This window comes from Physella acuta, unplaced genomic scaffold, assembly GCF_028476545.2.
Source record: "Physella acuta isolate Inbredline_101_S28 unplaced genomic scaffold, ASM2847654v3 ptg000997l, whole genome shotgun sequence".
Taxonomy (NCBI): domain Eukaryota; kingdom Metazoa; phylum Mollusca; class Gastropoda; family Physidae; genus Physella; species Physella acuta.
In genome coordinates, this window is record NW_026732514.1 from 187061 (window position 1) to 259149 (window position 72089).

Here is a 72089-nt window from a genome sequence, read left to right on the forward strand (position 1 = left end):
GTTCACTGTGAAGCTACTTTAGAGGAACCTAGCTACAAACCTACACTTTTATATTGTGAACTGTTATGTTACTGTTGTATAGTGAATAATATTCACTTAAGTTATATAGAACTTTGTAAACCTCTCCTGAAATAAAAAAAATAAAAATGTAATGCGAGTCAATTTTTTGTTTTGTTGTTATCAAAGCGTCACGCACATCCTGACTCGACTTTTCCGGTATGACTCCTGGTTAGGACGGTAGTCGGAACTCTTCATCGGACTCGGTTTGGGGAGCTCTCTTTATAAAACGAAAAAAAAATATATAGTTTTGTTTTTTTCTTCGCTTTTCAAATTTATAACTATATACTAGTTTATGTTTAATAAGCATTGCTTCGTCTTTCATATTTATAAATAGATAGCTTAGAATATAAACAAGTCTAAAGGGTCCTTTAGAGTCTAGAGACTGAACAAACAGATCAAAGAAACTATTCACAAACTACAAACACGTTCTTCTGTTTTATATCTGAACGGGGTTTTCATTGCTTGTACACAATTGGTTTTTATGTTGTCCCTTTGTTGTCCCATACTGACACCAAGATGGAGTATTTAATCCCTGTAACAATAATGTTAAGGCAGCTTTGTATGGCTCGTCTTGATTGAGGTCCTCGTAACACCTTTGTGTTATCTGACAGACAAGCAACAATGATAATTCATTGCTCTTTTTACAACTATTTTTGTGACAACAACCTTATAAACTTAAATTTTTTATCAAGGCTACTTTTTTTTTTAAATTAAATTTTCTTGTAATACCCCTTTTCATAACTCTTCTTCAAAGTTCTTTACAAAATACGACCCCCCCCCTTAACAGAACAATCAACTGAATTAACTGCAGAAAAGTAAAGACAAATGATAACACTAAATAACGAAATACTGTCCTGTATATGTCGGCTGTGTATGTGTGTGTTGATAGTATTGATATTACATAAATATTTATAACCTAATCAATAGTGTTATCAACACAGACTTGCTGGGTAAATTAGCTAGCTGTGAAATGAATTTTCCAGCTATGAAACATGCATTGAAGATTACACACGTATTGTGAATTAGCCGTTGTCTTGTTGGCCTCAGATAAAACGGAACCCCTCAAGATTTTCGCCCGGTGAAGTGATTTAATCAAGGTGTGGTAATTGGCCCTTGTGTGAGATAGGACCCCCGGACTGACGTACCGCTTGTTTGTAAATTGGTTGTTTTGTGGTCCCGAGAAGAAATGAATGGTCCTAACAGATTGAGATGTACGTGACTGTTCACGTCTCATAACACACTTCTTACAAAACACCAACCACACCATTCTACTCGCCACGCCTACTTATAAAACACCAACCACACCATTCTACTAGCCACGCCTTCTTACAAAACACCAACCACACCATTCTACTTAGGGGTCGTCCATATATGGCGTCACGCTTTTTTGGACGATTTTTACCTCCTCCCCCTCCCCTCTGTCACACATCGTCACAAAAAGCCAGACCCCCCTAAAATGACGTCACACCTCAGCCTACACCCCCTCCCCCTTAAAATTGCAGTTCAATTTCTCTTAAAACATAGACATTTTTTTCCAAAATCTTGTGTGAACTCTGTCAACGGAGTATTTTAATTAATTCCTATTACAAAAACGCGAAATAACGGCTAAAATTCGTTTTCTAACATTGCTTTTTTATAATACAAAAGTGTAACGTCACACCATTTGAAACCACCCCCTCCCCCCTCATTACACACCGTCACAAAACTAAGGACCCCCTCCCCCATACGAGTGTGACGTCATTGATATACGACACCTTATAAAACACGTACCACACATTTTTATCACCACACTACTTATAACAACTTACCACTCAAAATAAAGTTTAAAAAAAATAAAATATCGGAATGACATCATTTCTTTGATTTTCTTTGATTAAGTGAATCTCTTGCTTACATGTACTTAACAAACAATCGAAAAGCTTAATATTTCTTTAAATAAATAAAAAAGGGATAGTTTTCTAAATTCGCCCATCCGATCATTTCAGGTAGCATACAATTAGCAAGAAAAAAACAAACAGAACAAGGCAAATCAAAGACTGAGTTTTAAAACTCCCCAACATACCACCGCAACCATATAAAACAAAAAACGATAAACCAACATCCCCCCTCCCTTCATAGACTATATATAGATGTTCACGATCCTTTACCAGAAATCATTATCGTTGGCGCACAATGTGTTCAACAGATGTCCTCCGTGTAGGGACATAACAATCAATCGCTGAGACGCGACACAAGACGTATTGACAACTATTTCTCTTTGTATAGAAGATCTTCTATCAGCTTCAGTGTACGGTACACAGAGGTTAGTTCTCAATGATGTAAATACAGTCTACTTTGACTATACTGCTTTAAAGGTACAGCTTTTGTGTTTTTAGGAATCTCTGTGTCTGTTAAAAATCTGGATTATGTTTTAGGTTCAGTGGATTTTTGGTTTGTTATTTCTCTAGTAAGTTTATTTGATCTTTAGGTAATATTATATATATATATATATATATATATATATATATATATATATATATATATATATATATATATATATATATATATACGTTTAGTAGATTTAATTGCAGATAAATAGCTTCTACAACATACATTATTATGTTACATGTTAATTGAGCGTAATATAGTATAGTAGGAAAGTGTTGCGATCGTTGGTATATTTTACTTAAAGAGACACAAAAGTTACACTTTGTTTAGAATTTGTTTAGAAAGGGAGAGTAACAGTTGCAATCGAATGACGGTGGGGGCAAAACGTATGCATAGAGTTAACTTCATAATGGTCTTTACACGAGTGCGTTCAGGGGAATGATCTTTATTATAGACTGGTAAATGAACTTTAGTGTGTCGAATGATCTTTTATGAGGACTAGGAAATTATCTGTACCATCAACTAGCGAATTATGGGTACTATAGATCCTACCCAGTATTAAATTGTGTGCTCTCGTAACCCTATACAATATACAACTTACAACAAGTTACGTAAATGCTGACCGACATTTGTCGATTATTCATACCCATGTATTTCTGTTGGTAAATTCACGTGAACACAAATAAATAAAAATGACCTACATCTTATCATTACCTTAACATAGACCTACATCTTATCATTACCTTAACATAGACCTACATATTACCATAACCTAAACTAAGCATTGACCTACATATTACCATAACCTAAACTAAACATAGACCTACATATTATCATTACCTTAACATAGACATACATACTACCATAACCTAAACTAAACATTGACCTACATATTACCATAACCTAAACTAAACATTGACCTACATATTACCATAACCTAAACTAAACATTGACCTACATATTACCAGTGTTTCTTCCAGACTTTTTTCTCCGGGGCGGGGGGGGGGAGGACTTGAAATTTTCGGGGGGAGGGGGGGGGGCGGTAGACTTTCTTCGGGGGGGGGGGGGCGAACACTATTAAAAGTATATATTTTCTATATAAATTATATAAATTTCATTTCGTTCGGGGGGCGGTAAAAAAACTGGAAGAAACTCTGCATCTTACCATAACCTAAACTAAACTTCAATCTGCACCAAGCTATTACCCACATTAACTCGAAAAACTACCTAAAAAGAACTCTAGCCTTAAATGTTTTCCAAGTCAACCGTGACCAGCGTTTAATGCCAGATTTAGTCTAGACCCTCCCTCTCCCATTCAGCTCATTAACTACCTCCTAATGCACATAACCACAACATTGAGATCTCCCACAAGACCGTTAAGGTAAGCTTTATCGAAATTTTTACATTTAAAAAAAGTCGCTACGGGCAAACACGCGAGTATTTCAAGCAACATATTGTGGTAATGTTAAAACATAAAACCTATATCAGGCACGACTCTTTCAAATGTATTTAATCCATGAACACGAACTATTTTTTTTTAGATTTGAAGAAGTTTTAAAGATCTTATAGAGTGCACACAAAAAAAACAGAAAGAGGAAGGGTGAGTGGGTTTTCATTTTGTTATATTGTGTTATACGGCTAGTGTGGGTGGTTTTTCATTGTGTTATACGGCTAGTGTGGGTGGTTTTTCATTTTGTTATATTGTGTTATACGGCTAGTGTGGGTGGTTTTTCATTTTGTTATATTGTGTTATACGGCTAGTGTGGGTGGTTTTTCATTGTGTTATACAATGGCTCCTCGTGATACGAATTTAACTCGTTCTGTAACAATGCTTTATGAAGAATAGTTCGTATTTCAAAGCAATTATCCCCATTATCCCAGCTCACAAAATGCAACCCCTGAAGTTTTTGCTACGAATTTATAATAAGAAAAATGTATTTATAAATAACAAATATTGTACCTAACCAATAAAGGAGAATGTAAAAATATAAACTTGTATTATAAAGTGTATATTCTTAAGAAATCAGCTGACTTGAGCTTACTGAAGATGTTGGTGTAGGTGTAGGGTGGAGGAACATTACTTCGTTCACTTACTCTCTACACTGTCGAGGCTAAACTCTTTCGGGCACTTGATTCACTTAGTCGCTTTACTTTTATAGCTACACGTTATCACTAAACTTCACGGAACGCTAACTAGATTTCACTGAACATCGTTGAACTTAAATGCTACCGAATAATTTATTTTTACTTTCTTTACATTTTCCTGACTTCTTTTCTCTTTATTTGTCTCTTCCTTTTTTTCGTCACGTTTTACTCACTTTCACATGAAGGTCGCTTAAAACAAAACCTATGTCGTCGTCTTCCCCCCCCCCCCTTTTTCACCTTTCAAAATGTTGCGGGAATGAGACAAATGTCATTACATTGCTACGATGCACGGTTGCAACTTTTTCGGGGTGTTTTGTTTTCCCATGAACTGTAAACCCCGTGGATTACGGTTGCTCGTATCTTAAATTTTGCTCGTAACTCAAAGCAGAAAATAAAATCGCTCTCTAAGCTGTTCGTATCGTTAAAAAAAACTAGTATATCGAGGTAATCGTATGTCGAGACACTCGTATGTCGAGGTACTCGTATGTCGAGACACTCGTATGTCGAGGTACCAGTGTATTGTGTTATCTCGGGGAGGGTGCTGGATCCAAAGTTTCTTCCAGGCATCTCTTCGCCCCCCCCCCCCCTCCCGAACGAAATGAAATTTATATAATTTATATAGAAAATGTATACTTTTAACAGTGTCCGCCCCCCCCCCCCCCGAACATTTCAAGTGACCCCCTGGAGAAAAAAGTCTGGAAGAAACACTGGCTGGATCAGACAGGAGTTATAAAACAATGCATTTGATTTCCCTTGATCTTATTTTGTCCAAAATTTCAGCTCTTATAATAATTTCTGGACACACAGACTCCGCTGGCTTAGATATTTCTTAAAACTTAGTGTAGACACGTACGATGTAAACTACAACATTTTTTAGTACCAAATAGTACCGTTGTTTCCAGTGACGGGGTCATTTAACTATTATAATAATATAAAGGATTGCGGTCTATTCAAATGATAAAAATTCTGTCATACATTTTAATGTAACATTACCCCTGCACGATCTCCTAAGGATAGCTTTATACAATTGTACAAAAGAAGCTTTAGTAACAACAAAAAAATGAACACACTTTAGGGAACTTCAGAAGGCAAACGGGGACTTCGTATGGTATGTAGGGTTGGATTCTTGCCTTTTCCAGTTCGATGATCCTATCGTATAGCTCGACGCTGCATAATAGAACTCGTCGGCCCGACTTAGTAGATTCTATGGATAGCCTCCTCTTTGATGAATGTAAAGAGTAGATTAAACATGACAGACCTCGAGTTAAGTTGTTACAGGCTGATGCATGCGTCGACTTAGTGGCGGAACTTATCAAAATAAGGCTCCCCAGCAAAGATGTTCCAGGCCCATATATACATATATATATATATATATATATATATATATATATATATATATATATATATATATATATATATATATATATATATATATATACACACATTCTAAACTATTTCCTAATTTAGCAATTTAATCTATTCATTGCCAAAGATTTCCATTATAAAAAGAACAAAGCAAATAAATTAAGGCGCAAACAGATTTAGCGCCTAAAATGATTTAGCTTAAATTTTTATTTTATTTTATTACTGTCGAAAATCCTTAAAAAAGTGAAAAAAATAATGAAACCTCAAATCTAACTTGTAAGTCAATAGTATATTATTAAATATGGAAGCTTAATGTTTGTAATGGTTGCATGTTTATTTTATCACAATGTTTTTTTTTTGTTTGTTTTTTTTAAGTTAATTTTGAATTAGTTCCTTTTTAATCTCCCTTTGATATGCGTTATTAAAATAATGAGAAGAATAACATTTTCTAAAATGTGCTTAGTACAAAAATATATTACGTTTAAATTATTGATAACAACTAAGACGCCGACAGGGTAGAAAATATAATTTAAAAAAAAAAATAGTCCCTTTTTTTCAAAACTGGCCAACTTTATTTTTCAAGGTCTTTATGTTCAGTTCTCATGCATACATATGTATAGATTGGCATTATGAAAAGGACCCACTGGGGGTAAAACTGAGCCCACGTTATAAAGCGGAGACCACAAAGTCCTTTCCACAAAAAAAACCCAGTTTGTAAAAAAAAAACATTCCATAATTTCCCCCTCTTCGATTAGCTCTATATAAATGAGTCTTATGAGCCCCAATTCAACATTTTGAAGAATGTTATGTTCCTCAATAATCGGCTGTTTTAAAGTGTTTTATGGGCCCGTATTAAACATTTTAAAGGATGTTATGCTCCTCAATAATCGGCTGTTTTAAAGTGTTTTATGGGCCCGTATTAAACATTTTAAAGGATGTTATGCTCCTCAATAATCGGCTGTTTAAAAGTGTTTTATGGGCCCGTATTAAACATTTTGAATGATGTTATGCTCCTCAATAATCGGCTGTTTAAAAGTGTTTTATGGGCCCCTATTAAACATTTTGAATGATGTTTCCTCCATTTCTATTTATACAACAGCAATAAGTTGCGGACGTAGTTTACCTATCTTTCAGACTGCAGCTGATGTAGTGGGTTTTTTTTGTCTACGCTGACAGCCAGTACAATTGACAATAGAATGATTACCATTGCAGTCTGTTGTTTTTTTTCGTGCAAAAAACAAAATCGAGATTTTTACAAATCTCCCAAACAGCCTGAAATTCCCCCCCCCCCCCCCCACTACCTCCAACAAGGCAGGGTTTGGTGGCCTGGTAGTTCTGCCTTTGCATTGAGTGCCGGGTTCGGGACGTTTAGACAATTATTTAACACGTTTTTATTAACTCAGCTTCGCGTTTGTGTGTTTGTTGTTAAAATTGACATCGAAAATTAGCCCACTTCTGATTGCTCTATAGATCTGAAATTTGGCATGCAGGTTACTTTCGCCTAACAATTTCAGATGCAATCATAAAAACTAGCAATTAGAGACCGTAATTAGCTTAATTTAATTACGCCCCAAGGACCATAAAATTGAGGACATGATTTCTAAAGATACCGACAAGACTGGAGGCTTATTGACACAGTTACTTCGGCCCCAATCGATGTGAGCGCGCTGGCCGTGATCGTATAGTGGTTAGTACTTCGCGTTGTGGCCGCGACAACCCAGGTTCGAATCCTGGTCGCTCAAGATTTTTAGTCCGTGTATTTATAAACACTTTTTTAAAAACCACGTTTTTCATGTGTAGCAACGGACTAAAAAGAAGAAAATAAAATACTTAAAAAAAAACTTTTTAAAAAACCACGTTTTTTATGTGTAGCAACGGACTAAAAAGGAGAACGGACTCGGTAACACATTGTTAACGGTGACACGGTTGGTACGCTGGGCATGCTAAAATACACATAAACACGTTTTTCCTTAACTCAGCTTCGCGTTTATTTGTTTGTTTATGGGAGATTTGATCACGTGATTCGTGAGTAGATCTCCACGCCAGCAACGTAAATTACACCCTTTCTCTGTTTAAAGCGTATCGGTCGCTCAAGATTTTTTTAGTCCGTGTATTTAAAAACACTTAGTCAAGTCATACTTAATCAAGTGATTAGATAAAGTAGAAAATAAACTATATAAAAAACTTTTTAAAAACCACGTTTTTCATGTGTAGCAACGGACTAAAAAGGAGAAAATAAAATACTTAAAAAAACTTTTTAAAAAACCACGTTTTTCTTGTGGACTAAAAAGTAGAAAATAACTATTTACATACATTTGATGACAAAAAACGTGGGTACGTTCACCATCAAATTTCCCGACCCATCTGTCCGACCCACGTTTTTTGTCATCAAATGTATGTAAATAGTTATTTTCTACTTTTTAGTCCACAAGAAAAACGTGGTTTTTTAAAAAGTTTTTTTTAAGTATTTTATTTTAAGCTTTGGAGTGTGTGGTGTGCACGAAAGAGAGTTGTAAAAACCTGGGATTACATTTTCAAACACCAATTAAAACGCCAACTGACGTTGTAAATCCTTGAAAAAAAAACAACAACGAATGACGCCATTAATTGCTCGTGATATCGCGTGAATAATTTAATTTTAAAAAAGTAAAACGTGGATCATTAATTCAGGTATGTAGCATATACCTTACACTTTTGAAAAAAAACTAAACTGTCGAAAACAGTTGTTTTAAGTCTCACCCGTCACGTATTGGTTCACAACCCACCAGTGGCGTAGCGAGGTCTTTCAACTTTCGATATGCACCCCCCTCAGACTTTCGATTTGCACCCCACCCCTCAAACTTTCGATTTGCACCTCTTAAAACACTATTTAACACTCGAATTAATCACTTAATTAAGTGGAATTATCATTTTTCTCTATATATTTTGCTATTTTTTGCCTTGGTGTCACCCCCCCCCCCTAAATGGTGTCACCCGGTGCGGTCCGCCCCCCCCCTTGCTACGCCTCTGCACCCTACCCCTACCACAAAAACAAACAAATTATTTTAAGTTAACATAGATCACGCCAGCTTCCTTATTTAAATCAGAGCTAGTTAATTTGATAAAAAACTCTAATGTATTCACAAACTACACACAATAAATTGCACCTGCTTAAGATAACCAAAATAACAAAATTATTTACAACTTATTTATACATCAGTTCAGTGATTATTATATTCACAGGATCTACATTTTAAAACTACGCCGATGTTTTGAAAAAACTTTGGTGGTGCGTCGCTCAAAGTTTCTATTACTTCACAGACATGCGCAGACAAGTTCAGCGCATGTTTAGACTTTAACAACTTCAACAAATATAAAGACTTTAACCACCTTCACACACAAAAGACGTATTCCATATCAACACATAAATGTTTAGTATGTATTAAATCCGCGTTAAACACATGCAAATTGTAAATCTAAAAAAGAAATTTGCCGTTAGTTAACCCCCCCCCCCCACGATTTATTTTGTGGTGACTTTTAAGTCCTTTACCGCCGGCACATGTATGCCACCTGCCTGGTCGTTTGATCTGCTTTAGATCTGCTATTGATTGTTTAAGTCACGTGATCAGCTATTGCCCTAAGATATAGTGTGTGAGCCTTCTGATTCAACCAGTAGAAGGGGACCTAATACAGCGACAAGACGTGGTGATATACATACATATATGTGTTTTTCTTCGCGCTTATTTGAAGGATGTTAGTGTTTGTTTTAACTGGTCGCTGAACACTTATCATTAGGTCTTAATTAGCGAAGGTTTGTAATCTGGACTTAGGTCTTAATTAGCGAAGGTTTGTAATCTGGATATTGGACAGGACTTAGGACTTATTATGTTTGAATTTATGGACTGGACTTGTTATTAAGACTTACCCACGGATTTATCATTAGACTTATCCACGTATTTATCATTAGACTTACTCACGTATTTATCATTAGACTTATCCACGGATTTATCATTAGACTTATCCACTGATTTATCATTAGACTTATCCACGTATTTATCGTTAGACTTATCCACGTATTTATCTTTAGACTTATCCACGAAACTTATCATTAGACTTATCCTCGGATTTATCATGAGGTCTTATTTAGCGAAGGTTTGTAGTTTTTTTTTTCTTTTGACAGGACTTGTTGTCAGGACTTATCAAATATAGTTGACTTTCTAGACAAGAGTTTTATAATGTTGACTTTAATGATTGAAGTATTGTTAACTTTATAGACAGAGAAATTAACAGTAGGACTTCACATATGGGGCTCAGCTTTCCTTCTATAGACTTTGCCCACCCAAAACAAACTATAAGGCAGCAGTTGTTTGATTTTGGAGTTATCATAACCTCATTTTGAGAGATTTTTATCCCTAGCTGAGCCTCATCTACCCTGGAATTCGAACCCGGTACTTTTGGAGATAACATTCATACGCTAACACGCTTGACCATGCCGTCCCATGTGTCCATTACTGTATTCTATTCCAAATATATTACCACTGTCCAATGTCTTCAATTACTTTATATCAGTAGATCAGGTTTTAGGCAAACTTATATCTTTATGGATTGTTTTATTATCTTCAGGTTGTACAAAGAATCGAATAGATTTGTTTTATCGATCTTAGCCAAGGGCTGAAGGTAATTATTTGAATAAAAATCTTATATTTCTATTTAATGCTTTAGACGTGTCTCTAGTGTCTAAAATTCTCACACAATACTTCCCTATGTCTAGACTGCAACAGGCTTTTAATTAGTATAAACTTGTAATTGAATGGCTGAAATTAACAAGGGGCTCCTGTTCAACCAAGCGGAACGTGCTAATTTGTTCAGCCTCGTCTTCAACAACGGAGTTAATAATATTTAACTTGGAGAACAGGGTGAACTACTTGCTAATATTCAGGTTGTATAAACCAAATTTGTATTGACGGGAGTAGCTCTAGCATTCGTGTACAGTTTGAAATGCTTTTTTAGTTTTGGTAAAGGGATTGGAGTCAACTCAGCACTAATTAGTGCCCAAATCTTGGTGCTGTCCATACTACACCTTAATGTTGCACATAATCTTTTCAGTGTGCAAACCACACTATCCCTTCATAGTGTGCTAACCGCACAATCTTTTCATAGGGTGCTAACTACTCAATCCCTTCATAGGGTGCTAACTACTCAATCCCTTCATAGGGTGCTAACTACACAATCCCTGCAAGGTGCTACATAATGCTCTAATATTGGTGATATGAAAGAAACACGTGAATGTTAGATCAGAAACGATACTTTATGTTTCATAGTACAGTATTGTTATATCAGTGTATTAATACTGATCATTCACATGTTTCTGTATACAAAAAGTAAGTTATAGTTGATAATTCACAAGTGTCTCTACAGCTAGTGTGTTAAAACTGATAGTTCACAAATACATGTAAACAAAGTTAGTGTTGAAATTAATAGTTCACAAGTAGATCTAACTATATAATTAGTTCGTGTTAAAATTGATACTTCACAAGTACCTGTAAATGTAGATAATGTGTTAAAATTGATAGTTCATAAGTAGATCTAACTATATAAATAGTTCGTGTGTTCAAATTGATACTTCACGAGTACTTGTAAATATAGCTAACTAGGCATACTGCCTAGCTTCGCTTAGGTTTTCAAAATAATTGAGGAATTGAATAATTAATTAATAGGTGATTGGCTGCTATCTTAAATTCATAGGGACTAAATTTATACAGAGGAGTAATTTGATGCTACTAAAATTTTGAAGGAATATTCGCAAACTTATTACTCGTACGGTTATTAGAACTGCAAGGGGTTTCTGAATAGTATCAATCAAATATTATAATAAATTACTTTTACAATTAATTTTTACAATATCAGTACAATGCAAAACTTAATTTATAACAAAATATTTATTTAAAACAATGCTATACTCTATGATTTTTGTTTTTTTCTTGAAAAGAGAATACAAAATATTTAAAAATTATTACATTAAAAAGTTACTTCCCCTGTTCATAGACCAAATGACCAAATCTCGTATAATGAGAATTTAACTCGCGGTCACTTTTTAGCACTCGTCGAGGGCTTTGAGTGAAACCGACAGTTTTCCCTAAAGGTCAAGCCCTATACCTAAGAGCATGCAAAAAATTAGCCAGATGTAAAGACTGTAAAAGCCCTCAAATCCGTTTTGAAATGACCCTCTGTTTTTCCCATAAAATACAAAGATTATATAGGGAAATACGACTGGTCAGTTTTGACCCATTTAACGAATTTTCCCGGACATGGCGAGTTTTTTGTGACACCCCAAGGCGTTCTCCTACCACCTCACAAAATTTCAAGGGGGGTCGTCGGAGGAAATTATTTTTCGTAATAGAGCTCATATAAAGAGAATTTCACTCGCAGTCACTTTTGAGCCCTCGTCGAGGGCTTTGAGTGAAACCAACAGTTTTCCCTAAAGGTCAAGCCCTTTACCTAAGAGCATGCAAAAAATTAGCCAGATGTAAAGACGGTAAGTGCCCTCAAATCCGTTTTGAAATGACCCTCTGTTTTTCCCATAAAATACAAAGATTATATAGGGAAATACGACTGGTCAGTTTTGACCCATTTAACGAATTTTCCCGGACATGGCGAGTTTTTTATGACACCCCAAGGCGTTCTCCTACCACCTCACAAAATTTCAAGGGGGGTCGTCGGAGGAAATTTTTTTTCGTAATAGAGCTCATATAAAGAGAATTTCACTCGCGGTCACTTTTTAGCCCTCGTCGGGGGCTTTGAGTGAAACCGACAGTTTTTCCTAAAGGTCAAGCCATTTACCTAAGAGCATGCAAAAAATTAGCCAGATGTAAAGACGGTAAGTGCCATCAAATCCGTTTTGAAATGACCCTCTGTTTTTCCCTTAAAATACAAAGATTATATAGGGAAATACGACTGGTCAGTTTTGACCCATTTAACGAATTTTCCCGGACATGGCGAGTTTTTTGTGACACCCCAAGGCGTTCTCCTACCACCTCACAAAATTTCAAGGGGGGTCGTCGGAGGAATTTGTTTTTCGTAATAGAGCTCATATAAAGAGAATTTCACTCGCGGTCACTTTTTAGCCCTCGTCGAGGGCTTTGAGTGAAACCGACAGTTTTTCCTAAAGGTCAAGCCATTTACCTAAGAGCATGCAAAAAATTAGCCAGATGTAAAGACGGTAAGTGCCCTCAAATCCGTTTTGAAATGACCCTCTGTTTTTCCCATAAAATACAAAGATTATATAGGGAAATACGACTGGTCAGTTTTGACCCATTTAACGAATTTTCCCGGACATGGCGAGTTTTTTGTGACACCCCAAGGCGTTCTCCTACCACCTCACAAAATTTCAAGGGGGGTCGTCGGAGGAAATTATTTTTCGTAATAGAGCTCATATAAAGAGAATTTCACTCGCGGTCACTTTTGAGCCCTCGTCGAGGGCTTTGAGTGAAACCAACAGTTTTCCCTAAAGGTCAAGCCCTTTACCTAAGAGCATGCAAAAAATTAGCCAGATGTAAAGACGGTAAGTGCCCTCAAATCCGTTTTGAAATGACCCTCTGTTTTTCCCATAAAATACAAAGATTATATAGGGAAATACGACTGGTCAGTTTTGACCCATTTAACGAATTTTCCCGGACATGGCGAGTTTTTTGTGACACCCCAAGGCGTTCTCCTACCACCTCACAAAATTTCAAGGGGGGTCGTCGGAGGAAATTATTTTTCGTAATAGAGCTCATATAAAGAGAATTTCACTCGCGGTCACTTTTGAGCCCTCGTCGAGGGCTTTGAGTGAAACCAACAGTTTTCCCTAAAGGTCAAGCCCTTTACCTAAGAGCATGCAAAAAATTAGCCAGATGTAAAGACGGTAAGTGCCCTCAAATCCGTTTTGAAATGACCCTCTGTTTTTCCCATAAAATACAAAGATTATATAGGGAAATACGACTGGTCAGTTTTGACCCATTTAACGAATTTTCCCGGACATGGCGAGTTTTTTATGACATCCCAAGGCGTTCTCCTACCACCTCACAAAATTTCAAGGGGGGTCGTCGGAGGAAATTTTTTTTCGTAATAGAGCTCATATAAAGAGAATTTCACTCGCGCTCACTTTTTAGCCCTCGTCGGGGGCTTTGAGTGAAACCGACAGTTTTTCCTAAAGGTCAAGCCATTTACCTAAGAGCATGCAAAAAATTAGCCAGATGTAAAGACGGTAAGTGCCATCAAATCCGTTTTGAAATGACCCTCTGTTTTTCCCTTAAAATACAAAGATTATATAGGGAAATACGACTGGTCAGTTTTGACCCATTTAACGAATTTTCCCGGACATGGCGAGTTTTTTGTGACACCCCAAGGCGTTCTCCTACCACCTCACAAAATTTCAAGGGGGGTCGTCGGAGGAATTTGTTTTTCGTAATAGAGCTCATATAAAGAGAATTTCACTCGCGGTCACTTTTTAGCCCTCGTCGAGGGCTTTGAGTGAAACCAACAGTTTTACCTAAAGGTCAAGCCATTTACCTAAGAGCATGCAAAAAATTAGCCAGATGTAAAGACTGTAAGTGCCATCAAATCCGTTTTGAAATGACCCTCTGTTTTTCCCATAAAATACAAAGATTATATAGGGAAATACGACTGGTCAGTTTTGACCCATTTAACGAATTTTCCCGGACATGGCGAGTTTTTTGTGACACCCCGAGGCGTTCTCCTATCACCTCACAAAATTTCATGTGGGGTCGTCGGAGGAAATTTTTTTCGTAATATAGCCCATATAGGGCGCCGGTCAGTCGAGGTCAGTTTTGACCCCCCTCTCCGTCGACTTTTCGGCCAACCGTCACCGGCCCTCGTGTTGTATCGCCCCAAGGCACCATCGTGCCAAATTTGACGCGCCTGCGGCGCCGGGAAGTGCCCTATCGGGCACTTGACCACTTTGCTTTATATATATAGATGTATTAAAATTGATACTTCGCTAGTAACTGTAAATATAGTTAATGTATTAAAATATGATACTTCACAAGTACCTGTATTTTCACCAGTACCAGCCTTTTTTTATTTACCTAGTTCTACAGCACGAGATTACATCTGACCTTCACATCGTTGTCTACCTTTGCGTGTTTGTTTTCCCCAGATGAAAAGGCTGACGCTGGGGGTAGTCCTGGCCTGTATCGTCTGCCTGGCCTGTGTCCTCAACTTCGTCCACATCACCATACTCGTCCGACCACGGTGGGGTGACTCCCCCTTCGTCCTTAGCTCGTCTTTCTATCAGAGCAATGAGCAAGGACAGATCCTCCTGGAAAACAGGAGATGGTTACCAAACAAGACAACTTCCGGTGTTATTTATAACTTCCCGTCGTCTAAAAATAGAACGAGTTCATTGACTGTTGAAGAAATTGAGCTAACTCGATTAAGACAAGTGAATCCATCGTCTAAAAATAGCACGAGTTCATTGACTATTCATGAAATTGAGCTAACACGATTACGACAAGTAAATTTGCATCAATATTTAATCGCACCCGATCGCTCACTGCCATTAAATTTTAGTTCAGAGGCGGTTTCGAGTGGAGGTAAAAATGTTTTCACGGTGCAGAACCAAGTTCAGTACCATCCGTTCCCGTTCAAAGAAAGGGCCGACAACCCATTCTACAAGTCCAGGTTCGAGTCTTATCTCCCCTTTGTGAAAAATTCATTCTTTGAAGGGAAGGAGACAGATGACTCCAGGGACATTAAGAAGAAAAAAATTATACTTTGGTGGGAGCAAAAATCTGGAGTGTTGCCGAATAATGAGCTGACACCATTAAGGGTGTGTCCAGATTTTCCATGCTTGATGACATCAGACAGACGGTTTACTGGCAACAGCAGTGTCATTATAGTGAACTGTAAGTAATTGTATGGATAGAACAACACTTTTTAAACAGTTTAGCATCTTTATTTAGTGTTTAATTTTTTATTTTTTTTTATTTCCACAAACCGAAATATAACATGAAATAACACGAAGACTTTTTGCTGAAATCTAGCACATATACACATATATTTACATACAAACACGCACACACAAATAACACATGGAATATTCATACCTAATACAACATACCTAATGCGTTTTTGCAATAATAGCAACTAGAACAATACTTAATATCGGCGTTTATTCATCCATTCATCTGCATGGGTTTCTTTGACTTAAGGCACAATTCCGCATGGTCTATGAGGTAGAGCGCTATGCTGCCAACCCGAAGGTTTTGAATTCATATCCGGGTCCAAGTCATTGAGTTCATCCAGCTCTGATAGGTACCTAACACATGTTAGGGAAAGTAAAGTTGGCTGGGCAAAGTGCTGACCACACTTTCCATTCATATGCCGAGGTCAAGAAACAAATGAACTCTACTTCATCAGTCCAGTTGATCGCTAGGTCTAAAGAAGATTCTTTATATATATATATATATATATATATATATATATATATATATATATATATATATATATATATATATATGTATATATATATATTGTATATCTTATATATCTTACAACTATAAAGCTGTACTAATGCCGCCATGATTACCATTTCAGCACGCTATGTACTGAAAGAGAACCCACCGGAACTCAAACCTCACCAGGTTTTGGTCCACTACCAGACCGACCCACCCGTTCCATCCGAGTTCTGGATCCACGGCAACCTCTTCACCAACACCAGCCGCTGGCAGCACGTCTTCAACTGGACCATGTCCTACAGGCACGACTCCGACGTGCCGGTACCGTACGGGCGGGTGCTGAAACTCCAGGAACCACGGGTCCGGAACTACAGCGAGATCCTGGCGTCAAAGACTGGCCTGGTGGCGGCGATTATCACCCGGTGCAGCACGGGTTCGAAACTTGAAGAGTACGTCCGTGAGCTACGGGACAACATCCCTGTGGATGTATACGGATCGTGTGGTTTGTTTCATTGCCCTAGAAATAACCACAGTAACTGTCTTGACTTCATCAGCAAAAAGTACAAATTCTACCTCAGTTTTGAAGATCATCTATGCAAAGATTATATAACTGAAAAATTCTTTCGGTATTTTGACAAGGATTTGATACTTATCGCCAGGGCTGGGGCGTCTTTTACTGGCGTCGCCCCACCTGGGGTGTTTATCAACACGGCAGGGTTTAAATCCCCCGCGGATTTAGCGGAGAGGATTTCATACCTTGACGCTCACGACGACGAGTACGTGAAAATGTTGGAGGAAAAGGACAGGTACGCAGCCGTGTTTGAGGACTACCCCCTCCAGGGGTTCAGGCCGACCTTCCTGGAGTTCCGGTACGAGGCGGTGCCGGTCTGCGAGCTGTGCCGGCGGGCGTGGAATTTGGACAAGTACGCCAAGGTGGTGCCGGATATACGGGCGTGGTTCGGTAACCATGACTACCAGTGTCGTTCCCCAGAGGATTTAGATGAGAGGTATTTTTAAATAAAAACGGGAGGGTAGGTAAGACGTGGCCTTAAAGTCGTGAGTTCATTTCCTGAAATTGGCTCCGTTAGAAACCGAAAGCTGCTGAGCATACCGTGGCCATTATATCAGTTTATCTGCATGTGTCAACGGAACATATAGCACTCCACATATCCTACTTGCTTCTGAAACTGACCGCAACAATTGTAGAATTGTCTATACTGGACTACCGCTCAGACTTTGAAGTCGAACAAACTATCGGGAAATGAATTATGGGTATTATATTTTTTATATTTGTTGCATCTGTTCAGGGAACATCTTGTTACATTACACATACTATGACTCAATCCACAGGGTTAGTTAACATGTTATGTACACTGTCTATCAATTAATGTTCTAATTAAACGCAAGTGAGCTGTTCATATGCTAATTATTTAAATTAGCCTTATATTTTGGTAGAATATTTTTACCAAATCTTAGTTCGAAAATGTTTTTGTTCGTGATTTAAAAACAGGCAACTAACAATATACGCTGCCGTCCGTAAAAATTGCTATGCATTTTTAAACGTTATTATTGTTTTAGCTTGATATGTTAATAGTTTTGAATTTTTAAAAAATTGAGATTAGTTTTTAAAAAGTGCATACTTGTGTGTTGGTTTTTGAAAACATGCCTTTAATTACACAAGTCTTAACATATGACAGTAGATGCATTTAAAATGTATACAGTCATAATCGTCTGTTTTACTCACGAGGCATGCACGGTAGCAAAGGGCACGTGAGAGTGGGGGGCGGGGGAGTGCAAACAGAATCACACAGGTTGAAAAACACTGCTGTGGTTTTAAGCGCAGCTCCAATGCGGCGGCCATAATTGCACCGGTGAGGTAGAACAACGAAATACTTACTGATAGAACAACGAAATACCTACTGATAGAACAACGAAATACCTACTGATAAGCCTCATTACAAAGACACTGCGTTGACAAACTAATCTGAGTTTATAATTAAAATTCGATTTGTTAATCTGAAGGAAGACTGCTGGAAGTATGGGGATCTTAAGAGTTCTGTTAGTTGTGTCATTCCGTCGGCCGGAGATCTTAATTTAAAGTTGCAGGTAAATAGATAAGGCACATATAGGCAAAAAATGCGTGACTTATAGAATACCAGTATACTATAAGCTTCTATACATTTACTGGGTCCAGGACATTGCACCTCCCTGTTATTACCCCCTCCCTCTCCCAAATTAATTAACCCCCGGCACGGGTAAGTACCCTCCCCCACTGAGATTACATATTATACGAATACCAGTCCAGCTCCGTTTCTGTAATCCTATCCCTAACCATAGCCTTATTTCCTAACTAATCTGTATTAGTAATCGACCATGAGGGGGGGGGTGTAATGTCCTATAGTGGTTTCACGTATGTACGTGTGGGGCGGGGTTAGGGGTGGGAAGAAGAAGAGAGACTTGACAGGGGAGATAATTGACCTGGGAAATGACCTGCCTACTCCCATATATGAACTTTACATAACATGTCTCCATGTATGTTTTTATGTTTTTACTCAATTACCCTAAGTAAGGTATTCGGTTATTCGGGGGTATGTGTCGTGCCAATGACCACTGATGTCAGTTGATGTAACAATAAAAGGATCTTCTAAAACAGAGGTGTTGGGTTACTTGTAATAAACTACATACTAGTATAACCTGTTGATTTTAGCCCTAACCCAAGCCCTCCCTGAGCTGTAACCAAAGTTTCTGACCCTAACACTGAACCAGATATTACAAACACCCACAATTCAATAATCAAACCTACACACATTTTTTATTTTAATTGATCGGAGGATTGATGAAATTTATGTCCGATAATAGACTCTCCCGAAAATAGGTGTGTTAGGCTGATAGGCAGAGGCGTAGCGAGGGGGGAGGGGGTGCGGACCGCAACGGGTGATACCATTTAGGGGGTGACACCAAGGCCAAAAATAGCAAAATATATAGAGAAAAATGATAATTCCACTTAATTAAGTGATTAATTCGAGTTTTAAATAGTCTTTTAAGAGGTGCAAATCGAAAGTTTGAGGGGGGGGGGTGTAAATCGAAAATTGAAAGTTTGTCTCCGGGAAGGGTCGCTACGCTTCTGGGGGGTGACACCAGTAAGTGCCGCACCGGGTGACACCCGACCTCGCTACGCCACTGGTGTTAGGTTATTAGTTGTGTTATAATCTCGACTTGAAATTAGGGTTGGGGGGTTAGTGATAAGGTTACCATTGACATTAGCTATTCTTAAGTGTATTTAGTTAAATACCAGTAACCTAACACCCCTTTTTAAAGAAGATTATTATCGCACACGGGTATGAAAAAATTCATAAAATGATCCTCCGTTGCGTACCGGTAGCTGTACTGGTTTATCGATTGTACATTTTTTATTTACAATTAGGTGAATACATTATTTTTTTTTATAGCTGATAATGGCGTTAACCTTGACAATGTTTTTATCCTTTTCATTATTGAAGGCGTGTGTTTATATTTATGTTGTTTTTAACAGGCGTGTTAATTGTTTAGAGGTGTGTGTTTATTGTTATACTAACAGCTGTTTGATTATCGTTAAATTAACAGGTATGTGTTTATTGATATAAACATGTGTTTTTATTGGTATAAACAGGTGTATGTTTATTGTGATGTTTACATGTGCATGTGTTTATGGAACACCATTCTGCCTTCCCATAACCATGTGTGTAGAATTTCTTGTGTTGGAATAATTTACATTGCTGTTAATTATTGAAAATTCCTTTTATTGCCTAAGCGCGAGATTGTTTTCCTACATGAAAGGGGCCGTAATCCACAACATACCTAATACATGGGAGACAACCCATAAAACTTCAACATTGTTTCAACTAATTTTAAGGCAGCAATTCATGCAGTCCGCTCAATACTTGACTATAACTACCGCACTGATCTCTCATTGAGAGCGAAGGTCAAGGGTATCCTGACATGAACTTTGACCTCTACTTTTATCGAACAAAGATTTTTTTTCTTCACCGTGACCCAAATCTTTGATTAGAATTGGACCGCAAACAGCGAGGTCAGGGTGGTGTTACATTCCCCCCCCCCCTCCTCCCTCCACTTTAAGAGGAGTTGGTCTGCTGACTTATAATCCTCGAATGAATCTTCTCACCCAGGTGCCAGCCAAATATCGACATTTGCGTTCCTGCAATATTTGGTGCTAATAAAATCCATTGTGTATGGCATTACAAGCATTGTGTTGGTTCCCTTGTTGTTAATGATAATAGTAATATACATTTACACGTGTATCGTTGTTCAAATTTTAATTTATAAAATAAAATACTTAATATAAATTATAAATGTCTTTATGTTTATATTTGCTCTACGTAATCATAAAAAGATTATAAGTTTAAAAAAGAATTTAGTAAGATACAAAACATACATATAATTATGCATGTATATAAGTGAATAAATACGATACAGTGAACTATTGGGAGATACATTAATATAAATCTGCTACTTATATAGAAGATGGGTACAGGTAAAAGTTGAGTGTTAGGATGGATTCTAAGGTATATTCATCGTATTAGATGACACAAGCATGTTTTGTGACATTAGGTGACACAAACATGTTTTGTGACAATAGTTAACACAAACATGTTTGTGACATAAGATGACACAAGCATGTTTTGTGACAATAGTTAACACAAACATGTTTGTGACATTTGATGACTCAATCATGATTTGTGACATTAGGTGACACATGTATGTTTTGTGTAACTGGTTGAGACAAACATGTTATGTGACATTAGGTGACTTAAATATGTAATGTGTCACTATTGGAACCATAGCATAGGCATAATTAAGTTGTAACAATATTTTGTAAAAAAAAACATTCTAAAGCATGGATACTTAAGAAATAAAGAAAACACACACGTTATTTCCGCACTTAATATTAATAATAACTCAATTTCGTTGAATATTAACACAAGTTTACATCTGCAAGTTTGATGTCACATTCTCTAAATTGCTCACTCTAGTAGAGTCTAGCACCTTTACTGTTCTTGCTAGTTTTAAATTAGGTCACAAGAGAGGTATAAGCAGACTCAGTCAGAGGAATCCAATGGACCCCTGACACAAAGACTTGCTGATGATACAGCCTTACTATCAAACAGACTCCAAGACACACAACACAAAGTTACAGATTTGAGCGAGACTGGAAAGTGACAAAGAATAAACCACCAAAAGACAAAATGAAATGATTGTTTATCTTTAAACAAGATAGAGCTTTAGAATTAGAAAACCCAAGCGTCGACCAAAATAGACAGCTTTATATACGAATTGTGCTCAGTGTATCGGGAGGAACAGATGCAGACACCAAACGCATAATCTAAAAAAAAAACCCACTAATCGTGTGCCAATTCCTCTCTATGATTTGCCTTTCTATTGTTTCCTGTCCACATAGTTTTATGTTTTCTACTTTGTCTTGCCATTCTATTTTTAAACATACAGCAAATTATGGCTCACTAGCAAATTTCACATATGCTACTGTTGGGGACTGATTCAGAGTTTCTTCCAGGCAGCTCCAGATCGACTTCTACCCCCCCCCCCCCCCAAAAAAAAACAACCCTAAATGGAATTTGTATAGATGTAAATATACTTTTACCAGTGTTCGGCCCCTCCCCCGGAAATTTTAGTCCACCCCTCCACCCTCTCGGGAGGAAACACTGGATTCTCCTATTACAGTGGATGGCTAATCCACCAAATCCGCTTCTTAAAACCTCAATGAAAACTACATCATTGAAATTGCGTTGTAGTTTCTCCCTCCCACCCCCTTCAACTCAAAAAAATTGTTAAAAAATTATTTTGGTTCTATTTCAAGCGGTATTTTTTTTTATAATGCTGACGTCATGACAGCACCCCCCCCCCCACCCACCCACCCACCCAGTAGCTTCACTAACCAATGATGACTAAACCAAAAGTCCGGACTAGATTTATTTGGTAACGATTATAAGATTAAGATTTATTTTTCAGCTAATTCATTTTTTTTTTAAATTATATAAGAAACACGTGACATAAAGCCACGTGATGACAGATAGAAGTAGTTACATTATCACGTGATCGGAAGACGCCGGTGTAAGTGACGGTAAAGAACAGAAGTTTCTGGAAAGGGAAAAAAAAAAATTCTATTTTCAGAATGAGCGCTCATCTGGTACTCCAATAATTCCACAGGAAAGCGGGGATTAGCACGGTGGGGGTCACAGATCCTCGAGCGCTGTTGACGTCAGAGCCTTTGGACGGCTATATAAAGGGGAAGTAACCCAGTGTTTATCGCTTCCCGGGCAAAGGGCGTTAGGAACTATAGCTCACCGCGCGCGTGGCTATCAATTTATTCAAAATTTAAATTTAGATTTTTATTTTTAAGAACATAGATTTTAAAAATTCAGACTTTTTATAGAGTAAATATCTTATAAAAGCCCATAATTATTTTTAAAAGCCCTTATCGTGAGTAATTAAAAAAAATTATTAAGCCCTTACAGCCCGAAATTAATACTCTGAGAAAATCGTCTTACGAAACATAAAGAAGCATCGATTTGAATCAACTTTTTAAGCCAACTAAAACTTAAACTGGTAAGTACCAGGTGCTCTCTGTAGGTGTTTCTGTGGTGCTTTATGACTAAGGGTGCTTCAGGAGTGAACTGTGTCTATGTGTATTTCTAAAGGTGAGTTTTTTCAAGGTGTACTTAATGGTGTCTGATTGTGTTTTAAGAATGAAATGAGTAAAACTTTGTTTTTGGGTGTGGTGTTGATATGCGCTTCATGAATAAGCATTGTGTAAAAAAAAAGGAATAAGCCTCGCAATATGGAGAAGTGTAGCAAGCAATATAGTGTGTTAAAATGTGTTTAATGAAGTAATTGATGTGTCAGTGCATGTTTTTGGAGTAAGTCTCAGGTTTTAGCGTGCGTTTAGTTAGTGTGTAAACTTGATTATTGAGTGAGGTGTTCGTTTAATTGTGCATGGAGAATGCCTGTAAGCTGTTTTTGGAGTAAGTCACGGGTTTTAGCGTGAGTTTAGTTAGTGTGTAAACGTGAGTATTGAGGGATGTGTTAGTTTTATTGTTGCATGGAGAATGTCTGTAAGCTGTTTTTGGAGTAAGTCACGGGTTTTAGCTTGCGTTGAGTTTATGTGTAAACGTAATTATTGAGTGAAGTGATAGTTTTATTGTGCATGGAGAATGCATGTAAGCTGATTTTGGGGTGAGTTTAGGTATTCAAGTGCGCGGAGTGCTTTTTATCGTGGTTCTCGGAGTGAGTTGTTGACTTAACGCCCGCGTGTAGTGTGCATGCGCGCGTATTTTTTGTAGTAAATTATAGGTTTTTAAATGCATGGACTGCTTGTGTGAATTTGACCCTGACAAGTCACACATCTTATATTTCCGACTTCCGTTTCACGCCCCCAACAGACATGGCTATTATCCGGAAACTCGTCAACCAATCAGTGAAGCAGTTCGTCAGCCCCAGCGTGGCGTCATCAAAACGTGTGGTGTCCACGTCACCGCGGGTGGAGCAAGGTGCTGCAGCCATCAGCCTAGAGTCACCAGCTCTTCAGGTAAATGTCACCAACTCTTCAGGTAAATGTCACATGTACTCCAGGTAAATGTCACCTGTACTCCAGGTAAATGTCACCTGTACTCCAGGTAAATGTCACCTACACTCCAGGTAGATCTCACCTGTACTCCAGGTAAATGCCACCTGTACTCTCGATTCCAGTTGCATATATGTTTTACTATGTTTCGGCGGTTTTTGTTGGAGGGGGGGGGGGGTGAAGGTGTCAGCTAAAATGTAATGGGACTATAAGGGTTTTTAAGTATGTAACTTGTATTCATTTGTTGCACAAATTGTCTTTTATGAAACTTGAATGACCTAAATGCGAAAACGCAGCCGGAAGAAATTGTAAATTTCACCAAGGTAATTAATTATTACTGAGCAATTTGCATTTATAAAAACAATTATTTTTTTTAAATGGAAAAATAAAAAAAACTTACATCGTACATTTATAGAAAATTCAATTGTATGCCATACTTCTTTTTATTGCATTAAACAAAAATTCATTTTTAAATTTTAAAATATTTACGAATTTACTCATTTTTAAAACATGTGTAGAATAATTATCCAACACATTATGCATATTTGTAGCGTTTATTGTTAAAAATAAGGCAATTTTAAAAATGAAACCAGACAATTCCAAAAATACTAGAAGTAAAAAAAAAATGTTTTGAATTAAATCAGTTACAATTAAGGACCAATAGATTTGAACATAGAATAAATGTATTGCTATCATCAGCGTCATTGAATTTAATTTGTGCTCTTAACTGTCCCATGTTCGAAATTTTCTAGTAAAGTCGTCTTTGTTAGAAGCTCTGTGAGAAAAAAAAAAGGGGGGGGGGGCTTAGATTCCGTTAGCCCATGAGCCAGTGTGAGCTTAATCCGTCCCCGATTAGACCACAGCTTGACGCACATTCTTCTCAGATTAAGCTCATTAGACGCGTCACTCCAGGTTAAAATCCCCTGGCGAAAATATCCGAAACAATTCTCTTCTAAACTTCATTAAAAAGTCGCATTTTATGGTAGTTTTCTCAATGAACGGCGTGTCTAATTAAATTTTGCTAGCAGTATAACCGTAAACCAAGCTTTAACAGTAGCCTGATCTTAACTCAAATCCCATACCAAGAACAACCATGCCTGAAATATGATTGTGTTTTTAGAAAACCCCGTCCTATCAACAATAAAGAAAACGCGCTAGACAATGGGCATTTCAACTTACTAGACACGTTATTGTAAAATTCGTTTTTTTAGCATATTGGTTGGCATTTTTTTTATATCTACACGCATTACCTAATATAAAATACGGATTGGATGTTTTTGTATAAATTAATTTAAAAGATCACATTTTTAACATCTTGTACATCTTGTATTCATTCGCAATTAATGAGTCGGATGTTAATAAAGCAACACAAACATTCAAACTTACGACGTTTTTTTAAAAAAAATGTGTCCTTTACCAAACACGCCATCGTTTATTTTTAGCAATGCCCGTTCATGAAAAGTGGCAGCGCCATGGCAGACGACAGCACGTCACTGCAGGAGGTGACCAACGTCCAGCCGTTTAGCAGCATGCCAGGGCCCAAAGGCCTCCCTGTACTGGGGACTCTGCTGGATTATTTCAAGAAGGACGGACCCAGGTTCAATAAAATGTTTGACGTAAGACGCTTCTCACTTCCTCACCTGACTACTGCAGCTTGTAATCTTTCTCCTCACTAGTTCAAGATAGTACTTTACTGCGAGTTATTATTTTTTTTTACCTAACGTCCCATTCCTACCCGAGGTAGAGGGTTCCATTGAGATAACTTTTGCTTTCCATGCCTACAAATTGTGCCAAATTCCATTTAGAACTTTGGCTTTTCATGCCTACCCAGGGGTTAAGGTTTCATTTAAAGATAACGTATTTGTTCTTAATTTGTAATGTTAGGCAGAACCAGTGTTTCTTTCAGACTTTTTTTTTCTCTAGTGGGGAGGGGGGGGGGGAAGAGCACTTAATATTGGAGGGGGGCGGAAACTGGAAAAAAGTATATATTTTCTATATACATTCTGTTTCGTTCAGGAGGGGGGGGGGGGACTTCCTCCAACAAACTGGGTATTCTGTGTCAACATGTAGTGTGCCAAATGGCCCGTTGACTCCGACTTCAGCCATCTTCTCTTTCAGGATTTGCTTCCGCTATGGAAGACAAATCTACTTTGTCCACTTAAGAATAATCTGTAAGGCAGCAATTGTTTGTGTAGTTTTCTTTTCTGTGTACGTAAATTGTCAAAAAAAAAATTAGTATGAAATATGTATACGAAATGTGTATGTAAATTGCCAAAGTGAAATGAGTATACAAAATGTTTCTGTAAATTGTAAAAATTGTGTAAACAAAATGTTTATGTAAATTGTCTAAATGCAATGTGTATACGAAATGTGTATGTAAATTGTCTAAATGCAATGTGTATATGAAATGTGTATGTAAATTGTCTAAATGCAATGTGTATACGAAATGTGTATGTAAATTGTCTACGAATGGGTATGTAAATTGTACAAAAGAAATAACTATACAAAATGGGTATGCAAATTGTCAAAATGAAACGTGTATTTAAAATGAATCTGTGAATGATCGGTCTGAAATCACCACGAATGCTGTCTATGACCAGGTATACAGACAAAGAGCCCTGGAGTTTGGAGACATCTACTACGAGAAGGTCGGCCACTTCCACAGTGTAGTGGTCAGCAGTCCTGAGGCCTACAACCGCTTGGTTCACGCCGAGGGCAAGTACCCTCACAGACGACCCATGGTGCCCATAGAGTACTACAGGAAGCAGAAGGGCATTGATCTAGGCATTGTCAACTCGTAAGTTTTTTAGTTAATACAAAGCACACTTAAAAATTACTTTAATGAGTAAGGTTTTTGATGAAGCCCTTTAGCAATAGAAAACGTGGAGTTTTAACATAAATTTAGTGCACCTAGTAATGTGGATCCACATTTAAACATCAGTGGGTAGTGACTGGAATGTACATGATCTACCTATTAGTAGAAGTACACAAAGCCGGCATATGGATTGTTGCAAAAAAGAAAACTGTGTAACTGATGTTGAGGGGGAGGAAACACGATTTTGTCGATTTGGATAAAATTTGTTTGTTTTTTTTTCTTTAAAAAAACCCAGATACCGAGAGTTTTTAGCTATTTACATTTTACAAATGTTTTTTTTTTTTACTATTACGACGAACTCGAGTCAAGTTTCATTCTCTGTTCCTTTGTGAAGCAATTTACCTTACCCTTTCATTTTATTTTTTTTTCTGTAAATTAAGATTTGTTTAAAGTTTCAATGCTATTTACGTTTTTATGTACACAGTTTTATTAGTTCAATACAGTATGAAGGTGTATTTTCTGTCTGGCTACATTTGTGACATAGGCCTACTGTCTGTAGATGTGATAAACCTAATAAGCATTTGTTGTGTTTCTATCGCATTAACTTTGGGGTCGTCCATAAATGATATAACATGCCTAGGGGAGGAGGGGGGGGGGGGGAGAGGGGGAGTGAATCATCTGACGATATGCGACGAAAAGGATAGGAGGGGAGCAGATTTTCAGAAAGTGTGACTACACAATTGCGTTAAAAAAATATTTTAGAAACTGAATTTCGGCATTTATTTCGCGTTTTTTTAAAAAGATTCTTATTGTAAACTGTAACATAATTTGATTAAAATTCTCAACTTTGACAAAGCTCAGTATATATTTCTGAAAGAAATCAATTTTAAAAAAAAGAAGTTGTATGATTTTTAGGGATGGGGCTGAAGATTAAGTGGTGACGTCATTTGCGTGGGGGGGGGGGGAGGTCTGGCTTTTCGCGACAATGGATAAATTTGTCAGAAATCTGTTCAATGTCAGCATGTGTAAGGTTGAACTTTGTGTTTAAAGACATCTGTTCAATGCCAGCATGTGTAAGGTTGAACTTGGTCTCTCAGTCAGGGCGAGCCGTGGTACAAACAGCGGACAGTGGCCAGCAAGAAGATGCTCAAATTGTCTGAGGTGACCAGCTTTAGCGCGGAGATGGGGGAGGTCGCAGACGACTTCATGAAGCGGCTGTCGTCTGCCCGCAACGCTCAGGGCGAGGTCCCCGCAGTCGAGAGGGAGTTCTTCAAGTGGGCCATGGAATGTAAGTTATGTTTGCCACTAATTAATATAATTTTAATGACTTAATTATTTCGTCTCTTTTTAAATACCTTAATTCAGTTTTTTAATGTGTCTTGGGCATTGACACCACCCCCCCCCCCCACACACACATACACTCATCCCTCCGATCAGCTACTACCTAGTCACTACCCCATATCATTATCCCTAAGATGAATTACCCCCTGTCAATTACCCCCATGGTAATTACCCCACTCTTACTTATTTGTAGTCTACATGTTACGATAAACTAAGGAACTCGGTATTCAAACAATGTATGAAATGGGAGAGGCAGTGAAAGCAAACAATCGTATTTAGTACTTTCGCTAGTCATTGGCTACCCTTTAACTCTTACCATAATAACCTTATCCTAACACTGCCTACCTTTCGTTTAGGGTTACGTATAATGTTAGAATTAGGTTTAGAATCAATTTGTAGTCGAAATTGAGGTAATGATCTAGATCTACATCATTTTTAGGCAGGAGTTATTCTTTTGGGGATAATTGACAAAATGATGCATCATGCTCTCATTTTTTATAGTATTCAATTTAATACAAGGGTTTTATTTCTTAAATTGTTCAAATATAATTATCGGGCCTAATTTGTGAACAGTCTACAACTCAAGACTATGTTTACCACGTCTAATTTTCAAACTAAATCAATTTCTTCTGTCGCGTACTATAGCCATGGGCACCTTCCTATTCGAAGAACGAATCGGGTGCCTGGGCGCTCAGCCGACGCCCCTAGCCCAGTCGTTCATTGAAAACATGGAGGGTTTCTTCAAAAAGCTGCAGCCCCTCATGTACAACATGCCCTTCTACAAGCTGTGGGCGACTAAAACATGGAAACAGTTCGAACATTATTCTGATAACGTCATGGACATTGGTCGCTCTATTGTGGAGAAGGTGAGTAGCTGTTACACATTGTTTAGAGTTTCATTGAACTTTCTGATGTGAAAAGTCATTTCTTTTGTTTGTATTATTAATAATTTAAACGTGTTTTGTTTTTCTTCGATGTAATTACTTTTTGATGCCTCAAGTGAACTTTCAAAACTTTTGTCAACTTTTAAAACTTTGTCAACTTTTAAAAAACCTCGTCGATTTTCAACCCTTTGTCGGTCGTAAATTTTAATTATACACTTTCAAAACTGTTAATTTTTAATTAAAAAAAAACCTGTCAGTTTTCAAAATTGTAGTAGTTTCTACAAATTTAGATAGCGCTTCAAAACCTTCCAACAGTTTTCAACACGTTTTCTGTTTTCGAAGTGAATTTGGCGGGTTGGAGATATGAGACATCCCCACCCTAACGCTTGTCCTTACATAAATATTTTAGTTTTAGGAAAATCAAATAGCCAACTTACAGTTTGCTTCAATGAACGAAATGTATCGTTTTGCCCCTAGTTGGGTCTCCTATTTTCTATCATATTCAGCTCAATTGTCACTCTGGAATAAGAATATCACACGATTTTATTCGACAGAAAATGGCCTCCATGGAAAGCGACAATGGAAGCAAGTCAGCCTTCATCAGCTATTTACTGGACAGTGGTACCATGTCCACCAAAGAGGTCACGGCACTGGTCATTGACCTGATGACAGCAGCTGTAGAAACAGTGAGTACCCACATGTGCATACACAAGAGGGATTTTTGAATTTATTTGTTGAATCTATGTATAGATAGGCTTAACACTAAATAAAAGCTCATTATTGAATTAATAATGTAATGGTTTTCCTACCAATTCTTCATGTTGATGGAATAAGTGACTACTATTGACATGGGAGGTTTAAAATATTAACAGCTACTCGTTGTGAAGTACCTTAGAGGGTATCCCGTCAAAATTCTTTCTCGAAGTTAAATCTTCTCGTGGTAACAAAGTTTCCCAAAGGGTAATCTGTCAAACTCCTCTTGATAACAAAATCACTCAAAGTGTAATATATCAATTATTAACAACAAAATCTATCAAAGTTTAACCCATCAATGACCTCCCCCCCCCCAGACCTCCACCGCCATGGTGTGGTGCCTCTACAACCTGGCCAAGAACCCTCAGGTCCAGGAGAAGATCTACGCCGAGATCAGCGAGGCAAAGGCTGCCAACAACGGCTCTATCAGCGCCGAGGAGCTGAGTCGTCTGCCTCTAGTCAAAGCCGTGGTGAAGGAGACCCTGAGGCTCTACCCCATCACGTACGCCACCAGCCGCAATGTCCAGGAAGATATCGAGCTGCTTGGGTATCGAATCCCAGCTGGGGTAGGTACAACATGCACGATATCGTTTTAAAAGTTTCCATGGTTTATAAACGAGCCACTAATCTTCATTCGTATTACTATTGGTAAATATATTATTTCTCTTCACTTATTGGCTTATTGTATATCAGAATAAGGGGAATGCATGGTGAGGTCAGTAAAGCTCATGCTTCATCATCTTTTCCTGTTTGTGCCCCAGACACATAGGGCATTGAAGTAGAGTTCATCTGTTTCAATTACTTCGGCATAAAGTGGTCGGCACTATGCCCAGCCACCTATTATTTCCCTATCATGAATTAGGTACCCATCAGAGCTGGGTGGGCTCAGGGACGTTCTGCTGATTGAACTTGGATTCGAAGTCGAAACTTTCGGTGTTATCAGTCTAGCACTCTACCGCTAAGCCACGATTGGTAAACTGAGAAGTCCTGAGTTCAAGTATCACACGATATAATTGTGTTTTCGCCATCCCCTAGACCCACGTACAGGCTATGTCATGTACCACAAGATATATTTATGTTTTTGCTATCCCCTAGACCCACGTACAGGCCAACCTCTATGGTATGTACCACAACCCCGAGCTGTTCCCCAACCCTGAAGAGTTCCTCCCAGAGCGATGGCTGAGGGGTGAGCAAATGGACGCCACCATCAAGTCCACATCCCAGCTCATCTGGGGCCATGGTGCTCGCATGTGCATAGGTAGGGAATCAATGTCTTATCTCATGGTTTTTTTTAACTTTCTCATATAAAAAACCTGATGTTGGGTCTTCAGGCATTTGTCAGAAAGCAAAAAAGGAAAGAAAGAAAAGAAAATGAATAGAGGCATTCATAGAAAAACAAACAGCAACATATTAAAATATAGATCTAGTACTTTAAATTTATAATAAACATAATAGGTATATTTAATGCCCTAAACTTATTAATTGCTTATAAACATTTAAATAAGTATGTCTAAATAAACACAACACTTTGTATAAACATTTTCGAACTCCCTTGCCCATGCCACTACGCATTTGTATAGCTCAAGTTTTGAAAGATAGACTACAGATACACTTCACACCAAATCGACTGTAGCTAGTAAACGAAAAGAGAAACACATAATTTGTTACACTAAACTTCAGTTTTTTTAAATTGATGTATGCAGTAGCCAGCATCAACTCGCACCACCTTTACTACGTTACCGGCACCAACAAGTATTAAGCACCTCTTACAAGGATACACGCCTAACCAAGCTCAACTATTTATGTTTACTTTCTTTCCGATACTAGGTCGCCGACTTGCGGAACAAGAGATGCACATCACCCTGTCTAAGGTGAGTATTGTTTTCTCTAACCTGTCTAAGGTGAGTATTTGCTAGTGTTACTGTTAATATAATACACATTTGCTAATTTTAACTGGCTTGTTGAACAAACTTGTTAGAAGGTCGTATTGCCATCTAGATGGCTTTGTATCCACATAGCAAAGTAATGCAATCTTCTGCTTTTTAACATAAAGACGTAATTGTTCAGTAACGACCCACTTAGCATAACCAACACTCGCATGTATAATCAGTTGAGTATAGGCGGGTTGTCTTGATTTTCAGCATCCAAAGTCTGATTCTGAAAAATACAAGACGACCAGATGATGGAAAAGGTAGACTGGTAAAATGCGAAAAGTGCTCAAAACACGTCAATCACGTTACACATTTCTCTTGCAGTTTACCGGTTACCGTAAAACATAAACACAGAAAGCCTCAAACCTCCCCCCTCTCATTCAATTAACACCGCAGAAAGCAAGTAGACCGCCCACTACAATTTTCTTTTTTCAATTCCGTAGGGGTACATAACCTTGTAAAGTCAATTTTTGCCAAAAAATATTTATTGAGTTGTTTCCCTTGGAATGTAAAACCGGAAAAATAAACTGTACCTGTTAATTAAGTTTGTAAAGCGAAAAGATCTCTACTCACTATTTAATTTTTGAACAGTTATAAAAAGTAACACAAAAGATAAATATTATGCAGATCATCCCTAACAGTAAAAGCCGTGTATGTTTTACCACATATCATTCCTAACATCGAGTTGCATCCAATATATTTAACAACAGATCATCCCTAACATTTAGTAACAGCCAATCTCTTTGACCACAGATCATCCAGAACTTCACCTTAAGCTACAACCACGACGACGTGGAACCTGTGCTCAACACCATGATGACCCCTGACAGACCCGTCCTGGTCCAGTTCACACCCAGGGAGCAGCATTAGACAGACACGGTCAAAGTCTGGGACATTGTCTCAGACAGACATAGCTTTAAACAACTGTAAACCAAGACAGACATTAACAGACAACAATCCTAATGGACAGAATTTAAAAAAAAAACAAGTAGCAAAACTACTGTCATACAAACTTTTACCAACATCAGAAAAAAATAGTTAATGAAAGACAAAATCTTACAAAGCAAAAACAACACTGACAGACATAATGCCACCATATAAAATTACATTTGACAGACAAAAACAATCCCATCTAAACCAACAGAACATCTTTACAGACATAGACCGTCTATCTTCTTCACCAGAATTCAACTTTTTTAATGTGATTCAATGGCATCAGAGGCTTGCAGACCCAAAGTGTTTGAAAAAAACAAAAAAAGTTTTAAAAACCTCAGCAAAATAACGAAACAATCCCAGATTGTTACATCAAGATCCAGAAATATTATTTTTAAATATATTTGCAAATGTAACAGCTGATAGTAGAGAGGGTGGAAAGCATGAACTAACATCCAACCACAGATGGTTATAGAAATGTTTATCTGATGAATGCCTTAGGTTGGATTGTCAGCTGTAGAGACTGTTGAGGCAATAGAAACTAATTTTTGTGTTTTGATATACTTTGACTTATGGATGGGTGCAATGATACTGGCTTCACGCTCTGCTTAGATCATTTTTATAAAGTGAATCACTCAAGTTTGTTTTCTAAAATTTTCTGTCAAAATTCCAAAATAAAATACAGAAAAAAAATTAGTTGAAGTCCCTTGCCGTTGTTCAATGATATTTGTTACATACAGTTACAGTACATTATGATGAAAGTGAACCTGTTTTTTTTTTGCTCGTGTTTTTTTTTACCTGAGTTCATTCAGCTAAATAGGGTACCTGGCCATGACTTTAAGAAAGTATAATAAGCTTGGCATTGTACCGGTAACTAACGTTTCCTCTAAGGGGAAAAAATCTAGCATGGAACATAAATTTAGTGAGCTCAGTGTTTAAAATTTCTTTTACAAAATGACTGCGGGGTAGGTTCCAAATGACTGCGCTGTGTAGCTACGAGGGAACAACATAGCTGGTAACCCAATAATCCAATGTGAATACCTAAACAGGTGTGCTCTACTTCACCTTGTTTTGAGAGTAACTTTAATAATTTACTGTAAAAGTTCAATAACGAAACCTGTCTTTCCCCCCCCCCCCCCCCAACCCCTAACAAGTAACAGATTCAGTCCCCAAACCTTCAGTCAATATCTAACACTGACCACAAAAAAGCCCACAATATGGATGTAACAGAGCCAACAACAGCAACAGTAGCATTAGGTTGTGAGTAGCTATGCTTATGCATCCTTCAGTATTCATTCTTGCGCACACCAGTATGAACCATACATAGGTCTTAAAATTGCAACACAAGAATATTTTCTAGAAAGTATTAAAGTTTATTTCTAAAAGAGTGAAAATAAAAATGTCTAAGTTACACAACTCAAAAAGAAACAATTACCCTTATACATAAACTGTTGTTACAATGACTACGTAAGTTACACAAAATCATGTAAATAATGTAAATATATATGAATGTACACCAGACCAGGGGAGGTAAAAATGTAAACATCCAAGCTAACTGTATCTTAGCCCCAACAAACAAAATGCTGATTTGTAAAAATATTCACAACAGATAATATAACAGAAATAAATTGTATATGCAGATCTTAAGGAATTCTTTTTGCAAACAATTTTCCACAAACAACTAGGGCTTGATTTCCAATTGAATATTATGCCCTAAAAGATCCAGATATTATGACCATCTACAATGGTTAACTTCACTTTACCATTTAGTCAGTTTTTGACTTATTTCAAACAGTCTCAAGGCAATACTAATCTGGCCTTCAGTGTTAAAACTTAAAGAACCAGTCAGTAGTTTGTTATAGTTTTATACTTTTAACTCTACCCAAAGTGTGACTCAGAGGACTATCAAATTTACTATCTGGCTTACCAATACCAAGACGAATTTATTTCTTAAGACAATTTGAAATTTTACATATGATTTTTTTTAAACATTCACCACAAATGTAAGCACGCAAGTAAAAGTAATATGTATTAGTTTATGTCGAAAAATTGATCTTCTAGAGCCCCTAGTTATTTTTGGCTCTAGTTCAAAATAGCTCGGGGTGAAAAAGGTGACTCCTTAGTTACATAAGGGCACATTTTGCCAGCAACTAGGTTTATGTTAAGTATGGGCACATTTTGCCAGCAACTAGGTTTATGTTAGCATAGAACTTTGGTTCTTGTGCATCAAATAATTTTGTCTAAAAACAAGTTACAATGTAAAAAATTTGTTTTAAGAATAAAAAAAAATCTACAAAAAAAGTATAGTTTAGATTAGACCTAAACAATAATTTGAATTTGATTTTTGATAAATATTTACATATTTCTGGGGGGGGGGGGGGGGGGGGGGGAGAGAGGGGGGGGGGGTGTAGTGGTTATATAAACTAATAAATGGTTCTTTAAATCTAAAAAGTAAATATTAAAAATATGAATTTAAAAATAATCAGTATAAGTTTGTAAAGTTGTATAAAAATACAGGTGTAATATCATGAGAAGGAAATACTACCCAACTAGAGGAAAATAAAAAGTCTAACTGTTAACAACTAGCTATCTGTAGATCTACAAAACAAACCAAGAGTGAACCAAAAGTTCACCGTGAAATCAAAGTTCACTTGCTTGGCTGATCAAGTTGCTGTATCAGCAGTTTTTGTTTTTCACTTCCTCCAATACTTGGAAACTGTTATAATATATTGGAAACAAACATTAAAAATTTGGAATAAAAATCTGTCTAGTCCCTAAAGAACAAAATAATGCAGTTGAAAATTTAAAAATCAGCTCTGAGATATAATGTGGAAGCAAATCCTTAATGTTGGCAGTCAGTAGAAATTTTTAAAAAGGTCAAAATTTAAAAATAATAATGGCAACATAGGACTGGAACAATAGAAAAAAAAAGCTCAGAAAATAGCAAACATTGCACATAAAAAATTCTCTTTAAAATGACTATTTGACTTAAGGGAAATATTTATGCCAAAAGATAAATTACTGAAGTTTTCCAAAAAAAAAAAAATTGTCACTACAATTTATTTTTCTTACTTCAACAGGTCAAAATTACAATTAAAAAAAAATAATGATAGCCCTTTCAAGCTTCAGACTTAAATAAATAAATATAATTAATCTGTGTGTATGGAGAATCTGTTGGTAGAAAAACTATTCCTATAGATGGTTCACGATGTTGGCATAATTAAATATTTATGACATCTTAAACCTTAGCACAGATTAAATATTTTATCTCTTAATAAGCTGAATGGGGAAAAAAATTATAAGGGGGTATGTGATAAAAAAAAATTTGAGATGAAAAAAAATTAAATTTGGCTTGTGAAATATTTGGGTTTCTTAGAAAAGTACTTTAATTTTTATAATAACATTCTTTTGCTGTGGGAGAAAAATCGATTTGTATCGAAAATTAAATTTAAAAAACAATCAGGTTGTAGAGAAAAAAAAACTTTTGGCTGCAGAGGACAACAAATGGAAAGCTATTATTGCTTGTAGCTAAGACTTTAAATTTCAAACACATGAATTGTAAATTACATTAATACTTTAACTAGCTTAATTTCATTACACATTATTTATAAATTACATTAATACTTTAAGTAGAATAATTCCATCACAACTCAAAGATTTGTAAATTACATTAGAACATCAAGATTGGGTAGCTATTATTGCTTGTAGATGAGACTTAAACTAGAATAATGTCACAACACATGATATGTAAGTTACAAGCCAGCTTCAAATGAAACTATTTATATATGAAATACCACCCATATGAACAAGGTAAAACTTGAATGTAACAAAATCAGCTTGTAAAGTTTTTGTCTTTAAACAGCAGTACAGGTAATGAACACAGAGCTTTTGATTCTTCTTTCTTTAAATAGTGCTCAAACAATATTATGGACAAAGTTGATACCATATGTAACATATTATGAAGCTACTGTTTTTGCTACACTACACTAAACAGATGTGGTTAGCATTACATTTTAGTACAATAGTAGAATATTGTCAACTTTTTAAAACTGGGTATTTTCAACCAATTATTTTACATGATTAAAAATCTATTTGTTTACGTTCTTTACCAAAATATTATTTACAAAAGTATATTGATGCTAACAGTTTTTTGTAAGCAAAATAATTTGCAGCAAGGAAAGCTGTGGTTAAGAATCTCTCAAATGGAAATAAACATTTATTTACAGCTTTTAACTTAACATAATGTAAATTTTTGTGAATAAAGTGGTTTACCTGTTGAGGGTTTGTTAAGGTCCATATTCCCACCTTCTCAGGGCCAAAACTCTCTAGCAGTGCCAAGGTATGGACTTTGCCTACAGCTAGATGCTCAGGCAGCTTTGAATTGACTACAAAAATGTTGCAATGGACATATAGCTTCAGGTTAGTCAGTAGCATCAACATTTGTAAAATCATTAATTAATACCTATGTGGACGATGGTATGTTACAACATTTTGATAAATAGATACACATTTTAATTATGCCGGCAAATCAAACATGTAAATAAATCATTAACAGAGGTCTTATGTTTTATCACTGATAACCAAAAGTACAACTTTTTAAAAAATGTGAAGACAGTAAATAATTAATTTTGTAATATATGATAAATTTTAGTAGTGTAAAAATATACATTGACAACAACTGAAAGTGTACAATTATTTACATTTTAGTCTTATATACAAGTGATAAAGCAAGTTTGTAAAAGCTATATATGCATCTAAACTAAAGTACTCATTGACACATTTATTAACAGTATTAGTATTAGATATAAAAAAAATATTTAAATTAGTCAGAGAACTGGCTGGTTACAGTATTGCTAAGTCAACTATTTATTTATTGCTTGGATTCCTTTGTCGATTAGTCAATAAACAGAAAATGCATCTATTTTTCAGATTGTCTTAATACAGCCTGGTCTAGCATTTGCTACTTGATTTCTTTTTACGGCGTTGAACGCAGGTTTATAAATTGTGTAAATAATTAATTTTCTGATTCTTACATATCCAAATAAATAAAGGAATGTTTTTTTAAAAATTGTTTTTGTTGTGTTTTAGCTGAACAAAACACGATAAAATATTATCACTCATCACAGTTCAAAATTCAAGTTTCTGTTTCCTAATGTTCTTTGTGCTGTTGCTGTGTTACTCCTGTGATGAAGACAATGGGTTGACCCTGTGATATGAGAACCCAGCAGGGTGCCAGCGTCTAGTCAGCAGCTGTTTTTGCCAGTAGGCTGGAAATATTGGAGGACTCTGACGGCATCTGTGTCAGCTGGACCTCCTCCTCCCTACTGGTGCTGTCTGTCTCATCTGCAGAATCAAGCCAAAATATGCCAGCGGTTAAACTCTATACTTTCAGCTCAGTGGATTAGCCTTTATTATTAGTCTTCAGCTCATTGGGTTAGCCTGTCTAATCCTTTATCAGGTCATTGGATTAACCTTGCTAATTATTTTAATGTCTTTGGTTTAGTCTTTTTAATCATTTTTAAGCTCATTGCGCTAGCTTTTCTAATCTTTTTTCATGTCTTTGGATTAGCCGTTCAAATAATTTTTCAGCTCATCGGAGTAGCTTTTCTAATCTTTTTTCATGTCATTGGAATTTCTAATCATTTTTCAGCTCATTGAATTTAGATTTCTAAATATTAGCTTCCAATTTTCATAGACCTTTCTGAAAGTAAAATTCCAGACTTTTTCCAGACCATTTTCTTGGGTAAATTCCAGACTTAATACAGATAACGCTTTAGCGGCATAAAGAAATGTACAATTTGAAATGTCAATTTAACAACAGTATTGATAATAGGTAATTTTACTTCAGGCACCAGTGTGAGTGTTCTATTTACATCTTATTTTTTTTTTAAATCAAAACTTTGGAAAGTTGTATAGACTTTTCTGATACAACTATTTCAGCTGACTTGGTCTATGCACATTGATTTTTACTTAGAAAATAAAAGTTTTGATGGGCTTTAGCCTGATCTGCAAGTTTATCAGCATATGGAGTCATTGGCTCATCAGCAGATGGAGTCAATGGCTCCTCTTAATATTTTTTGTCTTCAGTTGAGTCAATTCATCCTCAAAAAAATTTTTTAAATAATTTTCTTTGGGCTCCTCTTGTTCTAAAATATGGTAGTAGTTTGTCAATCTGCTCCAATAGTTGTCAGTACAGGTATAGTGATAGCCACTTTTAAAACACCATTATTACCCTGAACAAAATTTAGTCTCCTCTAGGCATATAAACTTAGAGTCCTTATATTTTCAACAAATAATGTCTTTAATAGAAATGATTTTCACTGTAACTTGGGCATGTGACCAGATTGACAAAGGTTTGATAAGTTTCCCAAATAGTCAAAAGATTATTGTTAATATTAGTGTGTTAAGAAATTCATCAACACAATCAGCCAATCAGCTTAAGAGCTGTCACTACAATGACTATAAAAAAATTAGAAATAATAACAAGTGCAAAAATAGAAATGATTTGTGATACTTTCATGCGCCACTGAAACAAGCTACCAGTATAATAGATCTAGTTTTAAAGCAGACATGACCACCCATACACTTGAACTTTAAGTTTCAAAATTCTATCACAGAAAACAGGATCCACCAAATGCCATGTATGTCTATATCATATTTTAACAAAAATTTAACTGCCTACCCAAGAAAAAAGGCTAAATATTATTTACAAGACGAGGGAGGGGGGAATTTTCTCATGGTATTTCAAGGTGTTTAACACATTTTGATGATTGATGCCAAATTCTCTATAATAATTGAAACATACATTTAAAAATGATACGGCTTTGTTAAATAATGGTTAACAAATTATAAAAGACCTACAGTCTTATTATTTTGTTAGCTTTACACTACATTCATCATGTATTATCCTGATTTCACCTACATCATAAATGCCTCTGAACATGTCAAACCTACAATGATGTAGATTTTTTATGAACTAAAAACCACCAACTTCAAATTATATGTATTTAAATTATAGTACAGTGCTAGCATGACTGAGTCAGTGTGAACACATTGGTCACATATCGTAAACATATTGTAGGTCTCATTGCGATAACAACCAAAAGTGATGGTTTATAATAAAGATGAGTTTATCAAAAAAGTATGCAGTTTATGAGTTTCACGAATTTGTTTCATACATAAATAGTTCTTTAAATAAATTTACTTTTCTCTATTAATTTCTGACAAAATTGAGAACGAAAGAAGCGGAAGAAAATGTTAGACTTATTTCAGAAAAATTCAGTCATCAGTAAGACTCTAAGTTCGGTAAAACTCTCAGTTCAAAAGATTAGAAGTAAAAACTGCTAAAAATGGCTATCCAAAAGTACAGACGTCGTGGATAAGTTTCACTACCAGAACTAAATTCCAGATTTTTTTAAATAGCCCAAAATCTAGAATTTTTTTAGATTTTTTTAAGTCTGAAATTCATTTTTCTAATTTCTAGACTTTTCGGTCTTATGCTCCAGGTCATTGGATTAGCATTTTTCATCTTTTTCTAATGTAACTGGATAAGCCTTTTTATAATAATAATTTGTTTCGGGTCATTGTATTAATCCTTTAAAACTTGATTAATCACTATTTAGTTCATTGGATTAGCCTTTCTTTTCATGCTTTTGTTAAGGATGTACTTTAATAATATAAAATGTATTTGGACACTGTTTAGGGGGATTCATGTGCTTATCGGGCTAAACAGTTTTTAAGAAAGAAAGGAAAATTTTTATTTGACACTACTGACTATTTTGAAATTTTAGTACTTCATTTTCAACAGTATTGGCTGATCTTCACAGGCGCTCTCAGTGATTCTAACTGCAGAGCTTCTAAATCTTAAATTAACCATTATGTGTAGGTTCTCAGCATAGATAGAATGTTTCAATTCATCTATAACAAGTTTTAAGTAGTCACTCTAAGAATTTATGAAACCAACAGCTCACCAATATCAGTGGCAAACTTCTTGTGAGAGGGAGCGTACAGGCACAGAAGAGCAATCACATAGACGTTCCACATTCCATAAACACCTGGAAATAAACAAAAAAATAAACTATCAGGATATAAAAATGGTGGTCATTGTTATCAGGACAGTAAAGCTCATGCTCGCTAAACCAAAGAATAGATACATGTATATCATTCAGTCCTATGCATGAATATATAGCTCTATATACTGGGTGCAACATTGACACTGGGCAGAGGAGGTTCCATAGCTGGGGACAGCAACCCATCTTGGAGAGAGAAATTGGAGTCAACAGGTCATATAGTGCATAACATGTTGACACATTAATAGTTAATTGTGTTTGAGGAAATCCTATCCAATTTTAGAATTTAGAAAGAAGAAGAAGAATATAAAAATTGGTTATTTGTATTATTATGTAAGCTTTAACAATGAAAAACACAAGCATAAATTTAAATAAATAAAAAGTAAAAAACCTTTAATAAAAAATTATCTTGTATATTTACATTTCCCTATAAAAAGTTTACCTCTGAATAAATTTATCTAACTGTACCTAGCAAGTACAGAACTCTGGCACTGACCTGTGAGGAAAGCACTGGTGTACTCCAGACTGACATCAACGTCAGCCCATTTCCACTGACCCTCACTCAGCTGACCAATGATGAAGAAGATGACCGTTAGTGCAGCGCACAGCAATGTCACCACCATGAGGAACTTGAATCTGAAAATACGTCCCTGAAAAGAACAAGAAGAGCAGGTATTTAATACTTTAAAAAAACTGTGAGCTAACTACAATAAACACTTAGCATTGATATCCCTACATTTTTTTAAATCTTCACAAAAATATTGATCTAACTATAAAATTATATGAAATGGCTAAGTATCATCTATTACCGAGTATACATATGACAATTGTAACAAAACAAAGTTTAAGATTGATCTTGAGAGAAATTTTAAAACATAATAAATATAAAATAATTAAGGTAAAGACTATAATGTACTCATCAACTCATTACAATTAAAAAATGTACTTTGTTTACAATGAGCATGAACTTACAGAGTAATATTGTCTGCGCAGGGTGCTCATGTGCAATAGTGAGTTTCGCTTGGCGCTAATATTCCTGAAAACCTTAAACACAAGGTAGCACAGGAAGATGAAATAGAGACAAGCAGCGACACCAGCTGTGATGATGAAACCAAACTGTCACAAAAGTCAAGGAAATTTTTTACTGTTTACATTAAAACTAATATAATTGCTTTTCAAACAACAGGACTAGTATTAATGACTATTATAACTAAGGCTAACAGATAAATCAGAGGCGTAGTGAGGGGGGGGGGGGGGGGGCGGGGTGTGACACCATTAAGTGCCGCACCGGGTGACACCTGACCTCGCTACGCCACTGAGATAAATAAAGTGTATCATAAATTAAGTCTTAATAAAGTAATATAAAAAGCAAGTTGTGAAGGATACTGCAGCTGTACCACCTGCCTCTGATGACCAGATGCTGTAAAAGGGGTTTGTCAAGTGTGTCCCTCTAGAGAAAAAATAAATCAAGAGTGAGCTCCCCTAAGCTTCCTGGTATTTTCATACTTAACAGTAAGGATCAGTGTAACGACCAGTGAATTCGGGATATACAAATGTTAGGTAGGTTGGTAAAAAACAAATCTTTTTCAAGAAAACACTAAGGTCACAAAGAGTTCTTAGAATATGCTGCTTTCTAAGTCTCAATCAGATGTAAAGTACATCTAAAATGTATATATTTCATCTATAGCACAGCTAAGTTTTCCGACTCAGGGAGGCGTAAAACATCTGGATTTTCTTTTTTTGCAAGATTACAATATTCAGTATACAAGAAAGTAAGAATACAAAAAAAAGTTACATTTAAAGAGAAATAAGAGTATTGTTAAGGTGTAAAAAAAATGTATACTAACTACAAACAAAATATGACTGAATCGTCACCATGTAATTTTTGTATAAAATATAGGTAGTTATAATGTAAAATACCTTTCACACATCTCAAAGATGAACAATGCAAGACAGGCAAGGATAACAACAGTCAGATGTTTCCAGTAGGCAGAGAGCTTGTTTCTTTCAACTTGATCCTAACAAAAAGTTTACAATCTTGCATATGAAACAAATTTAATTCAATTAGAAAAAATCTAAATAATTAACACTTTATTTAAAAAAATAAATTGAGACTTTATACAAATTTAAAAAGTATATGTGCAACAAAAACTGAGTATTTAACACACTATATACAATTAAAATTGAGTCTTCATACCATCAGATGTTCACCCACAAAAATTAACCAGAATGAAAGAAGCATTGCGTAGAATGCTCCATCTCTGATATCATTGAGCAACATCATAAAGGGCATGTTGACAAACAGAGTCAGCCATTCTATTGGACCTGTTTATAAAGTACCAAAATACAAACATCATTATAAGAATTTGCAAGTATTTAAAGTGTAATTCTAATTTAAAAACTTACAAATAAGTAATTTGTCACACTTACATGATTTAAATTCATGTTACATTTTTTGCCACTGGTTATAAAATATTTATTAACTTACAGTTCATAATGGAGAGGATGATTCCAAGAGAAAATATAGTTCTGAAACAAAAAATAAAATTATTTTCAATATGCAATGAACACAAATTTGAAATAATATACTTAAAGAATAATAACCTGTGACTTAAAGTCGAGTTACCTTTCTGTCAGATTGGTGGAGCGTCCTTGGGTCATGACTCTCCTCCAGAACCACACAAGCACAGCTATTACCACTGGGAAAATGGTGGTTTTTATGGAAAACCACACTTTTGTGAAACCACCATTCTGGAAAATGAACTTTAAAAAAAAAGAGAAATAATACAGGTCAGTAAACATCTGAACTAAAAAAATTCCACTGCATTGTAAAGGACATGTGTTTTTCATTACATCAAAACTTTTAAAAATTCACTTTATCAAATAATAGTTAAATAAACTATCAAACCTGCATAGCTTAAAGAAAAAATGTACTGCCTTTTTAAAGAAAAATAATCCCACTGTAAATTACAACAACGAAGCTTTCAAATCCCCATTAATGTCCATTTTCAATGCTGACATTCCTCCATGAGCAATAACTTACAATAATGTACATGTCTCCCAACTGGCCAAAATGGTTGACGGTGTTCTTCAGGTTGACTGGTAAACGTATGTTGATAAGGTAGTAGTCATAGTGGACACTCCCTAACTCAAACAGTGGAATCAAATCACAGTTGTATGAGTTGCCATCTACACGCTATAGAAAAAATAAATAAAGCACCACTTAAAACAAAATACTAGGTAAAAATATGGAAATAATTTTTCAAACAGGATTAAAAACGGGTACACATTTATAAATTGTTGCTTGTGACTTCTGAGTGTTCCAAGTGTTTAGAGTTTTCACCAATCTAGTTTTACTTATGAGTAAGGCACACAATACTATGAAGTACAATGTACTTAATTGCTAACATACAGATGTCCAAACAATACATTACATGTAAAGCCTATAGAGTCCTTTCATATGACGTCACGTCCGTTCGTGATACCTACGCCCGCCGCCACAGTGGTGTACACAAGACGTAAACACAATCAGCTGTTCGCCAGCGCTGGACGTGTTCACCAGCGCTGGACGCGTTCACTGTATGTAAAGAACCGCACCCGCGGAAAAGGAAAAATACGTTAAAAACTTGAACTCTTAGGAATTGAAGATCCTTATACTGTTATTGACAGTTTCGTATAAATAAATATGTGGACAAAATTTCTAAATAAAAATACTGTTAGTAATACTGTTTGCGTTTAGAGTTAAAGTAGCCGAATCTGATCAAATGCAGTTCTCGATACTTTGTTTCATGTAAGGACAGTAAAATAATAAACTTCATTTTAATTATAAAAGATAACTATTAATAAAACAAATATGCTCGACCTTCACAAATACTAATAGTAAAAGACAAAGTCAAAAGTAATAGGCTAATAAGAATAATAAGATCTAATAGTAGGCCTAATACCTGGCTCCGCTGGGTAGACATAGAATCTAGAATCTACTTCTTTACTTAAATTTAATTACTTTAGATCTACATTCGATTCAAAATACACCCATAATAAATCAAAAGTAGTCATAATAGGCCTAATAAAGCATTTAATTGTCTCTAAGATCTAAAATCTCGCTCTATTATCTAATCATTTTTTTAGCAAACGAAATTTTCTGAAATTGAAATAGATTATATGACTAGACTTAGATCTAGAATCTGCTACTTAAATTAAATTGTAAAAACTTTATACAAGCATGTAGTTGATATTATTGTAGTAGAAGGCTTTAATAAATTACTAAGGCCTACCTACTTTGTTGTCTTTTTACAGCAATATGTATCTGATACTGGACTGAGTTTAATTAAATTCAAATTCATATCTAGTAATTGGTCTACTAAGTTTTTGTAGCCTAGTAGTACAATCTAGATCATACCAGCCAACAACAAATAACCACATTATTATTATTTGGTTAATGATTAGACTAATTTTTTTTTTTTTAAATCCACTGTTTATTAAAGAAACAAATCAAGCTAGAAACATTATAAGTGAGATGGTTTAGAATAATAACAATGGACCCAGTCTACAATTGATACAATTGCAGGTCTACATAGGGCCTACAGTCTAGTAGTTTACAGTAGGCACCTAGTGTGTAGCTACTATACTAGTGTGTAGCTGTCCAGAGTTAAGATTCTTAATGCTTTCCCCTGATAAGCCGTGTGTGCTATAAATGACATAACATGACACCGAGGTGAGAAGTGTTGAGGGGAGAGCAGTGGGACTTTCCCCTTTGTTCTCCCTGCTGGGCCCTGAGGGTCAAAATTATATAAGAAATACTATCTCTGTGGGGCTGGGTATCACGGAGGTGAGACATTTTCAGGGGAGGGCAGGGCAGACTCCTCTTTGGTTTTATTGTGGGCTAGATACAGGTGGGGGCAGCCATCATGAGGGTTGAACGTCAGTATTAATGTGTCTGATTACTTCCCTGCTGGATTATAAGGGTCTTAAATTGTATAACATGCTACCCAGATTGGTTATTACCCATGGATTATATTAGCCGTTGTAGTGTGGGTTTTGTAGGAGTTAAGTGGTCTCACGTTTGCTACAGTAGATAACCTCTAATATATTACTGCATTTGATCAGCTTCGTCTACTTAAACTCTAAACGCAAACGGTATTACTAACAGTATTTTTATTTAGAAATTTCGGCCACATATTTATATTATCCACGAAACTGTCAATAACTGTATAAGGATCTTCAATTCCTAAGAGTTCAAGTTTTTTAACATATTTTTCCTTTTCCGCGGGCGCGATTCTTTACATACGGTGAACACGTCCAGCGCTGGTGAACACGTCCAGCGCTGGCGAACAGCTGATTGTGTTTACGTCTGATGTACACCACTGTGGCGGCGGGCGTAGGTATCACGTGATTTAGGTCACGTGTTTGCAAGGACTCTATACCTTGTCATCCTCAATAGAGCAGTCCAGGTTTCTTTTTTCTGTGGACTGAGCAAGCAGTTTCCAATCTTTGTCTTCCTTGTCTTTGTAGAATAGTCTGGCTTCAATTAACATCTCTGGTTTCTCCTTTTCAGCTGTTTAAATTAAGGAAATATAATGAACCATCTAAGAAGAATTAGGCGGACTTACTTAAATAAAATCACTACCTCAGCTAAGTATAATGATTTTACTAATCTGTAAATCTGAAAAAAGTACACTTCAAGTTAAAGATTAAGAGAATGCGCTTTTAACTTACGATAAGGGTTGTCATTTTTGTATTCAACATTTAAATTGATAACACTTATGAGGCTCTGAAACCATCTTGACATATCAAGTTGTTTGTTGTCTCGTGGCAAAGGAATCATTTGTGAAAACACAATTTCATTGGCATCAATGTGGTATTTTTCTATTTTCTGTTAAGGAACAAATATCAAAATTGCTTCAGATTCAAATAAAAAATTAAACATTGCAAAACTCTAAACAATTTTAAATTAAATAACAAGTGAAAAAAAAAACTTACTGGGTCATTTAAACTTTGAATATCAGTACATTTGTTTTCACCTCTTGGGACGAAAGGCTTAATTTCATTAATTTGCCACAGGTTATCTTTATCATAGCATTTAACTGTCAGAGTATCCATCACACTATTCGGAGCTGGAGCTGTGAAATATATATTTTGATTTTTAGTGGATTTAATCTATAGCTAGACAACAACCAAATCACCATACATCACAACATAATGTGAGTATTTAATAGGCCTAGATTGTACTAAGATCTTCTTATCACTTTGAGCTAGGTTTTTAAACATTTTTAAGTAAGTCTAATTAGTAATTAGGACCCAGGTCAGAATAGCCACTTCCAACAACTAGGCCTAAATTAATTGAGAATTGGTATTATAGATGCCAGACAATACTCTACACAAAAAAAGGTTGTCTTAGAAAAAAATTGATTCTTAGATAAGATAGACCAGAGGCTAGCGACCATTCCCGGTGCCCGGGGACAAACTTTCAATTTGGCGCTCCCCTTGGGAGCAAATTTTCGACTTGCACCCCCCCCCCACTGCGCAAACTATTTAAAATCCAAAAAACGCAGCTAAAATGACATTTTAATTTGTTTTTCCAACCCATTTGGGCGCCCCCTAAGGTCTGCGCCCGGGGACGTTCTAGCCGGGATTCAAAGGGACGACTCGAAATATCATCCGACATATGTACCCCCCCCCTCTGAGATAGACTCAGCACACACAGTGGCCTACTTGATCTAACTCTAATTCATTGTCAATGAGTCATTGAATGATTAGTTTACTAATTAATGTAAATACTTAAACTGTTACTGTAGTGTAGTCAACTAAGCCACTAACAGTTCACTAACTGAGTAGAGACTAGATAGAGGATCTCTATTCTAGATCTAGATCTTGACTCTCACAACTCTAGACTTCTATAATAAAATTCTTTAAAAAATAAAAGAAAAAGAAAAAAGAAAACTCGAACAGACGAACACTCAATCGACAACACAACAGAAAAAATATAATACAGATCGTTAAATAAAAGTATTAATAAATCTCACCAATAAGGCCTCCAATTAAAAAGAAGACAATGAGAATGAGAACTAGCGAAAAGCTAAGTACTATTAGCTTTTTATTGCTAAGTGTCTCAAGAACTACTCCAGCCATCTTGGTAAGGAAGTAATAAAATAAGAATAAAGAAAAACTGCGAATCGGTGCTGATGCGGCGTTACGGGGTAGGACGGGGAGCGTAGGTTTATAAATTTTACTCCTCCTTTTCAGAAACTTTTTAGAAAACAAAACTTTTAAATTATGATAAAATATTCAACATTTAATTTTTTCAATAAGACGTGTTGATTTTAGTATAAAATTAATGATTATAGATTCTAGTATATGGTAAAGAAGAAAAGAAGAAAAAATTATCGATTTTATTTCCGTTAATAAAAATACTAAATATAGATCTAAAGCAGGGGAATGTACTCTAATATTTTGAATGTGTAGCAGAAGATTTTGTTCATTCCCTTTCAATCATACAATATTTCCATCAATCTCTTAGCCACTTAGGCCTAGGTCTAGATTCTAGATCTAGATTTTTTTTTCTAGATCTAGATCTAGTTAGAAAGAGGACAAAACGAAATGGAAGATCAATACCTTGAAGATAAAAATGAGCAGTCTCCACATATCAAAATGTTGTGAGTAACTAGATCTAGATCTAGGTCTCGATTTACTACGCTACATGAATTGACAGCTGCTCAAAATAGACTTAGTCTGACTTAGACTTAGACTCTAGTTAGAGTGTGTGTTTTTTTACGAAACATGCAAGTGGATCTAGAATCTAGATCTAGTAGTAGTAGACTTAGTAGGTAGTAGATCTAGATCAGAGTTTCTTCATAGCCCCCCCCCCCCCCCCCCCGAAGAAAGTCTACCGCCCCCCCCCCCCCCCCGAACGAAATGAAATTTATATAGAAAATATATACTTGTAATTAACAGCGTCCGCCCCCCTCCCCCCATAAAAAGTCTCCCGCCCCCCCCCCCCCCCCCCGAAAATGTCAAGTGCCCCCCCCCCCCCCCCGGAGAAATTAGTCTGGAAGAAACACTGATCTAGATATCTAGATCTAGATCTAGCTTTAATTTATCTGCACGGGTTTTCAGTTTATGCTGTTGAGTATTCCTAAATAACGAACTTATAATTTTCAGTTATCACAACTCGAGTTATTTGAATGTAAACAATGTGTGATTACATTTATTTATTTTTTAAATTATTTTTTTTTAGTTGCTGGGGCGCGGGTTTATCCACACTACCTACCAGAAGCCAGGGAGTGGGGGGGGGGGGGTTCATGAAAACCTTGATTGTACGTTGATTACCCTTGTAATGTCACTTCGGTGACCCTCCGGGTGAAGCTCTTGGGAGCCACAGGTTACACTACTTCAGAAGCAGCAGGTACCATCGTGTCTGTAGTGTAGGCGTTCTTTAAAACGAATGTGGGTGCCATAGTGCTCATGGTGAAAACCAGATTCGAAGAAAGCCGCGGGAGACCTAGGGACACACACTACCGCCGGGGCGCCACCCATACGGTACTAAACATATTTTTTATGTCTAAAACCTTGGAAAGTTTATATCTGATTGAAAATCTGTGGATTTTTCTTTCTAGGTTTCCACAAAAGTGCCCTACAGATAGTGGTGATGCTCCTGCCCAGGATAAAGTAATGGATAGCGAGGAAACGAGCCAGCTAGAATCTAATGACAGCCGCACACATCAACAGCTGACTAAAGAGCAGATTGAAGAAATGCTGGCTGAAATACTGGCCAACATCAAAGAAAAAAGAAGCCAAGATCTTCAAATTTTGGCCGACGTTAAGAAAGAAATCATGTCTCAGGTTAGACAATTTTGCTCAACTCTTAGGCACACTCTATATTTGTTAACTAGTACGTCCGACAGCAATATTTTAGCTCCTGTTATTAGGATTGTGTCTGTAGAGTAAAGGCTACAGTTAGGGTTAGATTTTTAAGTGCCTTTATTATTTGGTAAATGAAAAATGCGTTCTTGTATAACCACAGAAGTTATAAGTAGCCTTTTTCTCATTTCAAATTATGGCTATGATAGGCATAATTCCTTATATGTCATGATGCTTATTACTTACATGAAGTTTACTTGATGTAAGCCCTATATTTACTTAAGTACTTAAATTTTTAAAATGTTACCATTATTCACTTTTAATACTGTCTAACACCATTAGTATCTTAGGATAAATAAACTATTTAAACGTTGAAGCAGCTAATATATGCATGAGAAATTAAATTTATATTAACTACACTGTACAGGCATTTGTGAAACACAATTTTTTTAAATTCCTGCACTAAATTACTTAAAAACATATTTTCATTTGAGCCTTCGACCTATAAGCTCCACCCCACTCTCTGTTTACAGGCAGAGAAAGCGTGTGAGATGATAGAGAGATATACATACCATATGCACGAGGTCAAAGGTAAAGCTTTAGATGCTGAGGTCAACAAACTACTGGCCGTCCTTGAAAAAATTAAGTCACTGGACAGCGAACTGGAGCAGTCAAAGTGCTCTTTAAATAACTTATGCCAGGATATTAAAATACCTTAGTTGTCCACAGAAACTGGTGTATACATGGGCTCTTTGTTGTAATCAATTGTTTATTTCATCCTTTACATTACATAATTGTCAACATTATAAGTAAATAAACATGTGAATTTTATGTGTGGGTTGTATTGCATATTATAATGTTTGAAGACAGACCTGTATGTGCAACATGGACATGAGGTATGAATTACAGAAATATACAAGCAATTCACGTTTGTAATGAGCACTATGTGTGTTACATAGTTTGAACAATAATTTTTGTTTAAACCGGGATCAAAGTTCGAGCAATGTCGTGAAATCATCTTCAGTTGCTTTGGTTTGTATAGTGATCTGGCTTGTTCAGTAGTGTTTCTTTCATTTTGCTTCACGGAGAGTTAGTTGAAACTTTCCCGACTCATAATTCACGATCCGACATTATCAGTGCTGACGATAAAACTGTTAAGAAGGGTTCGGTGAAAGCGCATATGGAACTGCTGGGGTTCAGTACTTTCAAAAAGGTTAAGAATCACTGCCCTCAGCGTTGCACATTTAATCTATCGGTTGCGCGGTCACGTTCATCGCTTTTGGAGTAGAGAGATTGAAACTAATACGTTTATCACTTTGTTGTTCACACAAGACAATTTGTCCGTTTGACTTTACGATCCTACTTTGTTTAGAAGCAGTGTAAACTTTCTAGTAAAGCTATTACACAATTTAAGCCAGCTATCTTAATTAAAAAGAACTCATTTGTCGAACCGACTACCGACTGTCTTTACATGCGTGTACTAATTATGCATTGCTATTCTACTTTGTTGTTTTTATTTACACTATTTACATCATTTTCAACAATTTATAAGTGCAATGTAAATGTAAGAAAATGGGCTCAAAATGTCATGAAAATAAAAGTAAGTAAAGTTCTCTTTTCAATCATGACGGTCCATGGGGCAAGTGAAGTAAAGTTCACTTGTTTCTGTGACCTCGGCATATGAAGGGATAGTGTCAGCACTATTCCCATTCGTCCCATTGAATTATTATATTTGTTTTTAAGCCATACTTTATGGCTAAGGATTTAGTTTAGTGACCATGGTCTTTGATGAAGTTTGGCTTTTAACATAAGTAGAGTGCTTGTGTCTTGCAGTAGTTAAATCGTGGTCACTGCCACTGGTTCTATGCTTGGCTGGACTGCGCGACGGTGAAAGCGACGACGTTGATCTACTTTTGTACACGCTCTTATACTTGATATCGTCCGAGTTGGCCCTGCGCCAGGCCTCTCGCATGGCGTGCTTTTTACGGTTGATCGGCAGACAAAACTCCCGATCATCCAGGTCAATCAGATGTCCAGGTACTGATGACGTCTCTGCTCGGTGTTCGTGACCTTCGGCAACTGGCGTAACTTTGGCGTCTGCTCCTCCAGACGCGTGGGCTTTGTTCAAGCGCAGCTTCCGGTCAGCGAGCCTGCGGTCAAACTCGGTTAAGGAGATGCTGACGTTTCCTTCCTTGCGGAGAATCTGCTGGTACTGGAGTTTTTCCTCCCGAGTAAGTCCTAGTGGCAACGATCGTAGTCTTGGGGAGGAGAAGTCGATCTTCGTTTTGAAGTCTTTTACGTCGCCTTTTTTAATTAGGATCTTGGATGATCTGTTAGAAAAAAAAGTTATATTTTTAAAATGTAGAATTTCAACGTTTTTTTTTTTAATTTGCTAAAATTAGCACCCAGACGAGGTTCCATAATGCAGATGAAGTAGAGCTTATATGTTTCGTTGACCTCGGCATATAATTAAAATTGTGTCAGCACTACGTCCAGCCGTCTTTATTTGACTCGAATTAGGTAGGCCATATTTCAAAGGTGAAGTTACCTGTTCGAACCTGACGGTCATTGGGGCAAGTAAACTAGAGTTCACCTGTTTCTATAACTTCGTTATATGAAAGGTAAATTCTACTTCATTTGCCCCGTGGACCGTCAGGTTTGAAAAGGGAACATTACTTTCACATGTGGTGGGTATCATTAACGTCTTACTTGTCTTGAACGCGGTTAGATCTTCAGACTATTGGGTTAGCAATCGAATCTTCTATAACTCGACGTTATCCCTTTGTTGCTGGCTAATAGTCTCTTATCACTGAATAAACACATCTTGGCCATAATATCGATCCCATCAAAACGTCAATACGACATCCTTAGTTTTGTGTGTGCTGCTATTTAAATCTATGCACTAACTTCGACTAGACAATTAACCAGAGAATATCAACCGGACCGGGTTTTTTTTTAGATATATACACGACCTCTATCATCGGTTTATTAGAAAATAGATGGGCTTAGTGTATACAAAGAGAACGGGCCTTAGATAGGTCTAATTTAGTAAAGAAACTCTAACCCTTTACAGCGCACTTTGCTAAACAAGTCTTTTGATGTTTTGTTATAGTTAAGGATGCGATGGCAATATTCCTATAATATAGTTAGTGTGTTCTAACTAAGGATGTGATAACATTATCTATCACTAGAATGGTACGGACCTCGTCTCCATGTCCACAGCAAGAGCTCCAAACTTATCCGCGAGTTTTTTCTCCTGGGACTGGTTGCGTGCACGTGCGGCGTCCATGGCCTTGGAGTCCATGATGCAGGGCAAGCCAAATATAGGGTCCATGTGGTCAGCATCACCTGTTTTACCTGTGGGATATACACTGTTATATAGAGGACAAGCCAAATATAGGGTCCATGTGGTCAGCATCACCTGTCTTACCTGTAGGATATACACTGTTATATAGAGGACAAGCCAAATATAGGGTCCATGTGGTCAGCATCACCTGTGCTATCTGTGGTATATACACTGTTATATAGAGGACAAGCCAAATATAGTGTCCATGTGGTCAGCATCACCTGTGCTATCTGTGGTATATACACTGTTATATAGGGGACAAGCCAAATATAGGGTCCATGTGGTCAGCATCACCTGTGCTATCTGTGGTATATACACTGTTATATAGAGGGCAAGCCAAATATAGGGTCCATGTGGTCAGCATCACCTGTTCTACCTGTGGGATATACACTGTTATATAGAGGGCAAGCCAAATATAGGGTCCATGTGGTCAGCATCACCTGTCTTACCTGTAGGATATACACTGTTATATAGAGGACAAGCCAAATATAGGGTCCATGTGGTCAGCATCACCTGTGCTATCTGTGGTATATACACTGTTATATAGAGGACAAGCCAAATATAGTGTCCATGTGGTCAGCATCACCTGTGCTATCTGTGGTATATACACTGTTATATAGGGGACAAGCCAAATATAGGGTCCATCTGGTCAGCATCACCTATCTGTGGTATATACACTGTTATATAGAGGGCAAGCCAAATATAGGGTCCATCTGGTCAGCATCACCTATCTGTGGGATATACACTGTTATATAGAGGACAAGCCAAATATAGGGTCCATCTGGTCAGCATTACCTGTTCTACCTGTGGGATATACACTGTTATATAGAGGACAAGCCAAATATAGGGTCCATCTGGTCAGCATTACCTGTTCTACCTGTGGGATATACACTGCTATACAGAGGACAAACCCAACATATGGTCAGCACCCATCTCTAAGTTTAACTGTTATCGGTGTACAGGCTAAGATCGTTGTTTGATCAAATCTACTTTGTGTGAATCTTGAACAGGTTTCATATCATTTCGTTGAGCTTCCGTATAAAGGTCGGGGTGGGGAGAGTATAATTTTAATATAAATATTAATATGTCGACTGATGTAAAATATTTGTTTACCCGTTTAATTATTGATATAATAGCTCTATATTGCTTTAATGATTTAAGCAATAAATTACTGAAATATTGAAGCAGTGTAGCAGTAGCATGCAATCTGATTTTTATCAAAAACCTATAATAACCTATAACTTCTGCATTTTGCCCTGACTTACCGACAGAATTTCTTCCAGGTAACTCTTCAGGCCAGAACGAAATGAATTTTATATAGAAAATATATACTTTTACCAGTGTCAGCCGCCCCCCCCCCGGAAAGTTTTGTCCGCTCCCTGAAAATATCATGTCCCCCCCCCCCCCCCGCGAGAAAAAAGTCTGAAAGAAACACTGCTTACCGAGTGACCCTCCCCTACGACAAAGTTCTGCAGGCAATTATACTTGTATGATGTATGCGTTGTCAAAAGCCGATCCTATAAATTTACATAAAATCGATACACATTTTTTTTTATTGATTAGGAATTTATCGTCGAAAAGCAAAATAAGCAACACGAACCTCTATAACTACTGAGTAAAAGTAACACTTTCTTTGAGCACTAATAATTATTTCGAGAGGATTCCAATTTTTAAAAATGTTTAATTTTCTTAACTGAAGAACATATTGATTAATTTAAAGCTGCTGTGATTTTAAATTCTTTCTACGGAAAAACAAACTATTGTGCTCTTCCTTTTGAAGGCACCAGCGCTACGAAATACTAAAGTAGCCTATTTACTTTTTCTACATCTTTTTTGTTTTAAAGGTCATATTAAAGTATGCTTTATTGATTTTAATATTTTGGGCTGAAAAATGTTGGTAATAAAAGAGTTACGAAAAGCTTACGAAAGGTAAACGCTTTAAATGAAGAAATTTAAGTGCTTGAAATATATTGACATATTCACGTCCATTAAAAAATAGCTAAATATATTGGCCATACTCAACTGTTTTTATTTTATGAAGAGGTATTTACTTTGATTTTGCTTTAGCACAGTGGTTCCCAACCTATAGGAAGGAGGGTACATGATATATAGGGGTACATAAACAATTAACATACAGGGTTACTCGGGCAGATGAAGCTGGTTAGCCGGGGACAGCAACTCATCCAGGAGAGACAACTCCAAAATCAAACAACTGCTGCCTTGTAGTTTGTTCTTGGTTGGACAAATAACAAATACTATGGAAGCAAATCCAGAAAGAAAAGCAGGCTGAAATCAGAGTCAATGGCCTCAATAACGCTTAACCAGTTGACACGTATACTTAATTGTGTTGAAGGGGATCCCTTCCAACTCTAAAATTAAGAAAGAAGAAGAAAGGAGAAGAATACAGGGTTAAATAAAATTTAAAATAGTGATTAGTGAATTTGAATTTTTTTTTTAAATTGTGCTAGTACTATTATATATTGAATTTGATTTTTTTTAAATTGTGCTAATACGACTATATATTGAATTTGATTTTTTTTAAAATTGTGCTAGTACTACTATATATTGAACTTGATTTTTTTAAAAATGTGCTAGTACTACTGTTTATACTTTTGATTGAGAATGACCAGCGATACCTTTCCATAACCTGATCCTTGATTTTAACACAAGCCTCTCCTTAGCATAATGATATCTCTAAACTTTACACCAACACTACCATCGTCAATAAAGTTCTCGTCATTTCTCGTTGTCTGACATAACTTGAACGTAACAACAACAACAACAGTTACGAAGATTTGGGTAGGCTTAACTAAAGAGCCAATGAAGCAATAAAGTATTTATAGCTTTTCACTTTATTGCTTTTGTCGAGCTTAGAGCTTATCGAAACAGCCTTCCCGTCGTACGTAGCTCCTTAGCTGAGATCAAACATATCTATATATTAGACAAGCATAACCCATAACATTGAAATATATCTATTCTTTGTGAAAGAAGCATAATAGGAGCTATGTTTTTATTCTAAAAACCATTCTGCAGATATAAGTAAAGTCTAAATGTAACTTATTTAATAATTCATCTGACACAAACTGCACACACAGCAATTTTTTTTTTTTTGGGTACACAGTGTGTCGCACCACAAATAATGTAACTTGCAGCTGTAGCTTTCACCTCCACTTGCAAAAAAAAAAATTATTTTATCATAAAGTCATAAGCCACAGTGATATAAAGAAAAACCGCCCCCCCCCCCCATGCCAAAACTATTCACCTTTCAACCTAAGCTACGACATTGGGTTTTAAAGAATACGATGATGACACAGGGCAGACCGTACACAAAAGGTACGGTACAAACAAGATTGAGAACCACTCGAGAGTCGAGCACTTCAATAAATCATCGCCCTAGCGTCGATGTTATGTGTATGACAACAGAGAAAACAAGGGCAATGTTATGTCATATCCAGCTCTTGATCCAGATTTAGCTATCTCCTTTGTTTTTTTTCCCTTACCCTTCGTGCTTATACCAAATTTTATCTGGTTCAACCTAGACCCAATAAAAACCGGATCCGGTGGGTGGGTCTTGAAATTCGATATGCTACACTAAGTCTTAAAACGTCTGGATCACAATGACTACCCTCTCCCCCCACCCCCTTCGACGCCCTCTTGAACCTGAACAAAGTAAGACCTTCATTTAGAAAGTCCTTAACACAATATGTACATAACAATTAAGGTCGTGACGCTACTCTGTTGTTAAGCCTAAGCTCATTCAGGTATTGCTCGCAGAAATGGAGGTTCGGTTTTGTATTGTAAGTTTTAAATGTTTGCAAAAATGGAGGTTCTGTTTTCTATTGTAAGTTTAAAATGTTCAGATATATTGTGATGTACGTATTAAAATATCTAAGCTTAGGACTATATGTGTAGATTTAATTCATCTTTAATATTTTTAATATTTCGTTTCTATTTTTGCCTTTTTTTGTGAATGATTCCATTGTTTCCAGATCACAAAGCGTTAGTTTTTCAATACATATCAAATCAACGGTGTTCTTTGTTTAGCTAACACTCGTTACTTGCATGCAACACATATAGATGAGCTGATTAACCTAACCGGATTCCCTAATTAGTAGGTGTGTGACAGACTTTATGTGGTTTAGTTGACATCTTAGTGTTTCTTGATATTAGAACAGACGCAGTGTATATTGATTATCATTTTACACAGATGTACAAGTGTAAGTATTGCTAATAAATGTTATGTTTTTAGCAGATTAATGTTACTAGTAAATACATTCGTACGTGTTTGATTACTAGGACCATTACTATATTAAAGTAGTATGCCTCCTAAACATAATATTGTACATATTATTATATTTATTTGTGTTATCATATTATTACTGTGTTACTATTTGTACCTTGGTTGTTTTTTTGTGTGCTATTATTTATAATAGATGAATTCGTCCAACTATTGAGCACAATTTTCTAATCGATGTATTTTTAACACATTATTATTAATATTTGAATGTTAGGACACAGTTATTTATTTTATGGACCAGTGCATTTTTTAAAAGTCAGTGGTAAGCTATTTTTTTTAATTATATTTTCTAATATAAGTTGGTGGGATTGTAATTATTTTTTTTGTACTGTAAGACTTGTTCTTATCAAAGCCGGCACATGCAGATAGAGATGTAGCTTGATACTAATAATAATAAGTTAATAACACTGACAGAGTTGCCTCTAGCTTGATACTAATAGGCCTGACAGAGTTGCCTCTAGCTTGATACTAATAGACCTGACAGAGTTGCCTCTAGCTTGATACTAATAGACCTGACAGAGTTGCCTCTAGCTTGATACTAATAGACCTGACAGAGTTGCCTCTAGCATTATACCAGGATATAGGACCTGTACGCTACACGGCGGAACCATAAACCATGTTCCACCTGACCATAAGTTTATATGACTAAGTTTAAACTCCCCAATACACACAACCAGTGACAAATGTCGATATTGTCAGGGGCGCCTGCAGTATATCTTGAGGGGGGGGGGGTATAAGTTATTTATGACAGTTTTATAATCAGTCATGGTATTAAAAAAAATAAAGGTGCACTAAATTGAATTATTTGAAATCGTATAAGGCATAAACACATTATGGAGGCTATTTTAATTGCATTGATTTCATTTTCCTCAGTCACAATTAGCAGTTTAGTTTTTCCTGTGAGGAGTTTGATGGAGGCACTCGACCCTTCCCCACTCCTCGGCCTATTGTGCGGTTATACGTGATTTCGGTGATTTCCTTGTATAGCCAATATAAACCACCACCATTTAAAAACAATGTAAACTTATAGTAGTCCTAAATATTATAAATCTAAAAGTTAGAATTTTACGAGAGGAATCCATATGAACATAGAGAGCTATATCTTTGAATATTGTGTTCTAAAATGTATAAATGTTGTGATAATTCCTTTGAAAATGTAGTGTGTTTGCGTTACCCTATAATACATTAAAATGTTGTAGACTTTACATCAATAAAGGTAGCGTCTATCTCATCTTAAGCTTACTCACCTTAGTGCTAATAAAAAATAATTTAACATCCAGAAATAAACTTCACACACCAGCTAAATCCCCCACCACTTTCACAAACAACAGAAGTTCACAATACAAGTTTCAGAACCAATTAGTCCCCAAATTAATTAACTATGTTTGAAATCATAGCAAGCCACCCTAAATTTTTTTTTAATGTTTATTAGCCACCGCACAGCTAAGTGGCTTGAACCAATCATTAAACCCTGCATTTATAACTGCCAAAATACGCAGAGAGTAATAGCGTTTTCTAATCAATGATTTTCTTTTTTTTTTTTTACTGCTGCATCGTGGGTATTCTATAGGGCGGGCAGTGATTGAACAGCTAGGCATCAGGGCGGAAAATGTCGCGTCTTTCCTAAGGGATGTTTGCTTACAATGCAATTTCCTTATTAATCTTTGAGGCGGGTTGGCTCGTCCAGAGGTCCATAATCCGGGGCACTTGAATCAGTTATTTTTAGAGCAGGACGAAAGTGGGCCTATACAAAACGGGGATCAGTTGCACCTATTGTGACGTTGCATTAAAGTGGCTTTTTGTAAAATCATTTTTTTTTTGGTACTAGGAAATAGAGAATACAATTGAACGAAAGTGTTCTACACAAAAAGGGTATCAGTTGCATCTATTGTGCTGTTGCATTAAAGTGGCTTTTTGTAAAATTATTTTTGTAGTAGGAAATAGAGAATACTATCCTCATTGTTGGGTAGATCCAGCACTATTTTGTTAATACTTTGGAGGTAAACAGCTTCTTGGACAAGATTCATACACTGTTTCTTTCAGGCATCTCTACGAAATAGTATTTATTTAGAAATATATACTTCTACCAGTGTCTACCTCCTCCTCTCCCCCCCCCCCCCCCCCAGAAAATGTAGTCAAATTACTTGATTTTATTTGTAGACAGCCCCCTTTACTAACCATAAAAAAAAATTAAAAAAAAAAACGGGTGGATTTTGTGACTTGCTCCTTGAACTTGAACTAACTTGATAGCCTCAAACATCTAGACACAAATGGGTAGTTTCTGTTGTAAGCCCTGAAACCCTATACGAGTAGTTTCAGTAGTCTGCTCCAAGGTCTCAATAAACTACGTGTAATTTTATTTCACCTTCCCCAAATTCCAGATAATTACCTTAAAGAAAAATAGCTCGTGCGTCATTAGCAGCGTTATATTCTCACTTAAAACTTTCCACCACCCCCTACACGTACCGTGCATCACCATTTGCATAATCAATTCGTCCTGACGGCTATGAAATCGGTATACGTCACGAAGCCCCTGCCCACTCCCCCCCCCCCCCCCCAGCTATTAGTTGTGATCTAAAGAAACGAGGCATGAAATATTTCCCAACACTTCACTTCAAGTTGATAGCTGCTAGTCTTATGGTTAACTAAACGCTTTATAGCGGGATATTAAAGGCTCGACCTTTCCATACCGATTCACAGTTTTATAATGCGTTGTTTCGATAAACACAGATACCCCAGTTAATGCCATGTGCAGTGTGAGCCGTATTTTCTAAACACTCGCTTTTATAGGCCTATCACACGCCAAGACGAAGATGATAACAGTTGGGGGAGTGCTAAAATACACATTTAATGGGCAGCGATATTAGAATATCTCCATTTATAGGCCATTATATAGCAACAAGACTTTACATTTTTTTCCCTTAACATTTCTTCATAATTATACAACTGCTTGGGGTAGAGGAATTGTTGTGGCAAGGTGGTAAGAGATAAGGCCACACATTTTTTTGCCATGATATTTTAATGGATTTAAAATTAAACCGTGTATAAATCTCGAAAAAAAAGTATATATAAGTGTATATATATATATATATATATATATATATATATATATATATATATATATATATATATATATATATATGGTTTTATCCCCAGAGTGAACTGAAAATTCAATAACTAAGCAACTAATACATTTCTGCTCCCTGTGATGAATAAAATGTGCTGCAGACACAAGGCACCGTTTCTCTGTGCCTTCATGAAAGTTACTGGAGCACTTAGAATCTGATCGTTTGCTCTGAGTACTGGTAATGTTTGACATCTACAAGTGTATCAGCTTTGAAAGCACTTACGCCCCTTGGGTGCCAGATCGCATTTTACAGAATGCGAGGAGAAGTGAAGAAATAATTACGCCTGATGACGTACGCATGTTTTTTAAAACACCCGTGCATTTATTAGAAGTGTCAGGTGCAGAAAAGACTAGCAAACGCTGACCTAACTCCGGTGTAGATATCCACACATGCCCGCGGTGTCATTTATGGAGATCAAAATGGAATAAATACATTCTATTTCAACCCCCAACGTTCACGGGTAGTCCTTTAAACTGAATGAGATCAAACACCGTTAGACCGACTGACTGGAATCGTCGATAGTTACTTACTGGCTGCGGGTCGATACGTTGTTGCATATAATTATCATGTGATCACGTGATTTAATTAGTCCTCTCGTCGCCAGAGCATGGGACACTAATGACTTGATGATGATGGATGCATGCGTATAAAAAAATGTCCTAAGTCCCAATGAGATTAGGCTTCATGGCGTATGTTTTTTAATGAAGAATCTCAAGGTTGAGATTTTTATTTTGGCCCAAATAGAATCTGTAGTTTAAGGTTGTTTTTTTTTAAAAATAATTACACTTATTGAACTTATAACCTATTTTCCTCCACTTGAGATATTTTAAAAAAATCATTAAGAAGAAATACTTGTCCGTAAATCTTAATTTTTGACAATCTCGAATAACACAAAAAAATCTCATTTTTTGCCCCTCTCTCAAACGTCTTAAAGCTCTGGTTGATTTTTTGTTACGTTTTGACGACTGCTCTCAAACCCCAACCGTTATACTACTTGTATGATTTGATGTACCGAACGAACGAAACCATTTAGAAACCCGTGGTAGCATTAAACTTTGTCTTTCACTACCGTCCGCCGCAGCAACAAACGATCTATTCATTACTTCAAAGTGTCTCTTCACTTCTATGTCCCCCGCTACGATTTTGTCCAATATTACCTCGCCGTAGTTTCTCTAAAATCAGCATACATTCACCCCTTTCATTGTCCAAGGCTACACCGCAGGCGAAAACATTCGGAGATCGATCTATCAGTATAAATCTGTTCTAATTGCGCGACAGTATCCGCTATTCAACGATTTATAAAGAAGAAAATGAGTCGAGTAAAATTCGGCGTTAGGAAGCCCCGCCCCTTGGGGTTAGTTAAAGGAGAGTCGGTCCACTTCGATGACAGAGATAGTAGAGATCTGGCATGCGATCTCAAGACGCTACAGCTCCGGGAGACGTTTTACTTCTTAGCCAGGTCTCACACGCTTGGTGATCTGCAAACACAGGCAGAACCAATGTCGGACATGAGGGAGACTTTAAGACAGGCCGCTGTAGCGAATGTGGTGGCTGCTGTTGGTCGTATTGAGGATGGGCATTCCGCTGGGATTATCGGTGCGAATTTACTTGGACATGAAGTGACCAAAGCTGCAAGTAAACTGGATCTGTTTCAAGTATCGGATACACCGCCCGGAACTGGGATGTTGCCGTATCTTCAAACCGGAAACTCGGCATTGCCGTTCGTGCCGCCTGTGCCACCCAACACGGCAACATCGCCCAGCGCGGGTCAAAGTCTGACGAGCGAGAGGTCAAAAACTGTAACAAGGGCTAGGACTTTTGGTGAGCCGGAAGCGAGTCGTCAAAACCGGTCTCAGAACACGAGTTTAGCTAACAACTCATCACGAGGCAAACCGCACGGGGACACAAAACTGCCATCACTATCAGCACCAGATTCTACAGCCGGGAATAGGAAAGGAAATAACTCAAGCAGAGGTCAACGTTCTCGGGTGGTGAGGTCACATGACCTGCGCACCAAACTCAGCGATCTCTCAGTATCTTCCTACCTCCTCCACACCACACCAGTGAACCAGCGCTCCCCAGACGCCCTGAGTGTCTCTAGCCGTGTATCGTGCCAAGATTTGACCCCGGGAGAAAACAGTTCTGGCAGTAGCCTCCACGCCGACGACTCGCCTAGCTTGACCCAGCCATCAATGAACTCACTCGACGAAAATTCAGTTAAAACTCCAGAAAAACTTCACGGGAAAAAAATTAAAAAGACGAAAAAGCTATCCGAAATTTCTAAGTGTGACGCAGTAGACATTCACGAACCGATAACTTCCTACGTTCTTAAAGGAGCAGCGCCTGTTACGATGCTAGCCCCGAACAAGGATATGTTCCACGCTACCAATTCCTTCAAGAAGAGGGGATTGGTAAATAGCTCTGTGTCAACCATGAATGAATCCTGTGATATTTCTTACGGAAATTCTAACACGGACACCCCTGAAATGACACCTGTGAACTACGAGATTAAGAATAGAAATGTGTATGAATTAGGCGAAGGTTTAAAAATCACGAGCCTAACTCCGATCGATTTGAACATTTCGGACGCGGATCTAAAACTCAACGTGCGTAAGACTTTTTATTCATACGGACTGCGGCAGACACCTAGAGGGGTAAGTAACGCTGATGTAGAGCGTTATAGACATGAAGAGGTTGTTGGCAAATCTCGCCAGCAGTCTCTCCCAGCAGAACTGCTGGACATTCGGCATTTGGCGCTTCCGTCGTCCTCACAGAATCAACAAGACACAGCGCCGGTCTTTAAAAGAAAAAAGATTCCAGGAGCCAAAACACACAGGGAAAAAAATAACAGGCGTCTCTTCAGAACTCCGTCGCCTACATCACAGGAACAAAAGTCGGAGAACGCCAACGAGGAGTTTTCTCTTGTGGGACAATCACTTCCGTCTTTCCCAGCCAATCAGATGCCAGTTGAAACATTCTCACTTTGTGACAGTTACAGCTTCAACAGCACTGACAGCACGCGTGTGGATGCTAGTACACAACCTAACTCCAAACACAGTCCTAAATATCCACAACAAAAACACGTCAATGAGAATCAAATTGTGGGCAATTCTACACACAAACCAAACCTTTTGTTAAACAATAGAAAAGTTGTCTCTCGATTCAACGGAAACAGAGGTTATAAAGTCGACAACAACGAAAAACCTGATGAATTCTTAGATACATCTAAATTCAACACCGTCAACAGAAAGTCACTGTGGCCCAGACAGGACAAACCAACATCAGACGAGACACGTCAGGAGCCAGTAAAATCAGCACCAGAAACACCCCCTGGCTCTAATGATAACACTGATGGTGGAGGGACAGCTGAGCCGTTGTACATGGGGTTTTCCTCTCAGGCATCAGAGCCCCCAGCTCACAGCCACAACATGGCTGAGGAGAATGGCGAGGAAATAAAAGAACAGGGGAACTTTAAAGTGTTCAAAGCCCTGGATCATGACGTGTACAGTGATTTCCAACACAAGAAGTACAGAGAGAACTCAAAATTGTCTTTCAATACAGATAAACCAAGAATGCATTATATAAAAATTAAGGTACAAGATGATGTGAATAGATAAACTGATACCCTAATCTCATGGTAACTTGTGTATATTAAGATTATTTCATTTTTGAATGTTAAAATTGAATACTAAGAAGTTTTTTTGCCAATGAAAAACAAGTATTTGAGATTCCACTTACTTAAAACTGTTAATTATTTGTAATTTTAGATAATGAATATTAATTTGTTTGTTTGAGAATGTATTTATATTGCTCTTGTTGGGCACAAATCTAACTAGTACTTTGTCTTTAGTGTACGTAGAGAACAATTTCTGTACACATCAAAAACAAATTTATTATCGAAAGAAATTTGTTTACGATTCCATTTTTTATTACCATAGAAGAAATCATTTTTCTGTAAATTTCTTTGGCAAGAAATGAGAGGTACCAGTTATGAGAATCTCTCACACACATATAGCATCTATACAGTCTTCTTTCTTCTAATTCAAAGTCTCTAATTTTTTAAAGATGCGATGTTACTAAGGATGTTTAATTACATTATTTGTTAGTTATTGTTACGTCCCTTGTATATATATATATATATATATATATATATATATATATATATATATATATATATATATATATATATATATATATATATATATATATATATATATATATATATATATATATATATATATATATATATATATATCATAGTCACATCCCTTGAATGTTTAATCTGTTGGGTGAGATATAAAAGAAACTTTCTTATTTTAATTGAGCATACTTCCTCACAATCAAATAAAGACAATAGCAATTAGATTACATGTATTAAATCATTTAATGAATATTTTCCTAATAAATAAGATCATCAATGGTGTTAAAACCTATTTCTCAACAAATGTTAAAATATCATTGAAAAACAAACACAGACTGATAAGATTCACATCTACAGAAATAAACAATAACAACTTTTAGACATCCTAAATTTGTATTATGAATGTTAAAATGAATCTTAGTTTGGGCCAGTTTTGTACTAGAAGTTGTTGAACAATATTTACATGCATTCTGTAATTAATAAATAATACTGAATTAAATGTGCATTGCTTGAAATTTAAACTTGTTAAAACTTATGTTCTGCAAATTTCATATCGCTTTATTAGAACCAACGTGTTTTAACTTATTTTTTTAAGAGTTATACATTTTGTGTTCTAAATACACCAAGACAAAACATATTTTTTGGCCATATCTCTAACCATTACTACACTACACTTTAATTTCAGCAAGTCTTTAAAATAGAAATGTTAAGAAAAACTTTTAAACCTTGTTTAGAACATTTTTGAAAATTGGAGTTAAAACAGTCTAGTTCTAGAAAAATGATATATATATTTTTCAGAATATTTCATGCTTACATTAAAACCATTATTTCCTATTCCTATATTTGATTAAAGGTTAAAACATGAAATCCAATTCATATGATGGCACAAGGTCCAAACAAATTCTTCACTAACTTATTTTTACAAAGAAGAAACAGCAGTTAGTAGGATAGATCCAACATGCTAGTGTCCACTGAAGCCATCGTACACAGGAGTTCTTAGAAATATCAACTGTGACAAAGACTGCCTTGATTTCTTCTCTTGTTGAACCTGATGGGAAAAATATTCAATCTTGAATCATAACAGTATTCTAACTTTTCATATAAAAATTAAAAGCTGAAGTAGATTTTAAAAATATTAGCTGGCTTTAGCGTAAGTTGACAACAGATTAAAATAATCTGGCAAATACTGGATTCAAAGTAATGAGACAACTTCATATTATGACACAACTTCATATAATAGTAATTGGTTGTCAACTCTGAGTTATACAATACTAGTCATATAGAAATTTAAATAGCATGCTGTTTAGTAAATTATTGAATTATTATTGAATAATTTTTATGTCTAAGTATTAAATAGTTGTAAGCATTTTAAAATTTTGAATAATATAATCATGCAGCAGAAAAATGTTAAACATGATTGCATTGGATCAGAAGCCAAAGATCTCTGAAAACCTATTTCACATATATGTCATCAATGGTACTATTCAAGCAAAACTGGTTATATTGTAATCAAATGTAGTATAACCCTGATCTAGTTAAAACTACTTACATTGTTAAACCATCTTGAAACATTAATGTATTTTTCTTTCTCTTGGAATGATAGTTTTTTCTGAGGAGCAAAGGAGAAATTATATTTTGTTTACCAACAATCCAAAATAGTATATAGAAAGATTGCTCTATGGTAAAAATATTCAAGTTTTTATAAGAATTGTTAGAATAGTAAATATTTACTTGACGATGCCATATTTTATGATAAAACATTTGTTAATCTTTATAAATTGTATTTAATCTTGTCTGTAAACATTCTAAAAATCACTAAAAATAACAAAAATGGATTCAGTCAAATGAATCAAACCAAATGAATTCTTACAATTAAGTCATGGAGATTGTGATACAATAGAATGTCAGCCAATGTTAATTGCTGGGCTACAAAGTACACTTTATCTTTCAAATAAGTATTCAGCTCCTGAACAAAAAAATAGTCAAATGTTATATTCAGTAAAGTACACTTTATCATTATTTGATTTTCAAATAAGTATTCAGCTCCTAAACAAAAGAAGGTCAAATAAAGTAGGCTACACTACACTATATGATACTTCTTTCAAATAAGTATTAGGCTCCTAAAAAAAATCAAATGTTATATAAAGTAAACTTGGTGATACTTCAACTTTCAAAAAAAGAATTCAGCTATTAACCTCAATTAAATAAGTTTTAACTTCTATTAACTGCATAAAAACCTTGTTTGGTATAACAAGTACACTTCATTTTTTTAAATAAGAGATTAGCTCTTGAACAAACAAAATGTAAAATGTTATATTACTCACAAATAAATATTTCTGTATGTAATTTAGTGATAATATAAATAGAATACCTTGAGTATAAGCTTTTGTGTTTCAGCATCTTGAGAAGAATTTTGAATGGTGTTGTTATATTCCAGCCACTGCTCTACTGCCATACGATCCTCTAAAGACAAACCTGCAATGTAAAAAATATATTTTTATTATAGAAAATACAACTAAACTACAATAGCAAATTCAAGTAGGCCTATTTAGGCCTATAGCTGTTAAAAAAAGATTAAGTCAAAAATGTTAATAGTTATCTACACTGTACCACTTTTTATTTGTGAATACAAATGAATGCAAGAAAATGTTCATAAAAAGTGTTGGACAATAGTTTAAATAATCTATTTAAAAAATTATTTCACCTCAAACAACTGTTACAAATGATCAAAAAGAAATTAATTATGTTAGCATTTTCTAGCTAATAATGATAACTATATCATTGTAGCCTTATTGAAGGTTAGTGAATAAAGTTACCTTTAAAATCATCAAGAGATCGTTGTAGATATTTTGCAATACACGAAACTCCGGATATTTTTTTCCCTCCACCTATGTCCAGAGTTACAGCCTGGTAAAGACAAAAAAAAATTACATTTACAAACTAAAAATTAAAACCTTTTTAGGCCTAGATCTAATATTTTGTTATATGTGACACATATATTGTTAAATTTATTAAGATGGCTCATCAGTACCATGTTACTACTATCAAACTTCAGTGACTTCACTTACACTGAGTCGACTATAAATGATAGTCTATAATCAATATCGGGTTAGATAAATGTTACGCTTTTTTGACGATAGATCCCTTCCCGCCATCACACATTGTCACAAAAAGCCAGACACCCCCCACCTAAATGACGTCACACCTCAGCTATACTTATACTAGTTTAAACACATCTCAAAATTCAAAACGCAAAATAGTAGGCTAATACTGATGAGGGGGAATTTTTATAGGCTTACCAGTGTCTAGAATCTAGAATCTTCTTTAAAAAAAAAGGGGTGTTACTGTTAATGCTGTTAAGTTACTGGTAGTTAACTAAATACACACATTGCTGGCTAATGTCATGCTAACCCTGTCCCTAACCCTAGTCCTACCATACGTCCTAACCCTAATTTCTAACTAGATCTAGATCTATAGGCCTAAACAAAAACACAACGCAAAAGCAATCAGACACCCATAGTGCTCACAGGATAACAATAATTAAAATGGAGTTTTACCCTAGGCCTAATAAATATTATAATATTAGTTAACTAATAACTACCAGTAGTCCAGTAGGCCTAACCGGAGTGACCTAAAAAAAAAACCCTTTTTAAAGAAGATTCGATTTTTGTCCGAAATTATCGGACACCTGCTAGATCTATATAAAAATTCCACCGAAGATACTATTATCAGACACTGGTATAAAAATCACGGTAAAACCTTAGTTTAGCGTCGGTTATTATTCCGGAATCGTATAGCAGTAAAAAACAGTAAAACAATGCCAAAGTCTGTCACACACTTCCGGAATTCACCGGAAGTACTGTAAACCATACTTTATTTTGGCGTCATCTTTTATTTTTATACAGAATGTTTAAAATTTGGATAGATTTATTTTTGTAATCATTTTTACATTTTGTAATCATTTTTACTATTTTCGTAATCTAGATTTTTTTACTTGGCCTAGCAGCTAGATATCTATCTAGATCTAATTAATTATTAATTAATGGTCGAAATCCACTGCAAGCCAAAAACATTAAATTATTACATTTGACTTCATAAGTTCATATTCATTATTTATATTAATATGTTGTTTTTTTTTTTTTTAGCGCAATTTCCATTCTGGAGAATTGCGTTTATTAACTCGTCATTTCTGGGAATGGATGGATGGATGAATGTGTGTCCGGGCTTTAAGTCGTATCTCCTCCTCAACGAAGCAATATCGATGACTAGTTCCAAAAGCAATTATGTTAAGCAAGTTACAAGAATGAGCATAGGCCATAAAAATTCCGGGTTTCTTTCATGTATTTCCCGGAAAAGCCAAAAAACCTCGAAAAAAATCAGTTTTTGGCCCATATCTCGGCAACCAGGCCACTTAGCGACTTGAAACATGTACCAATCGATTTCTGTCATAATTTAGAACAATATTGCCGAAGAAAGTTTTCAAAAATATCCTCTCGTTCGGTCACAAATTATAAAATTACATAAACACCTACAAACCGATTGTTCTTCTAGCTTGAACGCACCCCAACATTATACGTCACAGCTATTTTTAGATAACATAAGGAAATTGCGCACAAATGTCACTAGACTTTTTTAATTAACTTGTTTATTTTTAGATCTACTATTTTAAATCTACTATTATATTTATTTTTGTTTCCTTTTGTCGATTAAACTTAAAAAATTAAAACATTAATTTACTACAATCGACTTTCAATTTATTTATATTTCATTGGTCAAATAAACCATGGTTTACCGTAACTCTAGTTACCGAAACTCAACAAACATTACCCGATAATTTCCGACGCTAAACTAAGGTTTTACCAAAATCCCCCCTTCATCAACTAACAAATCTTCATCTACTCTACAATTCTAGACTCTACACTACACACATCAGACACGTCTGTTACATCACAGGACATCAGTTGACAGACAGTTACACTCGCATCTGCTGCTTGAATGAAAAACCAAAACTTTTGGTCCAAAAGTCAACGCAGTGTTTATTAAAATTCATATTTTAAAAATTCTAGCCTATTAAGTCTATATCATAGACCTACAATCTAGGGGTACAATAAGTTTGAAAATAAAAACCTGCCTTTTTAGAAGTCTTTAAATTCTTTTTACAAAGTTCGTTAAAATACTCCACGGTGGGGGCTGCCATCTTGCTTTTATTTTTAAAAATAGACATATATTGAGTAGTCTAGCTGACGACAACCGCCATAAATAAAATAAAGCTTTTCGTGTGAAATTTTCTTTTGGAATTAAGAGCTTTATGAATCTTAAAAATAAATTTAAAAAAACTACTAACCGGTGTTTCTTTAAGACTTTTTCTTTTGGATGGGGGGGGGGGGGGGGGTATGAGGGGCACATGAAACACTGGTGAAAGTAGATATTTCTACTAGCTGCATACTCGTGCTTCTCTGCGTTGTTAAAGAAAATTATACTGAACATAAAACAAAAGTACTTTTGAAATTCACGTGAAATAAATATTTATTTAAAAAATTATGTATTACAAAGATTTACAGGGACATAAAAAAAACGCACAACAACACACACGACACCATGATTCCCAAACCAAACCCCACACCATCCATTCCACCCCCGCCAAAATTCCACCTTCCACCTTACCAACACGACATATAAGCACACTACACCACATAGCGTAACCTAAAGCTCACCACATTAGCCCCACGATCCACACCCAGTCACTCGTCCCCACACCGACACGCTCAACATGCTAAAGTTTTCCCATATATCTATACGTCATATCAGTGGCGTAGCCAGGATCGTCTCAAGGGCGGGGGGTCCAATTTTTACCCGGGGACAAAATTTCGATTTGCACCCCCCCCCCCCCGCTCAGACTTTTGATTTGCACCCCCCTCAAACTTTCGATTTGCATCCCCCTTATACTTTATATATATATATATATATATATATATATATATATATATATATATATATATATATATATATATATATATATATATATATATATATATATATATATATACCGAGGGGTCTATGGGGGGGGGGGGTTATGACCCCCCCTGCCTACGCCACTGCGTCATATAACAGATTGATGCACATCTTTAAACAACGCCGTTTTATGGTAGTAAAATTATAATCAATACCCTGTTTAATGCATTTAGGTTTAAATTAATCCCAAGCAATGTCGCCTCTTTCATCACTGTACAAACCACACGGCTGTATGTAAGATGTGTTTTTTTTTTTTTCATGCTGATATTGCAACGAAAACCGTTACTCTGATCGTTGCATTAATCATTACCCTCACTGACATTTAACAAACATGGGTTTCTAAAATTTTGATAAATGACATCACACTCACGGGGAGTTTATAAATTTTGTGACGATGTGTGTGTGTGGTGTAGGGGGGGGGGTGGAGGTCAATAGTGCGGTCGTCAAACTTTGGAATTTAAAAAAAAGTAATGTTTAAAAACTGAATTTTAGCAGTTATTTTGCGTTTTTGAAATGGTTATAAGCTGAGTTGTGACGTCATTTTGCGGGGAATCAATCGTCAAAAAAGCGTAACATCATTTGTTGAATTCCCCCCCCCCCCCCCCCCCCCCCCCCCCCCATATTGAATACCGTGTATTTCGACAAATTAACTTTATTAACCCAGCTTGCTCCTCACTATTTTATTTATTTATTCGGTTATATCCCTTTATTTAAAGGAAGCATCTAGACATTTTTTTAGAATTATAAAATTTAAATACCTAAAAACAAGAAAAATTACTATTTGGTGTGGTGAAGACTGAAGTGTATTTTCATTTAACGGGTGGGATAGAAGAGAGTAGAAAAAAATAAATAAAAAAAAGTAAGATTTTTTTTTACACCTCCAACAAAAAACCACCTGTAAAAAAATCTAAAGGATAGATCTATAAATTTGATGCAGTAAAATAGAAATTAAAAAAAAAAGAACTCTTTTGATTTCTGTTTATTTGTAAAGTGGGTTTATTAGCAAAATTTAAATACCTTAAAACAAGAAGAATTACTATTTGGTGGGGTGAAGACTGAAGTGTATTTTTATTTAATGGGTGGGATAGAAGAGAGTAGAAAAAAAATCAACAAAAAGTAAGATTTTTTTTTTTACACCTCCAACAAAAAACCACCTGTAAAAAATCTAAAGGATATAAATTTGATGCAGTAAAATAGAAATAAAAAAAAAAGAACTCTTTAGATTTCTGTTTATTTGTAAAGTGGGTTTATTAGCAAATGTTACATGTCGGCCTATAGTATATTTGTCAAAAAAACAAAACTTAATATAAAAAATAACATTATGCACACTACTTTCAAAAGCCCAGTTCACTCTGAGCTGTCTTTAAAGGTTGTAGAGAAACAGTTTTCTAGCTGCTTCAAATCTGATGCTTGGCTCCTTGTCAGAAAACTCCTTCAGTTTGTCTATTTGAAATTCCTTACACAGTGCTATATAATCATTGACGAAGTCCTCCCCGAGTGCTCTCTTCAGTACTGTGTTTTCTCCTAAAGCTTGCAATGCTTCGTCCATCGTCTTAGCTAGTGGATTTTTTGTT

At 36.1% G+C, this 72089-nt stretch overlaps 6 protein-coding genes across 10 annotated transcripts in view; 3 read left to right on the forward strand and 3 right to left on the reverse strand.

The window, feature by feature from the left end:
• Window positions 1-2237: 2237 nt before the first annotated feature.
• On the forward strand, window positions 2238-17391 carry LOC131954426 (alpha-(1,3)-fucosyltransferase fut-1-like). The gene is made up of 3 exons (XM_059318094.1): window positions 2238-2414; window positions 15074-15821; window positions 16513-17391. Exons 2-3 carry the CDS (start codon window positions 15074-15076, stop codon window positions 17388-17390), a joined length of 1626 nt encoding a protein of 541 aa, XP_059174077.1. The 5' UTR covers window positions 2238-2414; the 3' UTR covers window position 17391.
• A 5319-nt stretch (window positions 17392-22710) lies between these two features.
• Window positions 22711-33347, forward strand: LOC131954430 (cytochrome P450 10-like). Its single transcript, XM_059318099.1, has 11 exons — window positions 22711-22994; window positions 23828-23973; window positions 25452-25625; window positions 26610-26806; window positions 27922-28112; window positions 28811-29031; window positions 29604-29735; window positions 30120-30368; window positions 30898-31060; window positions 31630-31673; window positions 32487-33347. Exons 2-11 carry the CDS (start codon window positions 23830-23832, stop codon window positions 32601-32603), a joined length of 1632 nt encoding a protein of 543 aa, XP_059174082.1. The 5' UTR covers window positions 22711-22994; window positions 23828-23829; the 3' UTR covers window positions 32604-33347.
• Window positions 33348-35067: 1720 nt separating this feature from the next.
• LOC131954414 (protein wntless homolog B) lies at window positions 35068-47984 on the reverse strand. 3 transcript variants are annotated; one of them, XM_059318073.1, is made up of 15 exons: window positions 47758-47977; window positions 46715-46854; window positions 46451-46607; window positions 46159-46289; window positions 43779-43931; window positions 43362-43498; window positions 43224-43264; window positions 42933-43060; window positions 42656-42753; window positions 42122-42185; window positions 41708-41851; window positions 41232-41385; window positions 40637-40720; window positions 36939-37051; window positions 35068-35382 (listed from the first exon to the last, which is right to left on the reverse strand). In XM_059318073.1, the coding sequence occupies exons 1-15, from the start codon at window positions 47861-47863 to the stop codon at window positions 35314-35316; spliced, it is 1719 nt and encodes a 572-aa protein (XP_059174056.1). In that variant the 5' UTR covers window positions 47864-47977; the 3' UTR covers window positions 35068-35313. The 3 variants fall into 3 exon arrangements, with proteins under 3 accessions (XP_059174056.1, XP_059174055.1, XP_059174057.1); XM_059318072.1 differs by having other exon boundaries at window positions 35068-37051; window positions 47758-47984; XM_059318074.1 differs by lacking the exons at window positions 35068-35382; window positions 36939-37051 and adding an exon at window positions 37829-38009 and having other exon boundaries at window positions 47758-47981.
• Window positions 47985-48237: 253 nt separating this feature from the next.
• Window positions 48238-50370, forward strand: LOC131954427 (uncharacterized). The gene is made up of 3 exons (XM_059318095.1): window positions 48238-48387; window positions 49348-49573; window positions 50125-50370. The coding sequence occupies exons 1-3, from the start codon at window positions 48332-48334 to the stop codon at window positions 50308-50310; spliced, it is 468 nt and encodes a 155-aa protein (XP_059174078.1). The 5' UTR covers window positions 48238-48331; the 3' UTR covers window positions 50311-50370.
• A 14539-nt stretch (window positions 50371-64909) lies between these two features.
• LOC131954413 (eukaryotic translation elongation factor 1 epsilon-1) lies at window positions 64910-69748 on the reverse strand. Its single transcript, XM_059318071.1, has 6 exons — window positions 69635-69748; window positions 67320-67410; window positions 66875-66978; window positions 66374-66469; window positions 66053-66112; window positions 64910-65551 (listed from the first exon to the last, which is right to left on the reverse strand). Exons 1-6 carry the CDS (start codon window positions 69725-69727, stop codon window positions 65465-65467), a joined length of 531 nt encoding a protein of 176 aa, XP_059174054.1. The 5' UTR covers window positions 69728-69748; the 3' UTR covers window positions 64910-65464.
• Window positions 69749-71738: 1990 nt separating this feature from the next.
• LOC131954428 (glutamine synthetase) overlaps window positions 71739-72089 on the reverse strand; it is a 12629-nt gene continuing 12278 nt past the window's right edge. For all 3 annotated transcript variants that reach the window (XM_059318096.1, XM_059318098.1, XM_059318097.1), the window contains exon 9: window positions 71739-72089. This exon is cut by the window's right edge and continues 30 nt beyond it. In XM_059318096.1, coding sequence (XP_059174079.1) covers window positions 71879-72089 — 211 coding nt within the window. In that variant the 3' untranslated portion in view covers window positions 71739-71878.

Excerpts from the sequence above, each read along its gene's own strand:
- LOC131954430 (XM_059318099.1), top strand. The coding sequence starts at position 23,830 with ATGGCTATTATCCGGAAACTCGTCAACCAATCAGTGAAGCAGTTCGTC. Across the intron at positions 23,974-25,451 it reads TAGAGTCACCAGCTCTTCAG|CAATGCCCGTTCATGAAAAG; the intron begins GTAAATGTCACC and ends GTTTATTTTTAG. Across the intron at positions 25,626-26,609 it reads GGTTCAATAAAATGTTTGAC|GTATACAGACAAAGAGCCCT; the intron begins GTAAGACGCTTC and ends GTCTATGACCAG.
- LOC131954413 (XM_059318071.1), bottom strand. The coding sequence starts at position 69,727 with ATGTCTATTTTTAAAAATAAAAGCAAGATGGCAGCCCCCACCGTGGAG. Across the intron at positions 66,113-66,373 it reads ACAATCTCCATGACTTAATT|AAAAAACTATCATTCCAAGA; the intron begins GTAAGAATTCAT and ends TTTGCTCCTCAG. Across the intron at positions 65,552-66,052 it reads TTTCAAGATGGTTTAACAAT|GTTCAACAAGAGAAGAAATC; the intron begins GTAAGTAGTTTT and ends TTTTCCCATCAG.
- LOC131954414 (XM_059318072.1), bottom strand. The coding sequence starts at position 47,863 with ATGGCTGGAGTAGTTCTTGAGACACTTAGCAATAAAAAGCTAATAGTA. Across the intron at positions 40,721-41,231 it reads CACCAGTGCTTTCCTCACAG|GTGTTTATGGAATGTGGAAC; the intron begins GTCAGTGCCAGA and ends GTTTATTTCCAG. Across the intron at positions 37,052-40,636 it reads GAAGTTTGCCACTGATATTG|TCAATTCAAAGCTGCCTGAG; the intron begins GTGAGCTGTTGG and ends ACATTTTTGTAG.
- LOC131954426 (XM_059318094.1), top strand. The coding sequence starts at position 15,074 with ATGAAAAGGCTGACGCTGGGGGTAGTCCTGGCCTGTATCGTCTGCCTG. Across the intron at positions 15,822-16,512 it reads CAGTGTCATTATAGTGAACT|CACGCTATGTACTGAAAGAG; the intron begins GTAAGTAATTGT and ends TTACCATTTCAG.
- LOC131954427 (XM_059318095.1), top strand. The coding sequence starts at position 48,332 with ATGGAAGATCAATACCTTGAAGATAAAAATGAGCAGTCTCCACATATC. Across the intron at positions 48,388-49,347 it reads TCTCCACATATCAAAATGTT|GTTTCCACAAAAGTGCCCTA; the intron begins GTGAGTAACTAG and ends TTTTCTTTCTAG. Across the intron at positions 49,574-50,124 it reads AGAAAGAAATCATGTCTCAG|GCAGAGAAAGCGTGTGAGAT; the intron begins GTTAGACAATTT and ends CTCTGTTTACAG.